Raw genomic sequence first — 60,496 nt, forward strand, 5'->3', positions numbered from 1 at the left:
TATATATATACTGTGTGTGTGGAAATTTGATGAGGAGTTAGGAGCAGATCTTGCTTTATTTTAAAAGGCCACAGGGTTTAAAAGGACCTGGTGCCTCACAGAGGTCGAATGCAAATATAATCTAATTTCCTCAGGTTTCAGTGCATCAAAGTCTGCATTTCTGAAGTCTAATGTTTACTGTGTTCATCAGCAGTGTGCTTGTTTAGGCATGTAAATACTGTTGTAGTGAATCTTTGTGCTACGACCCCGGTTGGATGGCTTGATGAATGGATTTTTGGATGAATCGTCACTCTTTGATCACTTTTGGGGAACTTTGATGCGTCTGATACAAACTACAAAAATCAAGAGTGACTGGAAGAATAAAGCATGATCAAACACACTCCAGTTCAACGCTGTAGCTTGGTGTCAAGCTTGAGTTGATTTAACTGAAATATTTTAGGGTCTTTTTTGGGGAGGGGATTACTTTCAGGTGTTTACTGTCGTCACTGTTAATGAGAAGCAACCCTACCGCAGTACTTCTATGTTTTAAAAAGATGTTTTTTGGAAAATCCAGAACCTGCATGTTCTGATAGCATACGGATACAGAGACCTGGTATTTGTCCTTGACCCTTCTAAGGCAGGAGTGTCAAACACAAGGCCTGGAGGCCTGTATGCCCTACAAAGACACTAGTCTGGTCTCTTGGACAGCTTTGGAAAATGTGAAGGATGGCATAAATATTGGACTTAACTATATTTTCATGAGTTCTACAGCTTCCTCTACCATTAAAGTCCTCCCCCATGGTCATTTGACACCAAAGCAACATTTTCTGTCTGTAATTATAAAACTCTCTGTTTTATAATTACAGAACAATCTGAGCAATGAGCTTCCAGAACTTCTTCTGTAATTTTACACGTTTATTTATGTTTATAACTATTAAACCCAAAGTCATGCAAACAGATTTCTTTCATTTTCTATTCTGAAGAAAAACTGAGACGTACTGTTGAAATTGCACTTGTTCGTTTATAATTATATATCTCTGATATCTAATTGATCAAAATGATCAAAGTGGACCTTATGTGGAAGAAGGGTATGCCTCTCTCTTTACTAACCTGTGTAATCAATACTCTTCAGCTGTGAACAGCTGTGCAATCGATAATGCTACAACACACACAAACGCACGCACTCAAATTTATTTATATTTTTATACTGTTTTTTGTTAGAAATTCTCTTGTTTTATTTTTGTACTAAGAAAAAAGTTTTAATAAGATAATGAGACTGCTTACTCACACTGATTGGGACTCCACACTGGTTTGTACTTTTTGTATAATGACAATAAAGATTGTGATTCAGATTTTTCTGACGTGGCCCATGATGTATAATCAGTTTGAGAGACTGAAACTAGCCAATTAGAAAGCGATAACAGTAAAGGTGACTCAGCATTCGATCACTTTCTTCATTTTGATTTTCAAAGCCTTTGATGCATCTACGATGCCTCTCTAGTGAATTGCACCACTGATGGTTTACAACCACTAAAAAGAAGAAAATCAAGGGACTGAAATAGAAATAGTTTGGGAATAACTCAGATCTGTTTTAGCACCTTTCTATGGGGGTCTTAAAACCACTTTCGAGAGCCTGGTAAGCTTCCTTGGTAAAATCATCATAATGATGAGAAGCAACGCTCACCCAAACACTAAACCATAAATTCTGATAGCTCAGGGTTAGAGGCACTAAATGTATTTGCAACCCTCAAATTTCAGGACTGGGTATTTGTCCATGATCTCTTAAAGAGGCTGGGAGGACACTGGCTGCACACACTTCAGATTTTAAAATGCTGGAAACTAGAATATGAGAGCAGAAAAAGGGGAGAAAAAGAAACCTAAATTAAAGCAATGACAGCCAGCGTGACTCATCCTCTCATTACTTTCTTCACTGCGATTTTCAAAACAGTATTCAGTCTCTGATGACATCATATGATGCATGTCTCACAAATCAAACTGCTGATGGTTTCCAACCACAAAAATCAAGAAAGTCAAGGGACTGGAACAACAAAGATTATGGGTTAATGTGTTCATGCTTAATCCCATGAGGTCTAAGTCACCATCTTTTCTAACCCTGACATGATTTTATTTATTTATGGTTCTTTTAAAATTGCTTGGCAATCAGGGGACACATAACCTTTTCTCTCTTTTTTTTTGCTTCTCACCAACACTCAGGGTTAGGGATAGACTGCACTTTGATCTCGTTTTTAAACTCGGGTTTATTTAAGCCAGAACTTTTCAGAAGATTTTGAGGCTCAAAACTCGATTCATGTGTCCGGGAAACCTCCTTTAACCCTCTGGAGTCGTCATAATAATGAGACGCAACAGTAATCCTAACCCCTAACTCTGTGTTTTACAGAAAAATAAAAGAAAATAAAAAGAAGGACAATATTTTTACTACTATTGTACTGATAGCACAGGGTTAGGGTTACTGAAGGCTTGTAGCTGTATTTGCAACCCTCGACCGCGCACTTGTCCCTGATCCCTCAAGGAGTCTCGGTGGACATCGGGCGCCGTCGTCACCTTGACTCAACAGTTCCTCCTCAGGGTGTCTGTCTCGCCTCTCTGTCACGGCACAGTGAGGCGAGGGAACTAAAAATAGCTTCAGGTTGTATCTGGGCAGCAGCTGGCCAGGACTGAATGCTCTTTAATATCAATGGTAATTGGTACAATTAAGAAAATAGGCTCTGGATGAGGCTCTGTAGCATGTACATTAACATTAGCTTTTGTTCTTCAGCTTAAAGGGAACAAAGCAAGAGCAAAGGAGCAGGTTAGGGGAAAAAGAAAGATGCTAAGATGGTGAGGCGGTGAAAAATGACCTTCGGGGTGTGAGGACCTTATTTGACTCCTGAAAATTAGGAGAATGCTGTTAGTTTACAGCAAAATGTGTTTTAATGTGGCTCTTGGGTACCAAAACTAAAAACTGGCAGCATTTATTTGCATTTTTACCCCCTCCTCCCATTAGTCAAATAATCAAGTTGCAAGATGCAGTAATGACCAACATGCACGACTCTCTTTGTTCAACTAATTGGAAACGTCTGCAGGTCAGCGCTGCAGTAATTCCCTGCAATTTCCAGAGACATGTCAGGGAACAGAAAAGCCGGCCTCTTCTCGACCTTCCGCGCCATTTGAATTAAAATGTGTGGCATTGTTCTGCAGCTCGCGGTCATGACACCTCAGAAGAAAAACAACACCATTATACTGTTCATTATTAAGGACCACGCAAGACAAAACAACAACAACAGCATCAACAGCACCGGGGCTGATGAAATTTCTCCACGGATATCAGACAGGCTGAGCGTGCCAAGACGGGTTTTGATTTTATTATTTCTTTTTTTCTTCCTTTCCTTTCCTTTTTTTTTTTAACAACAGCACATAGTCTAGTTTTTGAGGAAGCCTATTACTGTCCTCCCACACACACCCATCAGTAGCAGGCGCACCACGACCTCAATAACCCTCCACACACATATAGAGGCTGGCAGAGTCCATTTAAGACTCTGTAAATGCACCAGAGCACTACTGCCATCAAGTGGCTGCTTTAGCACACAAACGCTGAGCACCAGTGCAGAAATACCTCAGTGTGAATGCTGCACACTTGCACAGATGAACTATGAAACATTAAAGTATTTAAATCAATCACAACACCCCTCATTTCAATAGAAAAATAGTCATATAGATTACACTGGAATCATGTGGCCTTTTACCTTTGGGGTACTTTTTACTGGAGTAGATTTCTGAATAAACGTTTCTACTTTTACTTACGTGAAACCTACTGCAATAAAAATTGCACTAATTTTAGCCACATTAAGGCATGCTCCTTAGAGGAATGTTTGGTTTTTCAGGTGATGTGGTCTTTCTGGCTTCATCAAAATGTAGATCATCTCTAACTCACTCAGGGCGTCAGGTCAGCAGCAGATGTTGAGGTGATGGTTTTCAGCCGGATTGAGTGTGGCGTATCCACTCTAGGTTGGGATTAGTTGCTTTCGCAAGACGAGGAGTTTTTGTATCGTTGGGTCTTGTTCATGAGCAAAGGGGAGGTGTAATTTTTGATTTACTGGTGGAGTTATAGTGCTGTGCAAAAGTCTTGAGCCACCCCTCATTTCTTTATACTCTGACTTTCCTGTCATTGTTTTTTTTAAAGCGGCCTTGAGCAATGGCTCTCGAGACTTTCCGGTGGTCTTTTAAAGTTATTCTTTGGACATTGGCTGCTTTTCACTTATTTTCAGTCCAGTCCTTTTACCCGACCAGTTTCAGAGAAATGACTTGTTGATTGTTAAGCCGTTTAACACTGACCTATGAGTCATTTAAGTATTTTTTAAAAGGCTCCTAACTTAACAGACATTCACAATTTGACTCACTCTCCAGTTTGTGTCTTTAGAGAAATTTGGGGCTTATTCTCATATCTGGTTTTTGATTCAGTGCAGTTCATATACATTAAAAATACCCCAGAATATTTCAAATTACTCAACACCAAACACACCTGTGAAAGAAAAGCAATATAAGGCTACTCATTTACACACTCATTTACATCAAGTTAATTAAAACTGGATGATTACTGTAATAAAGGAGTGATATTGGCCTTTTCCAAAAGTCCTTTAATTGACCGCACATCATTACAGTACATCGAATAGCTTCGTCTTTAAGGCTTTCCTACACATACGGCACAAAAACACTCAATACTGAAAACTATTTGGCATGAAAATAAAAGACAGGAAGCAGAGAGCGTGTCAGCTGTTGGCAGTGTAGTGTAGCACAGTAAAGGGGTCTTTGCTCAACATCGCATCATAAGAAGTTAGAATAATAATGATGATTAAGAAGAGGCACTTCTTCATCACAGCTCCTTCAGTGAGCTCTGACGAGAATTAACAGACTCAGCAGTTCCTCCCACGAGACTTCAACAATCTGATTTGTCAAGGAGCAACAAAGGTAGAGGATGTAACGTCTTTATGTGGACCAAATCTGCTTTTCCTACATTTTTGCATCCATCTTCTGTTCCAGTGGCCAAAACCCACGTTAAACATGGACAAAACGTATGTACAAGCAACCCTTTTGAGCCGCAAACTCCAAACGCCATCTTATCAGTTCTTTTGCTCTTTATGATATCAGTAAGAGCAGACGTCCTTACATATTGTCATCCCTACTGGGGATACACTAGGTTTGAGTGTGGGATGCTGCAATGCCTTCAAATCACATCAGGAGTGTTTTAGAAATGTAATCTTCTGGGTCTTTTATTTTGAAACTTTATCTGATTTCTACGCCCGAGCATAGAGACACTTCTGAAACACGTCTGCTGGAATCAAAGCGCTTAAGTGAGTGCAGTGTATTCCCAGGCTGGTCAAAGGGATGAAGTGAGACCCATTTTAAGATAAATACGGATTATTTTGAACTGTGAATCATACAAAGCTACTCTAGTAGAGTCCAAGAATGAAAATATTATTCCCATTTCCAGCTCTGTCCATTTTTAAGGTACCCACAACCTGAAACGGCACTGAAAAAAATAAATTAAATGTATTTAAGGAATTTGAAAAATACAGTTTTAAGTATTACAGCGATTCCCAACAGACAGACCACAGATGTAACCAAATTATTGTAAGCTTATGTAAAAAATACATTAACAACCAACAGTACTTGTTTTTGTAATAAACAGTTTTTCAGATAGTTCTTCTAACCACATTATAGCTATATCAGTGTCAACTGTCATATGAGGGGCAAACTAATTTACCATCCCCCTGAACGTGACGGAGCTCGTTCTGGTTTTCTTTTATGTCTCGGTTATTCGCTTTATTCCCGCGACATTTGAGACATGAAATATGGAGATTGTGTTAACACCACACATGATAATCTTGCGAATAATACGGTGCCATTAACTACCTGAACTGTAATTATATTTCATGTGGTTGCCTTTGCATTAACCTGAATCATTCTCATTGTACAGTTATGGTTACAGACTGTCTACACTCATTTTATGCTTGAATGAATTAAACCCAATTTTAATAAGCACCAGTTTATTATTTGCATGTCAGAATCAGAGAAGTTCTCACAGGAGAAATCATCTATATCTTCAAGAAATTTCACAAATTAATTTTTACTCACGCACTGTGAAGGTGTGCCGTCACAGGGTGTGCGTATTATTATTATTTCAAATTTTTATCACCAAAGTATTAGAAAATCAGTAAAAATCTAATTTATTTATTCTCTTTAATAAACTTTTTATTTTTACTGCAACTAGATTTGCCTGATTTTTATGCACTTTTTCACCAATATATTTGCAGTATTTGCAATTTGATTCATTATTTTATGCAACTGTTTTATTTCGGTTTCCTTTTTTTGTGCAACAGTGGAAACGTAGGGGAAGAACACAAAAAAAAAAAAGACAAAACTTTGGTGAAAGTGTGCACATGTAATGTATAATTTACTGTTTGTTATTTACCTCTAAATTTACATTGTTGTGCCTCATCATGACTCTACAAAGAAAAGGAGAAAGGAGAGGTCATTTCTATGAGGAGGGAAGAGAAAGGTGACATTTTTTTAAATTACAGAAATCTTTGGGGATCGTAGAAAGAGCTCCAGAACAACAGACATTAGTTAACTTTTAGAGAAACATTAAAATGATACATTAACTTAAATGGGTTAAACTTCCCCAAGAAAAAAATAAACACTGATTTTTAGAAAAGCAGGCCCTCAGTAGAAAAGATAGCCTCCGTTTTATGTGCATTTAAAAAAATGTTTCTGATTTCATTTGTATACTAAGTAATCACAGGTTGAATTTAAACTTGTTGTAAAGCTTTTCTGTTTGCTGTATTTCTCATTCAGTATGTGGTAGTTTTCACGGTTAGTTACTTATGCTGCTGCTTCAAATTAAAAGCACTCAGCCAGACACAACTGAGAGGCTTTTATTGTGAATTTAGCTCCACACATTCGAAGCGTGGCCATGAAAATGATCTACGGCACATTCAGATTGAGAACTCTTGTATTACAGTAGAATTAACAAAACAAAACAAAAAAAAAAATCCCTGCCACAAGTTAAAATCCCATGAAGTCATTTGTGCTGTCGTCCAGTCAAAGCTGCACGTTGTATCATTACTTCTTTTAAAAACACTTCAACAGTTTTCTTCCCATTTTAAACGTAAATTAAGTTAAATAACATATCAAGAGGCACATTTACAAATGAAGGAATTTCCTTCACAGTCCACTGGAAGGTGTTGCAGTGTGCAGAGATCAGTTTCAAACCTGCTGCAAAAACCATCCATTAATGAAGTTTAGAAACCACTCCACCTCTAGAATTAAACCATTCCCAGCTTGCTTCCAGTATTCAAGGATAATCCCCCATTTCACAATCATATGTACACACTACACTAGCTTTTAGAATAATCTGGACACAGTGTTTATAAACTGCAGAGGAATCACTTCACCACACAATAGGATTTTAACACTGAACTAGAGGACAGATGAACTTGTTTAGACAGGTCACTTTGCAGTAATGAAACACACTGGGGTTAAAGCCCTCTGTGTGTGCATTCAATAGTTTTTAAATGAACACTCAATGTGGGTTTTCTTCTGTGAAGACCGTATTGTCTTTGGGCGCTCCTCCGTCTGACGCAGGGTGCGTTTGGTCTTTGTCAGAGTCTGTGTGTGAGGTGTGGGCGGTGTCTGCTTGCGTGGGAGTTTCCGTGGTGGATTTCGGCGGGTGTGCGCCGTCATCGCTCGAGTTTCTGTGCGAAGTTGCCACCGCCTCGTACTCAGCCACCGCCCGCTCATTATGCACCTAGCAACATGAGAAACAAAAACATTGAGGGCGGCTGGCAAGAAGCCAGTTGAACATGTGGCACAATTGCCGAACAACAGTTTAGGTTACATCTGCTAGATCATGTCTAACTGCTTCCAACAAAATGCTAGCAGGAAAAACCTGCCTGAGCTGTTACTAGCCAACAAAGACATGGATACAAGGGTGCTAATGCTAACACTAGCTGTTTACATAACATGTTAACTATGACAAGTATTTAAGAATTGGGTAACCTTCCCTGAACTTCCTCTGCTACTCTGACTGCCTCCAGGTCATCTTCAGACCTCAGCTCTCTCGTCCTGGCTCTGTTCCAGGCGCTCTAAGGAGCCTGCACGGTTCAGGCTGGACGGCAACATCGGTGCAGTCTGAATGTGTTTGTCGGTGGTTAATGAATAAAAAGATTTCCCACACTGTTAGTGAGGCTGCACGACTGCAACGACACCTCTGTGCTTGAATTTTAAAGATTTGAACCAAATTTCAACCTCGATGAGTTTCTCGAGTGATGTTAAAACTATTATATAGAACATGTCATTATTGATGTTGTTTCTACATTTTAGAGCCATAAGCAATGCTCAGTGTGTTCAAATATGACTACATTAGACATTTATTCTGACCCAGGAGGAAAAAAACTAGAAGATGGGTCTGGTACCAAAATGTAGGTAAAAATGAGACCCTTCAGATGCTAAAGACCCTTTAAAGTTCACCCGAAACTTTAAAGGGTCTTTTTGATATTTTCTCTGTTAAATCATTGGAAAACAGATCGAACCTCCAGGATACCAGTTCTGGTTCCTGTTCCTCTGCTGGACACACATTAGAATGTTGTCATTTAACTACAGATGATGCTTTTCCATGAGATCAGATTTTTGGCTGTGGATGTAAAATTGATTTGGCTTCAGTTTTTAAAAAGGGCATAAATGTTTTTTTAAATAAGTAAATCTCATTTACTTGAATGTATTACAAATTGTGCATCTGTATGTATATTGAAGGCCTGTAATCACCAAATAGTCATAGTATACGTAACTTCATTAAATAGCCTGAAGTTATTGTACAAAAACGACAAAAGTGGCTCCTAGATGTGAGCTTGTGTTTACTCCCAGAGCTTACTGCAGTGTTTTACAGTTTCATAACTCCAGTATTGCAAACAGACTCTCACTCCCACACTATTTAACTTGTAAAAAAGACATTGACTTGTAACTAAAAATGCTAGCCCTTCGTCATAAGAAGCAGCTGCGATCACACAGCCACTGAATACTGCACACAGGTTTAATGTAACTTAAATTTATCAAGGACAGATTAAGAAAATTTAATGAAATGCTGTCATATGATAGTAAATATTGTGGAAAAATGATTAGAAGTAGGAGCTTTAAATCTCCCTAAAAGCCGGTGAGGATACGAAAATGAAGAAATTTAACTGCATTAAAAAAAAGGATCAAAATATTAAACAAAGCTAGCTTTTCATTATAAAGTAAATATATGTCCACCATATGTTTCCATTATTTTTAACATCATTGGTGTTTGTTTTCGCAGATGTGGGTGTTTTTTTTTTTTGCAGTTTTACAGATTTTTTTTTTGTTTATATCTGTTTGTAAAAATATTTTAACTGTTAAAATTGAATTTAGTGATACAAAAGCTGTTATAATTTTCATCCTACATTTGAAAATTGTAGGATGAAAGCAGCTTTAATGAAAATCTTGTGTTTTATCCCCTTATAGGGGATTTACTGCTCAGCATGGCTTTTATTTTTTTTATTATTTTACTGTGTTTAAACTAAACTCAGAGCAAAGTGCAGCTACGAGTCATATTTAATCTTCAGATCAAATTGATTAAATAAGACTCTGACAAAATCTGATTTATTTGCTTGCACGGCTGCTACATTATGGAAAAAAAAAAAGAAGATATGCTCATTTTTCCCATAGCAAACATTACATCATTTTATCTGCAATTGTAATTATTAACTTAAACATTACACAGTTATTGTGGTGTAATCGCAACAAGGAAATGGGATACATTTAATTCTGTTTCCCCCCCTCTTTTGGATAGTATAATTCTTCATAAAAACTGTATGCATGGTGATTTGTTTTTATAACTCATCTATCTGGATACTAAAGTTAGAGACAGCACATCCAAGTAGTTTATGCTGTGGTTTTGGTGAGTTATATTCCAATTAGTCTGTCACTTAGCACAATTAACAGGTTGTGTGATGCACCCATATAGTCTATGGTAATAAAAGCTTGTTAGCATTAGTTGAGAACGCAGTGTTTCACTGTTTGGCCAAGATGCCAACATTGAGTCCCAAAACAAACAGGTGATATTTAGGTTATTTTTTTCATTATTTTTATTTGAAAGGGACTGTGTACAATACTAACATAAATGTTATTTGAGCTACTGTACTAGAGTTAGCTTAAAGCTCATTTGCATCTGCGATACTTTGGCAGGTCACATTTTTACCTACTTTTATGGTCACACAATAAAAAGTCTAAATTGCTAAAACAGTATGTGAGTGAAAATGCACCAACGTTAAGAAAATAAGCATGCGATTTTTATAACACATTATTTTATGCATATCATCTTCTTTTCTCAGCAAAGAAAATGATATAAGTATTTTTTAACTATGAAAATTATTAAATGCGTTTTGGCCAGAAAGTCTATAACAGTTGTGTTTTAAAGATATATTATATTTAAAAACAGAATATATTGTTTTGGGAAATTCTGCAGACACCAGTAGTGCCATCAAAGCAACAAAAGACTGAAGTAGCTGCTTTACCGAGCACAGATTATCTAAATACCTCATCAGTCAGGGGTAAAGCTCAGATCAGCTCCCGGCCACAAAAGCAGACCTCAGGCCCCACCCCCAGAGGGTGGGGTTGGAGGTGACATCACCGGGGAGAAACCCATACATGTAAGCGCATCACATGATGTCAAGAGTCAGGTGTGGGCGGTTCACAGACACACAAAGACGTACATGCATGTACACGCCCACACATACACAGGTATGCCTGAGTCACTGTTATCACCCCATGCATGAGAAAACACACACAGAAAATCCTGAACTACACCCCCACCTCACAGACGCACACACACACAGTAGTTTTCCATCAACCTTTGCACGCAACACCATCTCACCTTTCTTCAGTGTGTGTGGGCAGCCAGTCAGGAGGAAGTGTCAGATTAATGAGTTAAAGCATGAAGAAGAGACATTTCAGACACAACAGATGGAAACAGTGAGTTACTATTACACAACGCCTCGTAATACAGCAGCTACAGCGGCATGTGGCTATTAAAAAAAAATTACACACCGTGTAAAATGTCCACAAATCAAAAGCCTGCCCTGATTTAAATCGTGCTGATGTCTATAACTGACAGAGCTCACTTCTAACCGTTTTCTTATTTTTATACTTGTCGATCAGTCTGATTTGTTTTTACTCCTGTTTGGATCGCCAGTAAATTCCTCATCAGGAATATCCTCTTTTAACCAGACAGGCTGGCTGCTATTTTTAGATCTCTTCCTGAAAGTCACAGTCTGACCACTTACACACTACAAAAAGCAACTCGTGCCTCGGGCTGACCCGGATTGCATCTAATAATGAATGCCAGGTCTCGGGCAGTTTTCAGCTTAAAAGTCATCAGTTTAGAAGCATTAACGCTGGCGTTTGGCTATGTTGAGTTAAGGACTTTGTTCAGTTCTCACAAAAACAACAGGGTATAGCAGATGGTGATGATAAATCATGCAGATAAGATGCTGTAGGTTTGAAAATGTGCTAGAACAGGAGCAAAGATCACCCGTGAGGGGAAGAAACATGAAAAAAAAAAAAACATGAATAAATAAAACAATCAGCACAAGAAGCTCTGACAGGCTTCAGACTTTTGGGTTCTTGTGAGTTTTTAAACATGTAAACCGATATACAGAAAATATAGTTTTGAAATTTGCACTGTTAAAATTTTTTATACAAGTTAATTCTATAAGAATTCATAAACTCTGAGGAGACGAGCTGCAGAAGTCTGAAGAAAATCAGGGAACAGGACATAAAAGAAGTTGAAGCTAAGATAGTCTTTTCTTAACTACATTAAACTAAGCTCAATTAAAAAAATAATAATTAAAAGGTGTAGTTTTAGTTTTGTATTTTCTTGACCCTCCAGGTCAATGTGAAAATTAATAATAAGCACTGCTGAAAAACTGCTGGATTATACTTTCTTTGTTTTATTTGACAGCCAGTTGCTGGTTTCATACAGACACCCATGTCCAACTGTTAGGTTACTTCAGTTAAACTACTTTGAATATGCCTGCTGTAGGCTCAGATGCACTTTAACAGGCTGATTTGGATGATAATGACAATCCTTTTGGTTTCATTCTTGAGGATCAAACCATTTGAGATCGATCCTAAAATTGAAACCCAATTTTTCTGCTCAGATTTCTTTTGGACTTTTTAACCTGTGTTTAGCTGTTAAAAACACTTTCAGTCGAAAATAAGTTTGCTTAAACATTTCATCACAACATTTAAAGTCAATGTCATGAAGCTTGGATAACTTTCATTAGTGGACTATAGGGCACATTTGAAAAGCACAGATGCAGAATTTAAACTATATTAAAGCTATTAACACCCCTAATAGCAGCATTCATATTAGCAGACCTGCATGAGTGTACGATATTAAACATGCAGAGTGTTGCCTCTATAATGCATTTGTGTACCTCGCAGCATTAATGTTCACACATTAAAGCCTCCTCTTAGACAAAGACTGGCTTCTCTGTGCTGCCTCCAAACTCCAATCAAGAGTCGACTTATTTTTGATCTTGAACTGCTTGTATATCCCACCATTAGTTGGAAGGAACGTAATATGGAACAAACCATCAGCCCAAAATAAACTTGGGAATGGCTCTAAGCTAAAGAACAGCAGTAACAGCAGCTTAAGTAGCCCAGATTACTGGTTGTTCAACATATTTTGAGAAAGCTGCTGGTGATAATGCATAGCTACAACACAGATGATTGTCTGTAAAGCTCTGCGTAGGACAACCACGCAGGTCGCTCCCAATGCCGACTGCCACTGCACTGAACACAGGTCTCGCTCACCTCCTGCCCCGTGTACCAGGTTTGCCTCCCTGTGACTTTAGTTCCAGTTTTGGGAAATGCACAAAGTTGAAGGATCAGTGTTCTGATGCAGTGGAGGACATCCAGCTCACATTACAGAACCACAAGTACACACGGACGTAACAGGCCCTTCTGTAAAAAGCAGCTACACTGAAAACAGTCTGAGAACTCAAGTCTGATCTGATTAGAGATCAGCTGAAGATAAAATCAGGTGAGGCTTTTGATATTCAGGTATCTGCTCTCAGAACTTTCTGATCACCCCTCGTGTACACACTAATACATTTATCATGTTTGATTCAGCGCACAATGACTTCACTCTTACTTTGAAAGTCCGGGTCAACCAGGTCAGGTTGCTGCTGTGGCATAGAGTTGTCTCAGGTTTTATTCCCTGCTTATTCTAACTGAAACTCCACCTTCTGGGATGTGTGGGGCTGACCTCCAGCTTGACAGAACAAGGACTAGCATCACCAGCTGCACTGGAGATGGAGTACGTCCATGAAATGAAGACTACAGCAGCAGCTGATTGGTGCTCCACTATTTATTATCACTAATTAAAAACGGTATCATTTACTAACTAATTTAACAAAGTGTTTAACATCTACACGCAGATCCTGCCTCACCATCGCAACAAAAATGATCCAATTCTCTGGGAAACACATATTTGTTATATGGATGTCAAATTCTCAACTATGCAATCACTGATTTTAGTTTTTCTTTGATGTGGAAATCTAAACGCTTCAGCTCACCTCACTGCTGACAGAGCTGTCGCTACATTTAGCCACTTTTCCGACCCTTTTTGCTTCGTCTTTCCTAAAAAGACTGAGCTAAAAGTCTATACACTCTCTGAAGCCTCTATACTGAGGCTTCAGAGAGTGACAGACGTGCTGCGGCTTTTAGATTCTGTCAGTATAAAGTACCTTGAGGCCCCCGATACTGCGATATGGCGCTCTACAAATAAAACTGTATTAAATTGACTGCAGAAGACAGAAAACTATTCAGGAGAGTCCCAGTTTAATATTCCCACAACTTGAACCAAACATAACATTACTGTAAGTCTTCCGAAATGACCAGTTCTCACATTTTTATCTCCTAAATCAGATTTTTGCTTTTCTTTTCATGTGCTCATGACTAAAACTCTGCTTGGCTACTGTCTGTTCACCTGCAGTGGGTGAGGGTCTCGAGTGCTGTTCTTTGCCAGGCTGATCATCTCTTTGATCTGGACAAAGGCGAAGGCAATGGTGACCCAGGGGGCACCGGAAAGCATCCAAGCCGGCCTGTTCGGGTCCTCCTGATCCTCCTGATGTTTAGTCTTCCTTACTGGCAACAAGGGAGCCTGTCGCACTGGGGCCGGGCTGCCGTCGGGTGCGTGACTCTGCACCAGGTCGATGGTGGCGATCGGGACTGGACTGGAGGGCACAGGGATGTTCTCTGCTAGCATTTTGTCCTCTGGAAGAAGGTGCAGAGGGAAGGAACACAAAACGACGGGCACAAAAATATAGATTTTAAGGATCTGAATGTGTATCATGTCACAGCAAAAGCATCAGTTAAAACAGTTTGTTCTGCTAATCTAGAGCAGGGTATTCCAGACATACTTTTCCAGTTTTTCCTCCACTCTCCAGAGCTCATGACCACCGGTGAGGGTTAGAATGTAGACCTACTGGTAAATCAGGAACTTTCCTCTCGATCAAAGCCCTCTCATTACCACATTATCTGTAAAACTGCACCAATCCACGTCACTCATGAACATCCTGACACACTTAGACCCAACCCCAAGGGACAAACCCAGCAAAAGCAGTGGAAACATGACCAGCCGTGATTCAACATCCGGCTCAAAATATCAACAGGAAGCACAGCTTTTGTTTACTGCGGATCACATAGTTTCAGCTTTAATTTTTAAGCTGCTCCTTTATCCACAAGGGGCTAAGGTCAAGGCATTAGTGTTTCCTCCTGGGATCAAACCAGGAATCTTTCACTTGTTAGGCAAATCTGTACACCTCAACACTATGGAGCTACTTTTCATCAATTTCCTTTTAGAAGGTGATTATTATGCTGTGTTCTTACACTTCTTATTAGACAAGATTAGTTAATGCTTTAGTTTTCTAAATATTGCAGACACTATAAACCTGCAATCTACTTAGTGACATACAAAACAAGCCTAATGTGCATATCTGCGATCTTGTTTATTTGTATGCATTTTTCCCACCTTTGCCTTCAGTGTCTCCGGTCAGACACTGGATGAAGGAGAAGATGAGGAGGATGACGAGGGAGGCCATGCCGATTCCTCTGAACGTATCTGCAGCACCTGCAGAGCAAACAGAGAAACCATTAGCAAGGCGAACTCATATATTTCCTGTGTTTCCTACCCTAAAGCAGCTCAAATAAACAACTTACACTACACCGGTACTGCATTTAAACATTAGCCAGTGTGCTGCAAGGCAATTTCCGCCTCACGTGCTCGTTTCATACCAAAATAATTGACGAATACTCCTCCGACCATGGCTCCGCAGCCGCGACCCAGCCCGAGGTGCAGGCCCTGCAGAATTCCCTGTGCCGACGTCCTGAGAGCCGGCGGGACCGCGGCGCTCAGGAAGGAGATACAAGCTGCCCAAACTGAGGCATGGGTCACACCTGGAGGACAAACAGGGACATACAAAGGGTCACAGCTGAATCTGGATCTAAATAAACTCAAGCATCCTGATGTAATCAATTAACTCCAACATCTCAGCTTTAGAGTCATTACATCAGCAGCATGTGTTGAACAAATACAGGCAGAGCCTCTGAAATTATTATGTTTTTTAACAATTGGCCAGATTTTCAACTTAAAAACACTTTCAGTCGAAAATAAGTTTGCTTAAACATTTCATCACATTTAAAGTCAATGTCATGAAGCTTGGATAACTTTCATTAGTGGACTATAGGGCACATTTGAAAAGCACAGATGCAGAATTTAAACTATATTAAAGCTATTAACACCCCTAATAGCAGCATTCATATTAGCAGACCTGCATGAGTGTATGATATTAAACATGCAGAGTGTTGCCTCTATAATGCATTTGTGTACCTCGCAGCATTAATGTCCACACATTAAAGCCTCCTCTTAGACAAAGACTGGCTCTCTGTGCTGCCTCCAAACTCCAATCAAGAGTCAATAACCTGCAGATATTGACTGCTGCATTCTTTCTTATTTATTTTTCTATTGTTATCTATTATCTAAATCTATTTCTAATTCACCTTTTTCTTCCTGGCACTTGAGTAAGTGAATTGCTCTACTGTGGAATTAAAAAAAGTCTATGAAAATTTGGCTTTTCATGCATTGCAAGATCAAATATCACAAGTTAAATTATTTGTCCTTACTTCTCCACTGCCAAGTGTCAACCATTTGTGGACTCTGGAGAATAAATAAATGCTGACATATATGTTTAATTAACCTGCAGTGACAGTTTTATTTCTTCACCTCAGCTTCCTCTCTGCAGACCAGCTAATCGCATCGAGGTAAAAAGCAGGCTGCCTCAGCCCTCCCTGTTTTTACACCACATGTGTTGCAAATGCTAAATATACTTTTAGACTTTTTGAAATTGTGTCATACTCAGCGTAACGCTGGACCAACAGGTGGAGCACTCAGAACTGAAGCCCCGATGCAGCTTTCACGTGTTTATTCTGCGAGGCAGAGGTGTTTTCTCAGGGCGGATGTCTCATGCAAACCAGTGAGCCACAGAGAGCAGCTGTTCACTGCTCAAGTCTTCACTGTAGTTTTATTGTATACACTGCATTTCTCACCTTACTTTGCATTGCTTAAATAAAGTCAAAGATAAATTAGAAATACAGTGTTAATAATTAGAGATGGCACGATACCACTTTATGTCCGATACCGATATCATAAATTTGGATATCTGCCGATACCGATATGAATCCGATATAGTGTTTTTTAATCAACAAAACTGTTTTTTAAATATCTTGCTGCATTTTGTATAAGTTCATACTCAAGTTTAAAACAACAACTACACTAAAGCTATTCTGTTATACCTGTATGCAAAAAAAAATATTTCATAGTTCAGCAATACTGATCAATCTAATAAACTTAAACCTACACCATCCTCCCTATTCTGGTATTTTAAAGAGTACTTAGCATATATATTAAGCAACCTAACTAATAGGGTTCCAACTCCCAGCAACAACAAAAATAAATAAATAAAAAATAGGGAACCACCCCTCACGCTCCACCTCATGATGCTTAATCGACGTAATCAACCTTAATTTGATGCAGTGTGAAAAAAAATGCACAGAAATATTAAATAGATTCAACATCTTTCTTCAACAAAATTGCAGACTGCACAGATGGTACCTTCCCAAAGGAAAAAGTACTATAGCTTACTAGGGTATATATATTAGACTTAATAGTCACTATATACAGTAATTGACTTCTATTCATTTTACATCAAATTAAAACTTTGGGTGTCAGATAATTATTTATTAAAAGCTAGACATTTTAAATGAGAATAAGAAAGAAAAGTATGTCTTTGTGCCCCCTTTTCCCTGTTAATGCCCTATCGGCCCCCCTGGCTAAACTTTGCTAGATCCGCCCCTGCACAGTTACCAGCCGTCAGCTACGTAGAAAAAGATCCTCGAGTAGAAAGTAATATTAAATACATTCTAACAACAGCTGATCAAGCTTAAACGTGCTTCTGTTGTTCAGCCGCTGGTTTCCTCTTTCTGGTGCAAAGTGGGCCAAAAGCAAACTAGAGACACGGACTCGCGACAGAAAAGCCGATCAGCTGATCGTTAAGCAGTTTCATGATTGAAGTAGCAGCAAGAAGAGGCAGTCGCTCCATATATCGTTTGTTAAGCTTAACGCAGGAATGCTTTACAAACATTCAGAGATGGACTTACACACTTGCTTTACTTCTCTCGGGATAACTTTGTCGGAGATGAAATGCCGGGTTGCTAGCGAAGCTCCAAATGCTATCCAGACCACCGACAGGTCCCGCATGCCACAGCCGCTCTATCACGTGATGCATACTGCTCCGACGTGCTAACGTTCTGAGGTGAGTTACGGCGTATTGCAAGTTTTGTGAGGTGCTTTCGTGATATTTAATGGATCGGATTACATTTTTTATTTTTCTCCGATATCCGATCCAGTAATTTAGGTCAGTATCGGACCGATACCGATAGTAATATCGGATCGGTCCATCTCTATTAATAATCTGGGATGCCAATTCATATGGTGTGATGGGAATATAAATATAAAAAAAATATCAAATTAATATATAATAAAAATATTATATATATTCTATTCAATATTAAAACTATTAAAAACAGAAAATTAAAAAACATAAAAACACAAAATAAAAAATACCATTTAAATAATTATATTTACAAAAATACAAATAAAAAATGGAAAAAAACTTAAATAAAAATACAAAATGTATATCTAGTAAAAAAAATGTTTTAAATGTATGCATAAAGCCGTGTTGCTGCTAACTGTGGCTTTAGTTTCCACTAACTGTGAATCTGAAACTGAACTGACTGAGTGAAGACTGAAGACAGATTACTGCTAAGTGTTCTGTAAACCGCAGCAGCTCCCGAACAGGAAACAAACCGCTCATAAACAGGACCTATGACATAATATAATCAGTCTTTTCCTTTTTAAAACTGATCAGCCCTGTTTTGAGAAAGCTGCTGCTTGCACAGAAAAGCCAGCGTTCATTATCCGGGCTGAAAAAAGTGACACATGGTTTGCAAGTTTGCATTCGACTGATTTGTGACTCCGAGAAAGACGACTTTTTCTCTGTTATTTTCAAGTCCGGCAGCGCCCTGCACATGCTTTCTGACAACACCTCTGTTAATATCCTCTCTGTATGTTGCAATGCTGCTACAATAAAGGAAATAACACAGAGTAATACAGATCGTGCAGTTGAGAATCCGGGCCGTTTCCCTTCCCTTCAGTTTTTTCTCGTACTTTACAGCTTTCTGTCATCTGCTGCAGCCCTGACAGCCTTCTGCTAACCAGCGATACTGTAGGAAGAGAAACGCTGTCTGATAAGGCGCCATGCTGGACAAACAAAGCCATTTCCTGGCCTGCCCTGTCCTCTGGGTCCTGAAGTCCTAATACTCCCTGCAGACACAGACAGAGAAAGGGTTACCTTGAAGGATCTCCATGGGCAGGACGATCCAGGCGTTCTCCAGGTAGGAGATGTACAGGTAGCGAGCTGTGTTGCAGGCCAGCCCGATGTACAGCACTCTAAGGAAGGAAAGAGAAGAAGCATGAGACTTGTTGCAATGAATTACCAACTCAATCCTGAGCTGTTGTTTCTTTGCTTTAGTGATGTTTGGTAAGACTGATATGCATTTTTAAATCCTAATAACATCTTTCCAAGGACTGAAGAAATGTCTTCAACTGTTTCTATCCTGTAAGCATCCCGATTCTTAGTTTTACTGCAAGTATGACCATTAGGATGAACTGGTTGTGATAAGGCCACACCTTCAGTCAGTATAATCGTTCATCATTTGAATCTTTGTTTAAGCTTTGTTCTTTTTTTTCCACGTCAGCAAAGACAACAAATTCATCCTGTAACTAAAAACGAGCAACAGTTCGTCTGGATCTGCTTGCCTTTCTTCTTAAACCCAAACCTGCTGCAGTTTGGGTATCAGACAAAAATAATTTGTCCTATTTAACTGTTTCTTTATTGCAATAAATATTGAAGTTATGACCCAATGGTACAGAGCATAAATGCTGAAAAACTGACAAACACTCAAGCTGGTAAAAAGTCTTTAAAGTCAGCTGACTGAATTATCCTGGTGGTTTTTTGTTGCTACAAAAACAGGAAAGAGTATTTTCGTTATACGAGCCTGTATTTAACTGTTCGCCTCATTAATCTTTCTGTTCTTCTTCTGTGGTGCTGTTCGTACCCATCAAGGAGGCTTTGTGCTGCTATTTCGAGAACAATACAGCACAACACGCACCGAGTTCATCGCGCTCATCACCGGGATTATTTTAATGTTTGCTCATCAGCTGAAGCGTTACTGAACACACAGACACACTCTGTTCTCTGGGTGTGTGAACACTGAGCTCGACAAGCTCTCTCGCTGAAAACAACGTTACAGGGAAAGGTCGTGTTGTCAGCATTTCCCAAAGATAATAACAACGAATGAGAGCTGTTAGGCCTCAGCCACACAGGCCTAGAGATTGGACCGTCATTCCTGGCAACCTCTGGCTGATGGGGAAAAATGTGTATCCCCAAACTGGTTGGCCGCCTTTATTATGAAACTAGTTATAAAGTTTGCATGTTCTCCCCCGTGTCTGCGTGGGTTCTCTCTGGGTACTCCGGCTTCCTCCCACCGTCCAAAGACATGCAGCTTGTGGGGATAGGTTAATTGGTTAATCCAAATTGCCCATAGGTGTGAATGTGCGAGTGAATGTGAGTGCAAATGGTTGTCTGTCCCTGTGTGTTGGCCCTGCGACAGACTGGCGACCTGTCCAGGGTGTATCCCGCCTCTTGCCCTATGACAGCTGGGATAGGCTCCAGCGCCCCCCGCAACCCTGAAAAGGATAAGCGGACGCGAATGGATGGATAGTTATAAAGAGCGCGCTGCACCAAAAATCTTGTTTCGATTGCTTTGGTTACGTGGATGACACCAAATAGTCTGCATTTCAAAAACATTTCAAAGGGGCACAACTCCTTGTATGGGTCGCTTCATACTTTTCACAGCTTCACGACCGCTTAGAGAGTAGTTGGCAAGTTTTTGCAGACAAGTCGGCATCTTCCATGCAAACCACAGGCAACCACAGTAAAGCAATTACAAAGAGGTTTTTGTTGCAGCACCCTCTTTGCGCCCAATATCGGCATTTCCTTCTCTCTCTCTCTCCCTCTCATATTCTAAAGAGTATTCAAATGAAGAAGTATGAATTAAGTTGTGATGATGTTTCAGGCTGCCTTGTTGTCTGATAATGATCTAAACCTCCAAAATATTTCAAGTGTTACAACAAAGCACAGAACAGAAACTTTAAAAATAACAACATTAAATACATAAAGCTAATATATCTGATTTGGTGTGGTGGGAAACTGCGATAATCCTCACAAGAAAGTACATCTTTAGATTCTGGACATTGCGAGTTCAGTCCGTCCTCTAAGATGGACTCCATTAAGTGCTAAACTGAGCCCATCTGAGCAGTAGCAGATGGTCTCTCTGTGCTAACAGGTCGGTTTAAAAGGGTCAACACATTAAACCTTCAGCCCGAGGTCACTTATTGACGTGCTCTCATCGGTTAAAATGAAAGCAAGTGACCACCAGAGAGGAAGCTGCTGCTCAGACGTTGCAGTGAAGCAGGAAGTGTGCTTACTAGACAGAGTCACATCCTGAAAACACAGGAAGATGAAGGGCGTGTTTGCATGAGACTGAATATACACACACAGAGTCACTAATGCAGATTAAGAGGAGCCAGACAGCCTGTGGGCCTGTAAAGGCTGTAACTGTCTTCTGTGAAAAGGTGCTTTCAAAAACAGGTGAAATGTTCTCATTGCTTTAAAATTTCTAAAGGTTTCAATGCATATGAACAGAAAGGAGCTACTGTTAATATATTTAACCAGTGTGTCTGGATTTTACACATAATGAAATAATGACACAGCAAGCTGCTTTTGATTGGCTAAAATGAAACATGGAAAATGGTATTAGGCTTCACAGCTTCAAGAAGCAAAGATGACTTCCAAAAACATTTCTGCTAATGCTTCTAGTCACTTAAAAATCTACCATCAGCTCTGAAAGTGAACTAAAAGTCCCCAGTGTGATCACAGAGAAAGTTAAGGTCTGTCACGTCAACGCAGCCGTATGGTGGCCAGGAGAAGTTCCCAAGGCGCCAATTCTGGAAAGTGCTTACAAGCGTGGACATCTGTCATAGGACTGTATGAAGGAGGAAGATGCTGATCTGAGGAATGAGTTGGATCAGAAAAATGACAAACCGACCCTCAAACAGCTGAAGCTCTCCCTCTCTATCAGCTTCCTACTCCTCGTCTCATGTTGATGTAAAAATTTGAAAACTATTGCTCTACAACATGTTACAACATTTAAAATCTGAGATAGCGAGCAGCTGGATGGTTTTTCATCCTATTGTTGCTTTTTTCCCTGTTTGTTGACATTTATGGCGATGATGTGCCCGATTTGTCTGTCCGAGGCACTGAAATCAAATAGCTTCTGATCTGTGTCCGTGTGAAAATCCCCACTGATGTCTTGCATAAGCACCTCTTCATAGTGAGCATTCCTGTTCAGTTTATTTATATTTTTGCTTCTACTTTAAAGTTAAATCAGTCTAAATATTCCCCAGTTTTAATCTTCTAACTCCCAGTGGAGTAACAAAGACATTACTACTTTCATGCCCTGTGTTTTGCTCATGTACTAACTTATATTATATGCTGTATTTTTGTTATTCTAAATAAAGGAAAAGTGAAATGTGTATAGTTTAAGATAATCAGCAGCCTTGAGGGGAATAGAAATACTCTGAAACATTATGAATAAAAATTTCGTTGCTAACTGGAGGTCTGGTAACCACAGTCACAGTCATGTCAGTTAGAGTCCCACTATTTTCACTTTTTGCCAGTGAACAGCTGAGTAAATTCTTCTCTTTTGAGGCCTCTAAAAGTAAAACAGAAAGTACTCCACGTCTGACACCAGAGAAACGGTGCTCATCATTCATTATTCAGTTACATTATAGACCTTGTCTAGCTTCTACGACTGCCTCATTTTGTCTGAGTAATTGCTGCATGCTCCCAACTATCAGTGGCTTCGTACAAGGCTTTTGATTAACGCGAGGAACAGAAATATCAGCATGCCCAGCAGGTGTATTTATTAAGTACTTCAGCTAAATTTGCTCCATCTTCACCTCGCGTAGACTTGAGAGCTCTTTGAAAGTCAACAGCATAGATGGATCTGTGAAATCTAACCCCTTGTTCTCAGATGTCGAAGCTACCCGAAGGGTCCGACCCTGAATCCAATGGCCGCATTGTCCCAAAGAGGAGCGCTCACTTGTCACAGCTCTGACACCAAACACAGCGAGGCGATGACTGAACTGTTTGGACCCACCATTAATGCTATGAATGCACAGTTTAAACGGTTGATCAAGAGTTTTTGCTTTTAAAAAGTCTTTAAAGAAAGCATGGAAGTTGTTTTTGGTCATTTATTTGAGAAGATGGATTTTTTTTTAAACAGCTTACAGATTTCTTTGATTTAATGGTGGAAGAGTTAGATCAGAGGCAGCTGAACACGAGGAAAAAGGAACTCATGCTCCAGCAATGGTAATACAGATGAACTGGCTCTTTAAATAGCCCAGAAGGAGAGATAGTACTGTGTATCTAAGGGGGAACATCACCTATGTGAAACCTAACAGCATGATAATAAATAATTAGTAAATAATTCATTACTTCATTAGTTAATTACCAGATGTTTCTGTCTTGGTTCCCATGATTATCAAAAACAAAAATATTTGGGACAAAAAAAGTCAGAAAAAAGTTCAAAGTAAACGTGATCTCCAAGCAGCCTTAACCTCCTCAGACCTGGCGGCCACATATGTGGACATCACATTTTGGGTTGTGTAGACCAAAATACGAAATTTTGCTCTACAATAATAATAATAATAATAATAATAATAATAATGGATTGGATTTATATAGCGCTTTTCAAGGCACCCAAAGCGCTTTACAATACCACTATTCATTCACTCTCACATTCATACACTGGTGGAGGCAGCTACACTTGTAGCCACAGCTGCCCTGGGGCAGACTGACAGAAGCGAGGCTGCCATATCGCGCCATCGGCCCCTCTGGCCAACACCAGTAGGCGGTAGGGTAAAGTGTCTTGCCCAAGGACACAACGACTAGGACAGAGAGCCCAGGGATCGAACCCTCGACCTTCCGGTTACAGATGCGATTCCCAACCCCCTGAGCCACGGTCGCCCTACAAGGGCCTGATATCTACTTACGAGGACATTATACTGCCACTGTTCTATCAAAATTATAACGAATGTCTTCATATGTGGATCTCATTTATTTTAGGTTAAAAAAAAAAAAAAAAAAAGATCTGCTAATTCTTTGTTTTTACATTCATCAGGTCCCAATCAGTCCAAATAGCAAAGAAAAATTAAAGCATGCAATGAATGAGTTTGGGTCTTAGGAGGTTAAGGAATATCAACACAGGAAGCAGCTAGCAGCAACATACAACAGAAAATGTCAATGACAACAAGCCACACAACCACTGACGACGCAAAGTGTGCGAAACCTTTTAAAATTTTTAAGCAAGCGACTAAAGAACAACCAATGAAAGTGAAGGATACACTGGCAGTGAGAGAGTGGTATTACGGTTAGCCAGGCAAGTGGAACCTGGGATGCTCTTTAGCGACCAACTACCAGCTACTAACTGATGTGTGATGAGAAAATCTCTGTATATGTAGGAGCAGCTTTGGTGCTTTGTAGTGTTTGTTCTTACCTGATGTGTCCCACGAGCTCGATGAACTTGTGGCTGGTGAAATACGCAGCGAGCTCTGAGATGTGGCTGAGGACGGAGCAGACCCCAAAGAGCGTGGTGGTCCCGCCCAGGTCCTCCAAGTGCCAGTACAGGAAGCTGAAGACGAAGCCGTAGCCAAAGCCCATGAACCAGGCGACAAAGAGGACGGAGCTGTAGCGCACGCTGCACAACAGCTTGAGGAGGTCACTGTAGTGGAACTCCTGGGTGGTGTTGGGGTTGCTGGGGGTCTGCTCTGAAGTGACTGACTCCCTGTCAGTGTTCGCCGAGTCCTCCACCACCTCTGGAACTTCCTGCTGGTATTCACCGCCTTTCTCAAAGTAAAACTGAGTGGCCACAATCAACGCCACACCCATCAGAACACCAAAGACAATGAAGGCGAGCTGGTAGTTGTGAAGGCGAAAATCGGGCACAGCGCAACCAGTGCCTTCGATCGCCACGGTGATATGAGTGTGGTCAATCCAGATGCCCACCAGCAGCATTGCCAGACCCCAACCCAGAGAGCCCCACATCCTCTGCAGGCCGTAGCGGTCGCGGGCTTTACCGAGATACTGCAGGGTCACCGTGTCCACGATGGTGACGGCGGGAGCGCTGAAGAACTCGCCCACGATGATGACAAGCAGGATGAGCAGGAAGATGGACTCCACCTGGTCCCTGTTGTAGATGATCTGGTACTTTTTCTCAGGTGCTGGAGCAGAACTGGTGGTGGTCTGCAGAGTGGTGTTTGGTACGAGCTGGGTGGTGTTTAGTAAATTAAATGGAGAGTATGTTGTGGTTATGTTGGCATCCACACTACGTTCTAGCCTGTGGAGCACGTGGGAATGCTCCACATGCAGCTCCAGTACGTTTCGCCGACTTCTGGTGTGGTTGGTGGAGTTGCTTGGTTGTGTTACATTATCCTGAGGCTGGACCGTTACCACGGGTGGAAGCGGCGTGGAGAGAGAAGCTCCCTTTTCCTCACATATCATTTCCGCAGGTTTGACAAACCCGATGCCGCAGTTGAACATTAACCAGCACAGAACGGAAAACAGCAGCACAACTTTTCCTTTCTTGAAACGGTCCGCCACTACACCCCAGAAGGGGGCGCTGCAAAATTCAATGAAGTAGCGGATGCCGACGAGTAGCCCGCTGCGGCTGGCTGACATGCCGAGCTGCTTGTAATACACGGCCAGCAGGGGGTGCAGCGAGCCGTAGGCGGCATAGAAAAAGAAATAGAAGACTTTGGAGATGAGGAGGTGGCTGTTGATGCGGAGGCACGTCCTCTCGCAGCAGTCCATGGAATTTGGCTGTGAGGCCGCCACTGCTGCCACCTGATCACGTGCCATGTCAGAGCCGGGTCCTGGTGGCGCTGTGACATCCTCTTGCTGGGCCATGGAGAGGGTGTTGAATGGCTCAGCGAGGACATACTTCCTCTTCTGCTCCTCCTCATCATCTGTCAGGATGGCAACCTTGTCGTCGGCTGGCATATCTGGAAGATAAGGAAATGAGGGTTAGAGCAACGCCAGAGTAACCAAATGAGGCTAAATTCATCTTGTAACTACTTCACTGTGAGACATCATTAGTAGTTTTCTGCTAAAATATAAGTTATACCAGAAATCTGCTAATAACACCCAGAAATAACCTGAAAGATTAAGAGAAATGTTTTAATATTAAGCTTCTTCCCCGAAGACATTCGGACTGTCAGCTAACACCGCACCCCATCCCTGCACACTCACCTCACCAGCCATGGTCTGAGTAGCCCTCATCATTCAGACCACTAACAAATGGACTCTATACTCAGACCAAGTCCTTCGCACTACTTCTATGCTCTTTGTTCTCTAACATGTAGTTATTTTTGATCTACACCTGGTGTCAAATACAACCAAATGGTTAAAAGCTATCAAGTAATCTGGTTCCAGATGGGACAAAAGTCTCACAGAATCTGAATTTGAAACTCTCCTGGATGTTTTCTTGATTACATAATCTATAGATTAAAAGAGTCTAAATGCAGCAGGTGATGGTCTAGATCGAGTCTAATGTGGTCCACTAGCCAAAAGAAAAAAACTCTCTTTAATCATATGTTTTGTGTTACAGACATGTCAAACTGTTTTTCAAAACATTTATTGAAACGGTTTGGTAATGAATGATAATCCAGATTAGAACAGTACCAAGGTAGTGGTACATGGTCTAGACATGGTGTCATGAGGTCTACATGCTAGAAAAACTGTGAATCCAAGCATTCAGAGGTAGAATAAAAGGTTCAAATAGTCTCATTCTGTGTTTTAAATGGCCCTGACGGGTGCTAGGTAATATAATCCATACTAGAAGGGGCTAAATGTGTAGAGTATCGTTCAAATTGGTAAAAAGCAAAGAAATCATCATATTTCTGTGTCACAGTATTCACATATATTAAAACAATCTGTACACTCTCCCATGTCCAAATTAAATCAGTCTAAATGGACGAGTTCCTGGTACTATAATCCGACCTGTGTAACGTCAGTGTTTGTGGATGTACTTTGAAGGTGCTGATATTTTGTTTTTATACAAAGACGGCCAGGTTAGACTCCCTGACGGTCCCTAAGCCTTACTTTGAGATCCACTTGTGTATCGTGACAACAATAAAACTGAAAGCTGAGCAGCAGTCACCAATACAGATATTTCAGCAAACATACGACCTCTGGAGGTCCTCAGACCTCAGTTTGTAAGCCGTCCATCTATCAGTGATGGTCTCCGCGGAAGTGTCAGACATGTTAAACAAAACTACGGGTTATCTAAATTGTATAAAACAAACCAAAGTCGGAACGTTTAAGGGGTAATTTAAGGAAGTGCTAAGGAAGTGCTGGCGCTCATTTAAACCCGGTTAAACACAAAGGAAGTGTCTCCGAATGTCAGGACTTCTACCATGTAACCTAAATTAAACGTTTTAAACATGTATTTCACGAGACTCAATTTAAAATAAAGGACAAATTTAACGACAACGCAAACTAATGTTCTTACCTGCTCAGGTCACCGCTCCCATTAAACTATGACTGCGCAGTTTCTCTTCAATTTTCTCTCTTCTCCTGCGGACATTTTTCACAAAAAACGTTCAAACTACCGCTTTTATTTTCTGTAAAATATTTATAGTCTCCGACATAAGTTCATGTTTTAATTCGGGGGGAATTTCAGGTCTTTCTCGTCTCCGCCTGTCTTTGTATTGAGAACAACGGCAGCTCGTCAAACCGGAGCTTCCACCTGTCCAGAAAACAGAGACGCCGCGGTCAAGCCCGCCATTGGGACCTCTACGACAACAGGCCGAGACTTCCAAAATAAAGCTCATGCGTATGCGCTACCTTATTCTGTTTTATTAAATTGTGTTTATTTTTAAATTATTGAATGGTTTGGAGTAATTCCTCTCAGAAATATAAAATAATAACCTTTAAATTAAATTTCACAATTAAATGAAAGACTGAATAAAGTTCATTTTTGTTTTTCTATAATTTACTGTTTGTTTTGTTTTTGAATTATTAAGTCTAAAAAATGTTGTAATCTGTTCAAGGAACACATAATAAAATGTTACCATAAGCACATTGGTACAGTATTTAGAAATAAGGGGAAAACAGTTTAAAATTAGAAATTAAACATTTCTTAGTGGATCTTGGGGAATAAATTGTTTTAGAAAAGTTAACATGTTCGGTTTTAGAAAGTTTAAAAAAAAACATTTGTTCATTTTATTTAACAAAAATGTTGCTACTTTTGTGTGTTTTGTGAGCCTACTTTTTTCAAAGCTGATGGCACCGTTGTGCTTTTAAGTTTTCGTCACATCCGGTAGTTGCCAGGTGTAAATTCTGGCAACTTGATACCACAAAGCGACTCCGCCTAAACGTCTCCAGTGCCTCAATTAAAGGGGAAAGTGCCATTAATCGCAGTCAAAACATACAAAAACACAGCAATAATTCATTTTTAAAGAGACACAGGCAGTTCAAAATGACTGTAGGACTCCCTGAAGGCTTATTAGTCTACAACAATAAAAAAATTTTCACCATAAGGAGCATTTTGCATCTTTCTTATGATCAATATCAAATTATTATCCAATAATCATACAGAAACTCTCTTGTTTAATGCACTCATGCCCAGTTTTAGAGGAGCTGTAATCAAACCTTCCTCTTTAAAAGGCTTCATATTATAATTTAGCTGTAAAGATCATGAACTGTGTAAACTGGCTCTATTGTTAAGTCAGAAATGTTCCTTCATGATCACCATCAAGTCTGAAAGGTGTCATGTCGTTTTCCATTTTTCTTTGTGACAGAAATTAATTGGTTCAAACACCGTGACAATCAATGAGATGGAAAGGACTTTATTTGTACACCTTCTTTGCTTTACAGAACAAACAGAGCAAATGCAGAAGAGCATAATTCATGCCGTATTTAACAAAGGTGTAAAGACAGGTGGGTGAGGACTGCTGGCTTTAAATACAAGAGCAATGAGAGTTCCTGGAAGGCATCATAAAGTTACATCACCAGGAAACCACACACTCCACCCAGCCGCTTGAAGTAAATAACGTCTCATGTCACACAGTCATTTTCAGAGCAGTAAAAATCTGTACCTAAGGAGCTGTAGTCATACACACTCATGATTATTGATTTAAAGATGGCCATACCAAACTTAAGGCCATACCACCGTGAGCACACCTGATTTCATCTGATCTCAGAAGCTAAACAGGGTCAGGCCTGGTTAGTACTTGAAAGGGAGCCATCTCTGATTGCTAACTCGGAGGATGTTGGTCTGCTCCAACTTTCCGAGTGGGAAATCCAAGTTGAGGGGATGTTCCACAAAAAATTTCCAATTAGGAACTTGGAATTTCTGACTTCCAACTAATTCAGGAGCCCGGTATAAGCCCCAGCACACATAAAGACCCCCGCATGGGCACCTTACAGCCAGCAGCTGCAACCATTGGAGTGAGAGTGTGTGTGCAAATGTTAGACAAGGTGCTTAGGCATAGAAAAAAGCACCTGTATGACTGTGTGGGTAGTGTGGTGAATGAGGCTTGTGGTAAGAAAACACTTTGAGTGCTTAACTAGAAAGCAGTCTTTGACTACCGGTCCAAACAAATGGCAAAGGACATGCCTCTTTGAAGAAAGGTTGATTGACTGGTACTTAAATAGTGCTTTCTACTCTATTTCAAATAGGTGCACTTCAGAGTTCAGCATCTTACCCGATCTACTTCAACATGCAGACTACAGGAACTGTGTTTGGAACGGGCAACCTTCACGATTAGCTGTTAGCCCACTCTACCTTGTGACCCACAACCACTACCACAACAACAACAGTAGTAGAAAAAATGGGCTTTGTTTGGTGAAGTCCTGTGAAAGCTCCAGCAACAGGAGATTGAGGACAATTTTGTCTAGCCTTTCATGCTCTTGAAACTGCTGCAGAAAAGATAGACTGTAATGGATTATCTCTAATATAGCTGTCAGTCAACTGGACCTTTTGATTGTGCTTATGCTGTTGGTGCCTTTTGGAGCATTTTAATGCAATGATCTATTATATATATATTGCTAAATGGTTGTGGAAATCACTTCTGTTCTCTGTGTGTCTGCAGGCTTACCCGCTGGCTGGTTTTTGTATAAATCTATCCTTGAGCTGGTTCCCTCTTATCTGTGTGTATACATGTGTAATCAGCAACCTTCCCTTCAGTCATAACAGACATGCTTTAAAGGGCGTTTTGGGAGTTTTTCTGGGAGGGAACCCTCCAAAGCTGGGAGGAGACCGTGGGGAAGAACATTACTTGTTTCAGATCATCAAATACATTTAAATAATAGACAAAGATAACCCAAGTATGAGCATCTACCCCCCCCCCCCCCCCCCCCCCCCCCACACACACACACACACCCAAGTTGACTCTGAATATAGCCTTCCAAAAAAATGTGGTTACTCAATGTCACTAGTTACACCCAGACCTGATTACGACCACACCAGTTGAATCAAGAAAATAAAATTGAACCTGATTTCAATATTCTCAAAAAGAAACACATTATGTCATGATCTAAAGAAACAGCTGACAATCAAAGTCACTGACATCTAACAGTCTGGAAAGGGTTAGAAAAAGAACAAAAGAAACCTACACAGCATTTCATAAAATCAACATCATAGCAACAGTCAAACATGGTGGTGGTAGTGTGATGGTCTGGAGTTGCTTTGTTGCCTCAGGACGACTTGCTGTAACTGATGGAACCACAAATTCTGCTCTCTACCAGAAAATCCTGAAGGAGGATGTCCGACCATCAGTTCATGCCCTGAAATCCTCAGTTAAAAACAGATTTGTTGTGACCACAACCCAGCTTCACATATGTAGAATGCAATGAATGGATGGATGGATACAATCTCTGCTGCCTTCTTGGCCAAGTCACTTTTGAAAAACAGGTTTTTAATCTCACTGAGGCTTCTATCTGGACTTTTTAAACTCCACTTCTAGTCTAGCTATGAGCACTCTTGGTTGAAAATACTATCAGACTACAGTGCGAGAAAAGAAAGAGTGATATATTTAAGTCAGAAACAGAAGTTGCTTCAGTAGTCTGACTCGTCTGAAAAGTCTCCCTGCTGCGTCCAGTGGAATCCCTTCTTCTTCCTCCTCCTCCTCTTTCTCTCACCCATCAGCATGGCAGCCAGCAGGGTGATGATGACGGTGATGGTTATGATGAGCACAGTGACCGTCTCAGCAATGCACAGCTCATCATCCACGTTTATCAGAAGGTAGCCCTGGAGGTCAGGTGGCGAACTGCATGTCAGGTTGTAGTAGTCATCCAGGAAGAGCCGCTGGATGCTGTGCAGCTTCCGGAAAACTCTCTGCAGGTCACAGTCGCAGTTCCAGGGGTTCCCCTCCAGCAGGAGGTGGGTGCTGTAGGTGTGGATGCTCAGGAAAGTCTTGAAGCAGATGGTGGTCAGCTGGTTCTTGGCAATGTTGAGTAACGTCAAGCTGGCAAGTGGCTTGAAGACACCAGTCTCCACCTCACTGATCTGGTTTCCGGCCAGGTTGAGGACTTCGAGAGAGCGCAGCATGGAGAAAGTGCCACTCCTCAGAGACGTCAGCTGGTTGTCCTGCAGGTGGAGCTGTCGGAGGAGGCTCATTGAGGAGAACGACCTCATCTGAATGGTCTGGATGCTGTTGTTGGTCAGGTTTAATCGCTGGATGCTGTCCAGGTGCCGGAAGGTCCGGCTGCCCAGGGTGGTCAGTCGGTTGTGGGACAGCTGCAGCTCCTGCAGTGAGGCTAGGCCAATGGAGAATCCCTCAGAGAGAGTGGTGATCTGGTTCCAGCTCAGATCCAGCTTCTGGAGGAACTCCAGTTGTGAGAAGGCCCCATCCTCCACCACGCTGATGTTGTTGTTCTGCAGCAGGAGTACCCGTAGTTTGCGAGTGGTGTTGAAGGTGCGTTCGGGGATGATGGAGATCCAGTTGTCAGACAGGTCGAGGCGTTCAGTGTTGGGAGGCACTCGGCTGGGGAGCCGTGTGAAGGAAGCCCTTGAGCATATGGTGAACTTGAGGTCTCCAAGACAGTCACAGCCCTTCTCACACCCAGAGCTGTGAGACCTGCAGGATGCCTCCGTCACCAGCAGGAGGAGCAAAACCAGCTTCATGATGGCTCTCTGAAACAACAAGGAAGGATTTTACCACTCAGTGACCTCTTTCAGGACTGTGACATGGATACACAAATCTCATACTGTGCAGGAAATATATATAGATTTAGTGTGAAGATTTGTGATTGTAGTGATTAGAAGAGGAAAAAAATGAAGCATTATGTTTCAACTATGTTTTCAACTTTTTACATTTTGAACAAAGAGTAACCCTTTAAACTCTTTTGACTATTTTTCTTTGCAGAATTGGTAGGGTTCATTTAAATTGGTTGGTTTCCAGTCACGGTCCTGGCTTTTATGCATCATCCGCTTTGGCTTTGGCAAGGCCAGTCCAGAAGTTTAATGTGAGGCTGCTTTATCCATACCAAAACCAGTTTTGATGTTTGTTTGGTATCATAGTCATGTTGGAACACCCAACTGTGTCCAAGTTTTAACTGTCAGACTGTTGATTTGAGGTGAAGTTGAAGAATTTGGAGCTAGTCCTCCTCTATTATATTATTATATTATTCCATGAAATTTGTTCAGCTTACATTGTACCAGTACCACTGATAGCAAAACAACCCCAGAGCATGATGATATCACCACCATGCTTGACAGCTGGTATAGTGTTCCTAGGTTTGAAAGTCTCACCTTTACTCCTCCAAACATACTTGTGGTCAATGTGGCCTACATCAGCGGTCCTCAGCCCCCGGGCCACGGACCGGTACCGGTCGTTTGGTACTGGACCGTGAGAGTTGAGATGTGAAATTTATGGTTTTTAGGGTTTTTATCGTTAACTCGGTTTCCCTGGGTCTTTTCCAGTGTTGTAGTTGTGTGGCTTATTTTGAAAGAAATTAGGCATTACCATAGCGACCAGAGAGCATTAAGGGGCAGAGAGGAGGAGGTTACTCTCAGTGTTGTCAGCACTGCTAATAAAGTTACACAATTACACAGTGAATTCGTGTTTATTATTAAATGTACAAAATACCACAGTTTTTGTCTTGGTCGTATCATTTTATTTTGTTGTATTTATCCGCAACACCTTAAAGGCCGGTCCGTGAAAATACTGTCTGACATTATACTGGTCCGTGGTGCAAAAAAGGTTGGGGACCGCTGGCCTAAATAGCTCAATCTTTGTCTCGTCTGACCATAAAGCTTTAGGTGAGTGTATGTACATATTTGAGCCTGTGTGGATTAGAGGAAATCCAATATAAATTCAAACTTGTGCAGCCAATTCTTGTTTTTTAAAGTTATTAAAAATGTATCCTGTACAATCATTCCCCGCCTGAAAAAGACAGTTCAAAGAAATCATTATAATACCAAAATTACAGTTACATTCTTGCCCATAAGGAGCAGATGTAAATTTCTGACTACAGCTGTATATTTCTGTGTTTCTGACGAATCGACATTTTTATAACTGAGAAAAACAACCAAACAAACAGATAGCTGGAGATCTCTACCTATAAATGCTGTTGCCTTCATTTGTTCTTGAATGTACAGTGAGTTAGACCTGAATCTTCTTTGTTTTTATAAAAGTTGTAAATGCTGACTAAAACAACTGTGGGAAAAAAATAATCCTTTTTTTTTCATCACAGGAGCTCTAAACTAATCTTGTGACCCTGTGTGGGAGCTCGACTTCAAAGCATAAATCCACTAATCTACAAATGACAGCTTTCAGCAGGACTTCTTTACAGCACTGAGAATTTAAAATTTTCATAAAGACATATGCAGTACTATCTGTGATGAGATAAATGAGAAATCCAGCCTAAACGGCTAAGAGAGAGAGCCACTGTACCTTGATGACACTGCAAACTTTTTAAAGGTGAATTTTTAGATTTTCTCATTTAAATTCATTCAAACTCATTTAAATATCCTCCAATCTGATCTATGATCAGAAATGGGTCAGGGAAAATATTCCTTTATTGTAAAAAACAGCAGTCAGATTTAACTAATCATCATTACAAAACAGATGTTAAAAAATCTGAGATTTTCCCCCCACATTCAATCACAGCTCTGCCATTCAACCAGGGCTGTTTAAATGAACATTCATTTAAACACCACTGGGTGTTAAAACCAAATCAGACAACTCTAACAGAAACAACAAAAACCCTTTACTAACTGTCCAAATAGACAGACCACCTTTGCCATAAAGAGGTTGCGCAGGAGTAACAACGATGGGGGAAAGGAGATCACGAGGCAACACATGGGGAAAAAACATGAACATTTACAGGCGACAAAGAGGAGGACAGGACTATTTATACACCGAGGGCTGATTGAGGAATCACTCAGACAAAAGAAGTAAATATAGCACAGGTTCCAAAAAACTCTAACCCTCAAAGTAAAACAGGAACTAGTCAGAGACAAAAAGAGTTGCATCAACTATGAAGACATACACAAGAGGACTGGAGGACAAAGGCATCAAGCGTATGAGACACTAGAAGAAAAAGGTCAACTTTACACGCAGTTAGAACTTCACTAATACAGAAAGTAATGCTCAGTAAAACCTAAACTGAAACGCAGACTCACTTAAAAAAAAAACCCTGAGTTATGCCCCACTCTCATTAGTCTGCAAAGCCAGATTGGGTCGCGCCTGGGCTAATCTGTCACATTGCGTCAGAGATCATTTAAATAAGAGCTGCTGCAGCTCTACAGAGTTAAAGAGATGCTGTAATTACACATTTTAGAAGGTTTAGTTATACTGAAGCTATTTTTTTATTATTTAATAATGCATACTGGACATCTGAAGCCTAAGAGGTTTTTATCTTTTAAAATGTTCAGTAGTTTTGATTTAATTTAATTATTAATATATTTTTTCACTTTTGCTTTTTGGTTGCAGTGCTATATATTATTTTGCAATGTTATTTTTCCTAATATTACAACACTTTTTGTAATTAAAAATATAATGAAAGAAAAAATAAATAACTAAAAAGTTGCTGATTAGTTCTGGTGAAATTTTGCAGTAAAAACACAATTTTTAAGTGAGCTTCTGCCCCTAGTGGGTAAAAAGGCACTGCACGTGGACCTTTGGAAGTAATTAAAAGTTAGTATATTAAAAAAAAATCTAGTTTAACAAATCCACTGGATATAACAGGAATCTCTTGGTTTTCTGACATATTTTCACTATTTTCCTGAACTTGTGTTGCAGTATTTGAATGAGAAATAGGTGCAGTGATTCATTTAGTCTTCAGACATGGTTCTCCATTTTGACAAGATGTTCAAGATATCAGCTTTTTCTCCCTGTTTCCTTCCTTAGGCATGGCTTCCTTCCACTAACACCATTTCTGAGGCTTCAGTGAACAGTAGATGAAGGTCCAGGTGCATCTCTCAGGTTGTTTTGTATGTCTCAAGGACAAGACTTTCAGATACTGTAGATAGTTTTCTTTAGACTGAGACTTGTTCTTTTGTTATCCACTTTTGCAGTTTCCTCAAATCTTTTAAGGTCAGACTGCACACCATGCAAGTTTTCAGCTAAAAGCTCTCTGAGAATCACCTTCTGTCAAAATTCAATTAAAGAAATAGGAAAAAATTATGTTTTTAACAAACAAATAAAAAAAACATTCCTCCAATAACGGTCAGTTACAAGGACTGAAGTAAAAGTGAATGAAAAAACATCCAATGTACAACATAAAACTGTAAAAACTATCAGAGAACTATTGATCAAGACCACTTTAAAAAATGACAACAAAGTCTGGCTGCTTGGAAGCAAAATGCAAAGACATGACAAGCTGTGGCCGTCGGGAGGCTAAAGTGAAGCTGTTGATGGAGAATCACCATAATTAAACTAACTGACAAAAATATTTATCATAAAAAAACAAAACATGGAAAAATATTTTTCATCTTTGCCTGATGTGATGATCAGAGTTGTGATTAAAGGATTTTGGGAGTTTTCCAAGAAAGATTTCCAGGAAATAGGCTGCTGACTGTGGAACTGAAAACTATTCAAACATCTGCCTGCAGGTGCAAAACACAGAGTAAAAAAAAACAAAACTCCTTTTGTGCAAACTGTCAGACTTTGTAAAGCCATCAGGGGGCCGGACTGATTCGTCATAATTTAGTAAAAGCTGCAGCATCTCTGCACTACTCCTCTGAAATGGACAAACGTGAATTCAGACGTCATGTCAAAAGTAGTCTGATAGATTTTAATAACAACAGAATTTGAACATAAATCCTATAGAATAGAGCACCGAGAGGTTTAACAGCATGTTATAATACCAGAGAAGCATCACTGCTCTCCTGTGTCACCAAAACTGATTTTGTTGATAAAAACAAAAAACTAATAATCATCTATTCATTAAAAAAAGGAGTTTATTGATTACAGATCTGGGAATGAATAAAGTTCATCTGAGTATAGAAAACTGGGTGCAGCGAGAAAGCAAAATCACATACATGACTCGAGCACTCTCACAGTTTTAAAAAAGGGTCCCCATCAGGGCGACGGCAGTAAAAACATCCTTTAAATGAAACGAATGCTCAGCAGACTCATTCACTATGTCGTCCTCTAATAAAATTATACCTGAACATGAGAAATAAGAAGAATGAGGAGCAGATGCAGCCTGTGAGATAAAAACCTCCAAAAAGTTTGTGTTGTCTGACCGTAACAGAACGGTTTCATCTTACCAGCAGCTGCTGCTCCTGCCTGCCCCTCCGTCCGTCTGTCTACCTGCTGACAGTCGTCAACATCCAGCCAGCAGCAGGTGGCGAGTGGACGTGATGGAGCAGAGGGAGGGGCGGGTCTTCACGGTCTGGAGAACCCGGCGAGCGACAACACAAAGACAGAGTGATGGAAAGAAACACAGAGAGGGAGGGAGAGGAGGCAGGACTCGTCAATTATTCACCACGCAGCGCTGTTGGTGTGCTGTTGGTGTGTGGTGTGGTGTGGGTGAGGAGATGGGAGCTTTAAGAGATTGAAGCCAAACTGGGCCACAGAGCAGAGAATTAGGAGGTCTGGACAGATTTGATTGACCGCAGGCGCCGCTGTGTTTATCTCCCCGATGTTCCTGCATGTTTACAGCAGGGTTCGTACACACAGCTGCATTTAAGTGTGGAAAAAAATTGGATCATCAAAGAAAAAATGGAAAAAATATGTCTTCAGTTGTAGTATTTATCATTATAACCACCCTGAGGAGGCGTCGGTGCATCCACATACTGACCATATACCAAATGAAAAGAAAACAACTGAAAATAAACCGAAAAGCAAAAAACTCAAAACTAAATCAATATATAACAAATCTGTTTTCGAGATTTCGAGATCAGATGTTCCATCACAAGAAAGGGTGATTTGTGTGCTTTCATGATCAGTGTCTGCGTCTTTTTTAAAAACTGGATGCAGAGGAAATTGCAAAGACACTCTTTGCGGATTTGCTTTAATTCAGACACACTGGATGATTTTCCAGCATGAACAGCCTGTTTAAGGTCACGTCAAAGCTTCTCAATCTGGTTTAACTCCAGACTTTGACTCAGCCACTCCAAAACCTTCATTTTGTTTTTTTGGAGCGAGTCAGAGGTCGACTCGCTGGTGTGTTTCTGATCGTTGTTCTGCTGCAGAACCCAAGTGCTCCTGAGCTTCAGAGCATGAACTGATGGTCGCACATCCTCCTTCAGGATTTTCTGGTAGAGAACAGAATTCATGGTTCCATCAGTTACAGCAAGTCGTCCTGAAGCAGTCAGTCCACAGAACATTTTCTCTGGGTTGATTAGGTGTTCTTGGTAAATATGACACCAGCCTTTGTGATCTTTTTGGTCAGCAGTGGTTTTCTCCTTGAACTCTCCCATGGAGACTATTTTCCCCAGTCTCTGTCTTATTGTTGAATCATGAACTTTGACCTTAACTGAGGCAAGGGAGGCCTGCAGTCCTTTACATTTTGTTTTGTGACCTCCTTGATGAGCCATCGAAGCTCTTGGAGTAATTTTAGTCCATAGCTTCACCACTGTTCCAGGTTTCTTCTTTGTGTGGATAATGTCTCTCACTGTGGTTCACTGAAGTTCCTGAGCCTTAGAAATGGCTTTGTAACCTTTTCCAGACTGATACATGTCACTGACTTTGTTTCTTAGCTGTTTCTTTAGTTCGTGGCCTGATGTGTTGGTGTTTGAGATCTTTTATCCTGCTTTACTTTGTGAGACAAGCTATTTTTTGGCTTGGGGGTTTCTTTGTCTAATATTAACATATGTTGATGGGTTGAAATATGCACGCTTGATAAATATGCAAAAAAAAAACCCAACTAAACTAAGAAATGAGAAAAGGGGGAAATACTTTTCCATTCCACTTTATTAACAGTTCACTATAATTTATATACAACGACTCAGCAAGTTCACTTCAATAATAACCAGAACTCTACAAAGAGCAGTGCAAACTATCAGCCCCAAACCCAGCAGACCCAATGACGCAGAGAGTGATTTAACCCAGTGAACAAAAACAATACAATTTGAGCTCAGGTTTCTCTCTGAAAACAGTAATTCAGGTCAATGAGACAAGGACGAAGGAGCATCAGTGTGTTTTGGTATGAGCGATAACTCCCTCAGGACTCCCATGATGTCCTGAGGACTGAGACTCAGGTGGAGCAGGAAAAGAGCTGGTTTTATTTTCATTTAAAAGCCAAACAGAGTTTGATGTGGTGTGCATTAACCTCTATCTTGTTAGCTTTTAATCTGCACAGAGCAACAGTTTGTGGATTTTAAGAAGTTTTATGTAACTTGATAGATTCACCAGAGGTTGAAACTTCGGAGATGATCGTCTGTTCTCGATGTTATCAAGGTGGATCACGTTTTAAGCAGCGGAGCAGATTATGTTCCAAATGAGACATAATCATGTACCAATCCACCACCTAGTGACCAATCAGATCTGTGTAAAACAGCGGCACCGTTCCTCAAAGTGCCCTCAAACTTCAGAGTCCAGAAACGATCACATCAAAAATCTCTGTAAAACTTTACTCCCGTTTGTTTCCTTCTGAATAAAAACCCAGAATCTTTACCAAGAATCTTACTTGATGATCTTATTTAAATATTCCAGGTATTATTGTTCATAATGAATACAATAAAATCAACAAATACACTTTTTTTCATTCATATATTTACGAAAATACAACAATGACTACGTCTGTGATCACTGTTAAATCTCCTCTATATCTAATTCTGCTATCAGTACTTCCTCTGTTCCCAGTACACAGTACTACCAGTACCAACACTCCTTTCACCTATATTGAATTTACTTTTACTTCCTCCTTGTCTCACAAATGTGTCCAGCTGATTGGGTGTCTGTGTTAACAGCTGTCAGACTATCATGGAGCCGGAGGATTACAGTAAGACAGAAACCCTGACAGTGGAAGATGAAGATAATCCCTGAGGAGGAGGATTAGCTTTATATTCTTCCCCTGCTGCTGCAGAGAGGAACATTAAAGTCGCTCTTTATTTCACTAACCAATTTAGTTTGATTATCAGTATTTTTCCCGAGCTGCTGTGCTCATTTTTCATTATTCTCTCTTCTTTTGGTAAATTGCTTTCAAACGGTTTTACAGCCATAATTTCTTTACACTGTATTCATTATTTGCATCAGAAGCTGTAAGTGAAACACGCTGTGATATTTACTGAAGGCTGTGAGCAGATCTGGTGTAGTTTCTGCTGCTGGCCACCAGAGGGCGAAGCAGGTCTGTTAGAAAAGGATGAGACCGCAGGCGGAGCAGCAGCACGAGTAGTAATGGTTCTCAAAATGTGGCTTTTACGTCAATAAAACTAAAATTGGATCCTTTTTTAATTTTTAATGATAATTTTATTGATCATGATGAAAACTGTGGGCTGGTGGGAGTGAACGTTTTTGGCTTTGAGTTTGAGGACCACAGGTTTAGATCAAGCATCAGCCTCTGGGGATGAAAAATTAAAAGAAGCTGACAGAAGTTGCAGTTCCACTAATCACCACCTGGGGTTCGTTAGTAAACAATTTTTACAGCCCAATGTGAACATTTGTTTTGGCCTCTATTGATAGCTTTACTGAAACTCTTTCTTACTTAGGACCGATTAGCATATATGTGTACTTGCATGATCTTCTCATTTACGTGAAGGATGTGGCTTCCTTGGATAACTCTGTGTTCAATCGTCTTGTCCAAGTGTGATAATGTCCAGCTCCAAGAAAACCAACCTGATGGTGTTCAAATCTGATCTTTTCTACAAAGAGCGGTCAGCTGACATCATGTGCACTAAGAAAACCTACTGGAGCTCATGTTAGAAATTATTGTGAGTTATGATTCTTTTCCCTGAGCTGAGCCTGTATTTCATCCACCTGATGAATCCCACTGTAACCCCTGACTGAACGCTATTTACCTTTTATGTGTGGAGGTAAGGTCACCCTCTACAATATAGGCAGCAGAAAATAGTTTTTTTTTTAATTCACTTTCGCTGCTTATGTCCAACATAACAGGTCAAACCGAGTACACTCATTAGAGTTGGAATTTAAATTTGAAACATTTTTATCCTCATTTATTAATATTACTTTATTATTATATTAATACAGCACAAGGTTCAGTTAACTTAACAAAAAGTTATTCGACTACTTTTTACTTTCTTACTTTGAGGAGATTTCAGAGCCTGTACTTTTTCACCTTTACTCGAATAAAAATATTTGCTTGAGTATTTTTTAACACAGGTATCTGTACTTCTATTTAAATAAAGAAAGTCTCTAATTTTAGCCACCTCTGGCTGGGAATGGGAATAGTAGTTGTAGCACAAATATGGCAGCTTCAGCAATGAATCAAGTCTGTTTTAGTTGATGCCTAAGAAGACTAAAACCAAGCAGCTTCAAACACCAAACCAGCGTTCTTAATGTCCTCAGCCTGCAGCACATGATGAACCTGAATGATGAGTTCACCAAAGCAGAACAAAGACTGCTGCTGGAACCTGTCCTCTGAGGCGGTGCCATCGTCCACCTGTGAGACGAGGTGAGACGAGGTGAGTACTTATTAATCCTTCTAAAAACGCCTGCTTCCAGCTGTGGAAAGAGGCGCTAGATGAAATTAGAGGGCTTCACACACTCAGTATAGACGCACAACTCTACAGGACAGGACCATCACTCGTCGCTCTTATTGTCAAAACACTAACATGCAGGTGTGTGTGTGTGTGTGTGTGTGTGTGTGTGTGTTGCACTGAGGTGCCAACAGCTCCGACAATGGCAGAGTGACGTGGCGGCCTGTTCACGCCCCTCCTCAGATCCGCCGTGGCAGCTCTGACTGGGTGACAGGAAGAGACTCGGAGAGGTTGTGGAGGTCAGGAAAACACGGGGTGTGCCGGCAGGAACAGATTGTCCCTGCCGCTGTCAAGTCTTCAATCAGGTCCTCTGATTGAAACACAGCGAGTGGACGCCCAGGGAAGTGATGACGAATGTCTTTATTTATTAAATACAAGTGACTGTTAATTACTGCTGTCCCCCTAACTAGTAGGCTGAGTAAGGGCGTGAAGAAGACAGGGTGTTACGTGGAGTTAAAGTAAATAAATAAATATAAAAAAAAAAATTAAATGAAAAACACTAATTAATCATAATAAATGCTAATGAAATAAAAGGTGTAAGAATAAAAATAAATAAATAAACTAAAAATTGAAATTGTGGGACGAGAGGAAGAAATAAAGTAATTCTAACTAATGATCAGAAAGAGCAATATTAACAGTAATGAAAGAATTGATGTTTAAAAAGATACATTTAAATGGGTGATGGAAATAAAAGATAAAAAATAATCAATAATGATGACAATATAATGTAAATAAATACAAATATAAAAACAATAAATAAATAAATAGCAGAATAAATAGTGAAATTTGTTATTGTTGACAACTGTTGGAGTCAAATTGTTGAATGTTGTCATTGTGTTACTTAAATTTGTAAGTCTTAGTTCAAACTGTAGGATCAAAGACATTCCTTTGTCTCTGACCACCTCTCCAGCCAGTTTGTTGGTGGGGGAGGCTGAAGTGTTTTATTATAGGATAGATAAACAGATAAATACTTATAAACAAATTAAATTTGTGAGGCAGTGGAGAGACATAAACAACAATAAATAAAGCATAAAAATAACAAATATTGATAATAAAATAAATACAAAAATGTAAAAAAATATATAACAAACAAAACAATAACAATCCCATTTTAATTTTGAGGATTGATCAACACAGTGCTCGTTTAATTAAAAAAAATGGAGAAAATATTTAAATACAAAATTTTAACCACTTAGTTCTTTTATCTCGGGTGCTGAAAAAAAAGAAAGTTTAAAATCCTTTGAAATCAGAACACTTGTGCTGTACGTGCTGTGATGATGTTAAAGAGTCTGATGGAGGCTCCTCGCTGAGTGTGAACCCATTCCTCTGAATAAACATCATCACTTCTGTCATCGTCACCATCGCCACCTTCATCATTTGTCTGATACTTAATTACTGCTGAGATCAGAACTTCATAAACAATCTGGCAGATTTTTACACACATCTAAGGCTGAGTACTCGTGCTGGTGTGACTGGTTTCTGCTGCTATTATTATTTTTTAATAATGATGTGCTATGTGCACATCATAGTCACAAGTACTTGAGCTACACTAAACCTGCAACCACAGTAAAACTACTGCTGCTACCTTTGAAAAACTACAACAATGGGTCAAAGTGATCAGTCTAATAGTAATGCTGTTCAGTGAAGTGTTCCTCTGTTCCTCCCGTCTGGCAGCTCCATCTCCAACATCCTTTTTCAGATATATCCACTATCCCTCCTCTGCACATGCCCAAATCATCTCAGCCTTTGCCTCTCTAACTCAATCTTTACGTACTCATTTCTAATCACGGACATTCTGGTAACTACCAATGAAAATCTGAGCTCGGACTTCCATGTTTTCTTTTTCTTTGCAAATCTCTTTTTATTAGCATTGCTTTTTTTTTCTTTTTAACAAACAGAAAATACTTAAAGAACATTACATAGTAATCAAAAAAAAAAGAGTAAGAACAAGATAAAAACAACAACATAAAAAATTATAAAGACGAAAAGAGGCAGTGGAGGAGTTACAGTGAGTAGGAGATTAGCTCGGCCGCAGAAACCCCATTTCAAGTTAGAATTTGATCATAATTTTGTGAAACCAAAACCTTCATGTTGAAAATTTGTAGAGATTAGAACGTTTGTCCACATAAAGGACAATAATATCGGTTTCCGCCACTGAACACCTCGTACAGATTATATGCAGGTCTAAAGATAAAGTACACATATAATAATAATATTAATAATAACAATAAAAGTTACATCCATAAAAATCCACAGGGGAATACATGTCGTTGTTGTTGAGAGTAAAGTCAATTCTTGCATCAGAAATGATCAACATTGACCACTTCTTCCAGTTCTGAGTGAAGAGCTGTAGTTTAGTCGTAATGCGAAAGTTATTTTCCCATACATACTTTTTGAATTATGTTTGTCCAGTGAAGGAAAGTTGGGGCCTCGGGCTTAAGCCACAGCCTAGTAATGGCTTTTCTTGCTGCAGTAAGAAGAAGCTTAGTTAAATATAAGTCCTCTCTTTTAACTCTATCATCAATATTTCCTAAAAATAAAGCAGTACAGTCCTCAGGGACCTTGTAACCAAAGACTTTTTGTAATGTATCATTCACTGTTGTCCAGAATAATTTTAGAACAAGACCAAAAGATATGGGAGTGGTTAGCTGCCACTTCAACACAGCTTCTCCAACAAGGCTGCTGTGTGCCCACCTGCTTGCTCCTAATGTGAGGAGTGATAAAAAAACCTAATAAGACATTTCCAATTAAATTCCCGCCACTGTAGGGAATTTGTAGACGTTTGAAGTGAACCACATAACTGGTACCATGTTTCATCTGTAATTGACAGTTTTAGTTCCTGTTCCCATTTTGTCTTTACATATAAAGAGGTAAATCTTTGATTCTTCATCAAATTAGAGTATAATTTGGATGATAGTTTAGTAGTTTTCTGCTGGTAGGCGTCGCACATCGTTTCAATTAGAGGGTTAATCATCTCAGCCTCAGCTATCTCTTTATTGTAATAATCTCGAAGTTGTAGATATCGAAAGAAATCCCGGTTTTCCAATTCAAACATGTCCTTAAGCTCTTGAAAGCTCCTGACTTTGTCCTTTTTGGTAATTAAACAGAGAGCAGTTAGGCCCCTGTTGGTCCACTCTTTGAAAGCCTTGTCATATTGTCCTGGTTTAAAACCAGGGGCGGAGCGTGGGGGTGGCTTACGGGGCTTAAGCCCGGGTTGTTTTGTCAGAAGCCCGGGGTATTTTGGAGTGTAATTTTTTCATAGTTAGATGCCTGGCTGACAACTGTATAAAACAAAAAGTACACACAATATTCGAAGCACATAGTGCACACTGTGGGAATTTACGACTGTGCGTGAATCCCCCCCTGATATTGGTATGATCCAAGCTCAGGCACTAAGCGACTGAGCGAGGGGGCGGGGCAGCTGCTGCCCGTGAGTGCGCTGTTGGAGAGACGGAGCCAGCCATACTAAGGAGAGCTTAAGTTTGACCAGGTACCAAAGCAAATCATTCGTACCGTACAAATAATGTAAATATGACGGTGCATCACGAAAGATTGATATGAAACTGATCACTTGACCAATATTACGTTACTTGCTCTTCAAGTGAATCAACAAATGGCAAAATGAAAAGCCGAACAAATGCTATTTTTTTTAGAGTCTTAGCTTACGTGTGTTTATTTCATATTTTCAGTTCTTACCCTCCCCGACTAATTCGGTTTCAGTTATGTACTGAAACATAAGAATGGACATTAGAGGCTTCTTTCAAAGAAAAAACTCAGGTAAATGTTATTTTATATATTATGCTTTGTATGTTGTTCAGTATATTTCTATGCAAAACAAGAGGGATTTCAGTACACAGCAGGATATTCACATTTGTAACCAGATATTTACATACACTTTAGGGAGAAAACATAAAACATTTTTACTGTACAACATCAATTTAGAGTAAATTTTTGTTTTAGATAAATATTGAAATATATTTTGAATTAGTTAAATTTCAGAATAAAGAGAGACAGAGCTATTTTTATCACTTTCATCAAATTTAGGAGTACATGTACACTAAATTTATTGTTAATTAATAAGAAAACTCCAGACGACTCCATTCTGAGCTGAAGAAGCTTGTGATAGGTTAGTAGAGTCCATGTGAGTAAACTGGTGGCACAGCTGTGGATGCATATAAGGCAAAACACAGAGCCTGTTTCTTTGACATGGGAAAATCAAGAGAGATCAACCAAAACACCAGGAACAGAACTGTGGAGCTCCATAAGTGTGGCTCAAGTTTGAATACAATTTGGTGCCATTTGCAATTAAGAAATACAGATAGTTTCTCTCTTTACTCTTAAAGTTAACAAATATGTTTTTATATTTATCAATCTAAAAAAAATAAACATTTAGTCTGATTTGATGTTACAATTAAAAAAGTGTTTTTATCTGAAGAGTAAATATCTGGTTTCAACTGTATATTTGATGATTGTCAGCACAAAGAGGGAGAGAGGAGAACGAGGACAGAACAGATGAACAAGAGCAGGTGAGACACACATGTTAGTCAAATGGTTGTTTACCAAAAGTATCACCGTATCATAGGTCCTCATGTATCTCGTACCGAGTGTTTCTTTTTAGGTTTGTTATTTTTCAAATTCTGTATTTATTAAGTTCTGCAGGCTTGTTTGCACAACAAGGCTCAATAATTATATAAACTTTTCTCAATCTAAATATTGTACTTTGGTAGAATTAAAAAAATAAGTGTAGTGCAGGTCTATGAAGATTTTTAGTGCTGCTATCATCTAGTTCTGATTCTGGTTCTGTCTTGGTTAAGTCCTCAGTAGTCCTGATTTTGAACTGTTGTAGTCCTGTTTTTAATTCTGGATCAGTTCTGGGTCTGGTTGAATTGGGGTTTAGTCCTCGTGTCTTGATGCAGCCCTGACCTTGTTCTGCCTTGCTGCTTAATTAAAAAACTAGTTTAAGGTGTCCTGCACATGTGATATATATTTTATATATATATATTTTTCCCTATATGAAGTCATTCTTTTTTCTTTTTTCCAAAAAAAAAAAAAAAAAAAAAAATCCCACATGCATACTACTCTTTGGGCTAAGCCCCGGGTGTTTCAAATGTCTGGCTCCGCCTCTGTTTAAAACCCCAGGCTCTCCATCTCAACTTCCTCTGGCCATTTTGCGGTTTTAAATGTTTGACAATAGAGCACCATATCTGTAATGAAAACTGGGATATGGGATTGAGTTTTGACTTAATAATGTCAGTTAAGGTATTTTCTCCTAACAGTGTCTGGACATTATAGTCCGTGCTATCTTGTGTCTCAATCTGTTTCCACTTTGCAGTGTATGAATTATCACACCATAGGCATAAAGGGCGTAATTGTGCTGCCTGGAAATATAATTTAAGGTTTGTCCTTTGGCAGCTGCAGAGTGGAGAAGCGTACTCTTGCCTTTTTGCCTCCCCATATGAATCTCGACAACATTTTATCCCAGGCCTCGAACTGTTGAGATGGGATTTCAACCGGCAGTGCCTGGAAAATGTACAGCAGCCTTGGCATTATATTCATTTTTATCACATTTATTCTGCTTCTAAAGTCCAACGGGTATGTTGACCACCTCTCCAAGTCTTTTCTAATATCATCCGTGATCGGAAAATAATTTGAAGTGTACAATGCAGCTGGGCTTCTTGTTATGAAGACACCCAAATGTTTTTAGTTTTCCAATTGATATTAAAGCCTTCTTTAATTTCTTTGCTCGGTACATAATTGAAGTGAATCATTTGTGTTTTTGCGATGTTTAGTTTATATCCCGAGCATTCATGAAATTCTGCTATTACTTCCAGAAGCTCAGGAAGGGAGGTGTTCAAGTCCCTCAGATACAATATTACATCGTCCGCAAATAATCCTATTTTATGCTCCCTTTTTCCTATAAAGACCCCTTTTATTTCTACCTCTTGTCATATTGCTTGAGCCAGAGGTTCAATATATAATGCGAAAAGTATGGGACTTAACCCACATCCCTGCCTTGTTCTGCGATGCAGGCTGAATCTTGCTGATAGGGATCCATTTATTTTAAGTCTAGCTACAGGTTGGTGATACACTGCCCTTATCAATTTTATTGAGTCTTGAGTGAAACCAAATCTTTCTAAGGTCTGATACAAGAATCCCCACCCAACCCTGTCAAAAGCCTTTTCGGCATCCAGACTAATAAGAGCTGCATCCCATTTATTACTATCAATGTCCTCCTGATATTGTCCTGTGTTTGCCTCCCTGGAATGAATCCACATTGGTCGTCCTCAATTATATCGTTAATGAACAGTTCGATTCGTTTAGCTATAATTGAAGTGTACAATTTGTAATCTACATTTAGGATAGATATCGGTCTATAATTTGCACAGTTATCTCTATCCTTCCCTTCCTCAGAGTTCAGAGTTCTTAGCAGGATAGGGTTAAGCTTCTCCCGAAATACCTTCTACCATTCTGCGGGGAACCCGTCACTGCCTGGGGATTTGTTGGCTTTCAGTCTATTGATTGCCTTATTCAGTTCTTCTACTGCGATTTCCTTAGTAAGTACTTCGTTTTGGTTTTTCCCGATGGTAGGTAGATCTAGTGAGTACAAACATTTTTTTATTGATTGTACATCTATTATTTCCTTCTTGCAGATAGAGATTTTGGTAGTAATTGTTGAAAATGTTTACTATTTCTTCCAGTTTAGTTCCAACTTTTGAGTTATAGGGTTTCTAATTTTGTGTATTGCTGTATCTATCTGCTGTTTTCGCAGTCTGCGAGCTAATAATTTGGCAGATTTAGGGCCTAGGTCATAATAATTTAGTTTCAAATATCTTGCCTTTCTTTCCGCTTCCTGATTCAATAAATTTTCTATTTGCATTTTAACCTCTAAAATTTGTTTCTGTGTTATGGGGTCCTTTTTAGTCCTGATGATTTGTTTCAGCTCTTTTAAATTTTTTGTCAGCTGATTATATTTTTCAATTCTTTTTTTTTTTAACAAAAGAAGCTTTTGCTGTCAAGCTTCCCCACAGAACAGCTTTCATTGAATCCCAAAGAATTAGAGGGTTCACTTCTCCGTTGTCATTCTCTTTAATGAATGTATCTATTTCTTGTTTAATATCATATGTAATAGATTCATTATTCAGAAGCCCTACATTAAGGCGCCAAACCGTGTTCCTTGGAAGTGAGTCCAACTGAATTGTAAAAAAAAATCGCATTATGATCTGAGACATCCGCTACCCCGATTCTACAGTCTAACACTGTGTGACATTCTTCCTTTTGCATTAGAAAATAATCAGTCTGGGTGTGCACTGAGTGTGGAATTGAGTAATGTGTGTAGTGCTTTTGTGAAGGATGCAGTAATCTCCACCCGTTTCCTCAAGTGTCAAGTTCAAGTGTCTGCCTATATGTGTTTTGCATCTAGTTTGACTAGTTGTGTCCAAATTATAATTCAATATTACGTTGAAGTCTCCTGCACAAATACAAATTCCCTCTGCCTCCACTGAGATTAGGTCAAAAAGATCTTTAAAGAATGATTTGTGACTATTTGGTGGTGCATATATACAGACAAGAGTCAAGACACTATTTAAGGTTTTGCCCTTCACAATGATGTACCGTCCTTCTTTATCTTTTATTACTTTAAAGAGTTCGAATGACACTATGTTCGCCATAAGAATGGCCACCCCTCTTTTATGGCTGTTGATATGAGAGCTATAATATGTTTTTCTATATCCAAGTTTCTTTAATTTTTCGTTCTCTTGTGGTGACAAATGGGTTTCCTGCAGAAAGATTATATCCTTATTTTCTTTTTTAATTTTTGTTAATACTCTGGCTCTTTTGATTGGATTTCCCAGACCGTTAACATTAAGCGACATCAATTCCAGACACTGTGACATAGTATAGGCTACTGTTGTGAAAGTAAAATGATCCTCCACCACTGACCTCGAAAACAAACAAAACCTAAACCAAAACACGGTAGGACAAGTAGATGAACAATTACAGAGAACTGTAGAATTCAAAACTCGAACAACATTGCAATATGACTCCCAATATGAGGTAAATGACACACCCCCACACAATGATGAGAGGGAGAGCCACACCGAAAGTGAGGGCCCTCTCTTAGAATCAGTGAGAACCCCGATCTGAGTCACACTCATCCTATCTTAAGTTGTTGGCTACCTCAAGGTAGAGCGATTATACACAACTAGAACCATAAAGAACATATTCATTATTCAGGAAAGGCAGATATATATTTGAAATGTTCATCTGCCCCCACACTGAAATAGTTTCTACAAAGTCAAACCCTTCTCTGAAGTCAAGTTGTTCTGCGCTGGAACTCTTGTGGTTTGTCGCACACTCTCTGAGTGGCTCCGCTGTTGCTTCTCCGGGTCACTGGTTGCCATGGTGACGCTTTCTCCAGTTGCTCTAGTTGAGACGTAGGGTCGAGTCCTCCTCTTTCGCGTGGCTCCTCCACTATAAATCCCCTCCGCTGCATCTCTCGTACCGCATCCGCCGGACTGTGAGTTTTGTGAACGGGGATTGGAATCGTATGCCCTTTTGTTTAAGTGCGCTTTTCACTTCTCTATATGCACGATGCTGTTGTACTACCGTAGCAGTGCAATCATGGTCGAAACCGATGGGTTTGTCTTTGACGAGGATCTTCTTCTGCCATGCGTTTCTGAGGACGGTTTCCTTTGTTTTGAACTGAAGAAAACAGACGACAATGGAACGGGGAGCGGCATCAGCACCTGGCTTAGGACCGAGGGATCGGTGAGCCCGTTGTATTTGTGGGTCAGTGCCATCAGGTATTAGCCTCTCTTCTGATCACATTTTCAACAAAGCTCATTACCGAGCTGTCCTCTTCTCCTTCGGGGACTCCGTAGATTCGCAGGTTATTTCTTCTCGATCTAGACTGAAGGTCTTCTAGCCTTTCGGTTAGTTTCCTCTGCTCCATTAGCGATTGTCTCAGCGCGTCATAGGCCACCGCTGACCAGCTTTCAAGCCCCGCCACTCGTGTTTCAGCTTCCTCGAGTTTCTCGCCGTATTCTTGGACCGCTAGCTTGTTAGCCAAGAGCTGTGGGTTTGTGTCTTCTTTGAATTTCTTTAGGTCGTCTTTCAACTCACGCCTGAAGTCTTCTTTGAATGCGTTGAAATCAGCTTTCATCTCCGTCCGGAGGTCAAAGATTTGTTGGCTGATATTTTTAATGCCCTCTTGCAAAGATTCGAGATTGGCCCCCGCGCCATTTGCTTCATCTGAGTTAGCCATATCAACGTGCGTGTCCTCTCGTTCTTCTGGAAAATACTGTTCAGTTGGTTCATGTATCTTCTTATTCTTTTTCTTTATTCCCCCCAGTATTGTTTTAAACATAGAAGCAGTCGGAAAACTTGAAATTAAGGGGGAATTCGCTCGTCCTTGAGGAGCTCATTCTGCTCGCTGCCAACCAGAAGTCCGGACTTCCATGTTTTCATCAGCACCACTCCAAAATCTCCAAACTGTGCACCGTAGAAGGTCTCTATCATCTTGCAAACCATCACTTTGACCCTGTCATAAATCATCTCCACCCTGCATGTGCTCTCTTCTTCTCCCCTCTTGTGCACTGTCTGTTGCTTTGAGTGGCTGACCCCAGGTATTTAAACTCATCTCTTGTCCATCACCACTGCAAACAAGAAGGGATTCAGAGCTGATTCATAACCCATCTGTCACTCCTTCTGCACACCTCACCAATGTCTTGCTGTTCTCATACATGTCCCGCATCACCGCCACATACTTCCCTGCCACCCCCATGGTTTTATTATTCATACATTACTTCCAAAAATTATTCTTCTCACCTTCCAAGCGCACAATCTTCAGTCATAAGTATATTTCCGTCTCTATCCTTAATCATCCTAATCTGTTGCAGATCTTTTTCAGCTTGATCTCTCAGTCTAATCAATGACTACAGGTTCTTTTCTCCTTCCTTTGATTTCAGCTTCCCATACAACTCACTATAGGCCATTTCCTTTCCTTTTGCCAGCTTTCTCTTTGCTGTACGCCTAGCCTCCCAGTACTCGTGTCTACTTTCTTTAACCACTATGTCCTGGATCTGCCCCAAGGTCTTCTGCCAGTTGGGTACACCCAAAACACCTCATCTAGAAGACATCCTAAGCAGCTGCCTCCTTTCAATGTGGAACTCCTTCCAAATGACTGAGTTCCTCATTCTACCACTTATGCTGCTTGTATGTTCTTATTATCTCAGTTTCTACCCACTGTTCAACCAGTAAATGGACAGCTATGGTTTCAAGCTCCACTGTCTAAATCTGTAGGGGTGGAGTACATTTACAATCCTTAGGGTGAAGATTTGGATCGTTTTCATCAATGGAAAACTTCATGAAGTGTGATAAAGGAGAATTCCTCATAAGCACTTAGGAAAAGAGAATCCGGCTTCATTCACTCTAGCCACTCTACTAACATTAATCAGGGTTTTGTTTTATTCTATTTGCAGCCTGGTCACGGATCTCAAGTCTACCATCTGTAACAACCAAACAATTCTTGTGTGAACTCTGACCTCTGTGTGCGTGCACGTTTCCAGACAGAGGTGCAGGCGGTAAAGAAGAAAACACCTACACACACACACACACACACACGCACACACACACACACACACACACACACACACACACAGTCTGCGTCTCCAGTGGTCTGAGGTTGTCAGGGTGGATCCATCAGACCAACAGGAGGGAGGCGGTGACCTCCAATAATGCTCCTCACTTCATCCCTTTCCCAGCTCCTTGTTTTATTCCTCCTCTGCTTTTTAGCTTTCCCCCCAAATCCTTTCCACTTTCCTCCTGTCCATATTCTTTTCCTGCTTTCCTCCCTCATTCTATTTCCCAACCTCATCTGTTCCTCTTCAGTCATATCTGCTGCATCTGCTTTTTTCTTCCTTTCCTGCTTTTTTCTTCCTTTCCTGCTTTTTCTTCTCCGATTCACCCATTTTTTTACTCTTTCCCTCATGCTTTTCATTTTTTCTTCATATTCCTGTTTTCTTCCTTTTATGATGCTTATTTTATTTTTCCCTCCTATGTTTTCCTCTTCCACCTCTTACCATAATTTTCTTCTCCCTTCTTTCCTCCTATTTTCCTTCTCTACCCCTCTTGTGCTTTACTCATTTTCTTCATCGTCTTCCTTCCTCTTCTTCTCAATTTCTTACTACGTTTCTCATCTTTTTTCTTCATCCTTCCCAACTTTCCTCCTCTTCTTTCCCTTTTCTTAATTCTCCTTTCCTCCTTTTCCCCTTTTTTCTTGTGTTTTTCTAATTTTCTTCATCTTCTTACTCCCTCCTTTCCTTTCCTTTTCCTCCTTGTCTTTCTACTTCTCTCCTTCCAGTGTTTCCCATTTTTATTCATCCTTCTTTCTTACTTTTTCCTATTTTCCTCATTTTCTTTGTCCTCCACCCTTCTCCCCCCTCTTTTCTGTTTCTTTCTCATTACTCCCTTATCCTCTTCTTCACTCACCTTCTTCCTTTCTTTTTTCATGTCTTGGATTTGCTGTTTCTGCTTCTCAGTTAACTTTTCTTTGACTTCTTTCTTCCTTCTGGTTTTAAAACTTTCCTTCTCTATGAAAACAATTCCATGGTCTGTTAAAATCTCTTTTTTTCACAGTTTTTAATTTCTTCCCTTCATCTTTGTTTCATATCTTGTCCCCCTTTTGCTTCCTTCTCTTGGTTTCCTCTCTTACTACACTGTAAGACCGAATAGTAATAGTTTGATAAATGAAATGAGTTCCAACTACTTAAAAACCTGTTATAAGTTCATACACCTTTATTTTTTTGAGTAGTTTGAACAATTTTGTTTTTTCAAGTTATCAGTACTTGAATATATTGATTAGTTTCTAGCATTGCGCTCAAATAATTTGAGTTTTAACACTGACGTCACTTACGTGCCTACGTACGTACCTACGTGCGCCACCTGTTTCTTTATGAAGTGCTGGCAACCATCTTGGATTCCTCGCTTCGAGTGCGAATGCCCGCTCATTACCCCGAAAGAAACTTGTGGAACGTTAATATCCGAACAGAAATAAAAACATTTGTCAACGGGTTTTTTGCGGCATTGCCTTTGACGCTGGATAAAGGAGGGCATGCTATGGTATGTTACGGACTTTTGAACTGGAACAGCTAACCCTCTGCACTTGGCTAGCTGCATTTACCGCCTTCGCGGCATCTTCAGGAGCGCTTTGTGGTAAGTTTTATTTTTTCTGAAACTATAGTTCTCCGTTGTAATATGGGTTTTTATCGTCATAAATGTACAACTCTAGCAGGCATTTAAGAATTACATGCATGCGTCGTTTTATCCATGTCGGCTTGGCCCCAAAGTGTTTGCATGAATTATGCTAATACGCTCATATTTAGTATAACACATTATTAGTCCCTGGGACTAATAATGTGTTAATAACTTTTCTAATCTCTTACTATTTTAAAAGAAGTCTTTAGAAGGCATTTCTGGATTTGCAGATTATAAACTGCCTTGTGGTTAAATTGTTGAATCAATATGCACTGCTGCGCTGCTTCACACTTAGCGCATACGTGGATATTGACATTGGCTAGCCCATTTGCTAACTAGTGGAACTTAAAACTTACGTTTAGTTCTCTGGAGTTGTACATATTAAAACTGGGGCAGCAAAATTGTAGGCACAGGACATACTTACAAAAGCAGTGAATAATCATTACATAATTACGCGGTAGAACTTGGTTTACATTGCAAATAGTTATGTATACCAAGTTGAAATGTAGAATCTTCTGAACTGTAAAATTGTTGTGCCTGGTCTATTTTAGGTTAGCTTAAGGGTGAATCCATCAATAATATATTTACCAAACAGTTATTTTTTCGTTTTATTTTATTCTGATGCCCAGTGTTCATTAGTGAAAGACTTAGTTTTTTATCTGTCAGGGGCTGGGTCTGTGAACCAGCATTTTGAGTTTATTTTGTAGTTTTGCTTTCTTATGTTATATTGAAATGAGGTGAAGTTCTTGTATTGTTGTTATTATTAGTTAAGGTTTAGTTGAGTTCTGGGCTGGTTATGTTTCATCTGTGTCTCCTTGGTTGTGTGTCTTTTCTGTTCTCTGTTCTCTGTCTTGTCTTCTGTGTTTTACTGTTATGTCCATGCCAGGGCAGAAGTAAATTTTCAGGGGTGAAGATGCTGTTTACCTTGACCAGCTAAGACTACAGATTGTAGATGAAGTCGAGAAAAGTGAAAAGAATCCTGATTACAAAGCTGATGCTCACAACTTTGGCCTTGCAATGCAAAGAGATCATCAATGATGACCTACCAGTAGGTCAGATCCTGGATTGCTGGCCTACTCTGAAATCCCAGTCCCAGGTAAGAATGTATATAGATGTATCTAACAAGATGTATTTTATATCAACCCCTGTTATCTGGCCTGTCTGAACAAATTATGCCTTTGGAGTGTAAGGATTTTGATGTATTTTGCAAAGATTTATAGACTAATTGAAACTTGTAAACACAAATGTATCCTGTGTGTTCAGATCTGTGCAGAATTCCACAGGATTACAAACCTCCACCTGAAGAACCACTTTTATGCTGTGCTGGACCAACATGCTCCCCGGCTCCAGAGCTTATTCAGAAAGAAAGCTGTTTGCACAGGGAACGTGTCTGATGTCCTGTCTCAGCTCTTCAGAAGCTATAATCTCCAGGTTAGTGAGTTTTTGTCTTGTTTTTTGAGCTTCATTTGATTTGATCAATTTTTCAATTTTAATTACCATTCTTGACTAGGTTAGCCAATAATTTAAAATAAAAATTTTCTTGTGATGTAGGAACAAGCTGATATCCATGCCCAAAGTGCTGGTGTGCTTCATGCCCTCTCTGCCTATTTGTACGAAGACACCTCTACCTTCATCAAAACATGGGATGTAAGTTTTGGACAAAGTTGTGAACAATATCTTAGTAGCATCCTTGTTTAGATTTCTCAAAACATTATGACACTTTGAGAGTTTGAGAAGCATCTCCATGCTTGGATCTGTCTACAACAGTGTCCATGTCACATAATGGAAACACTACATGTTTTTAATGTGCGTAGACCTTCTATAATGTTCCTAGCCCAACCATACATCACTGTACAAATGAAAAAAATATATAACTCCTATTGACTTTCTGTTGTTATTGCTACGAAGAGGTATGACTTTGCTTTACTAAAAGTACTATTTTTGTCAGTTTGTTTTCTCAAATCTTGGTGTGTTGTGGCTTTTTTGTTGTTCAAACAATTGATTTCTGAGCTAGTAATAATCCAGAAATGTGACTTGTATAGATGAAACTAAGAGAAATAGGAATGCACTAACATGTAGTAATTTTGTTTTCTGTAGATGATGCATTCTGATAGACCAGATATTAGTGAAGTGCCACTTGGACTCCTCCTGATCAGAGCCAATTCCAGCGATGCAACATTCTTCTGCCCTGAGAAGACTGCAGTTTTGGTCGAGGGTAACATGATCATTGTTTTCACCACCCTGGCTGATGCATTTCTAGTAATATTTGGACTGACTGACGTCCTGCACCTAAGCTACCCAAAATGTTTGGCCAACATTTTTGACTTTATTCAGAAAGTTTTGATGGGTCTGAAGGGTGGGAAGTTGAAGCCCAAAGTGCTGAGTCTTAAAAATGATCTTTTGGCAGCAGAATAATGTCCAGGATTCCTACACAGCCCTCAAGTGCCTGTTAAAGCAAGTAATTCAGTTTATCATGTTTCCAAGTCTGGATAAGTTTTTTATAAAAAGAGAGAATAGAATAAAGAAATCTTTGCAGACTCTGTTTCATACTTCATTATCTAAAAGCCACATCCAAAGTAAAAGGGGTGATTTTATTATTTTTATTTATTTTTTTCCCCCCATCATCACTTGTGTTTTAGTTGATTTTGATTGTGTTTTTAGTCAGATAACTGTAAATCTATAGAGAAAATGAAGGACAATCTCATTTCTGGCTTCTAGGTGGGATCTTGAATGTCACTTAAGGAACGTTCCTCCTGAACTACTCATAACTGACATAAGGCGCTAAGGAGGTTTATAACACTTTGTTTATGTCTCTAAAGAAGTATTTTTCTATTTAAAATTTTATTGCTTTGTTGTTGAGACTGTGATTGCACTCTACAAATGTGCATTTTGCATAACCACAGTACTGGCATATTAAAAAGGTTACCAATTATATTTCAGTGTATTAGCTGCACTATACTATTACTTTCATTCGGTTTTCCCACCTAATAATGCAGGATTTTCTTTTCCTTTTGTTTGTTTTTTTTAATAAAAAGGCCATACTCATGTGTTAATCAAATTTGAATACTCTTAAAACATGTTGTGAAATTCTTTATTTCTAATATTGTAACCTTGTGCCAAAATTTCTGACATTATTCCCTATAAAATGTGGTGGATTTATGTCTTTGGGCTTTTTGTGTCAAAGTAACTCAATAAATCTGTAACTTGAATTTATATTTTCTGTCTTATGTTTTTACAAGTGTAATTATTTTGGGCACTTTTTTTTTTTAAATCAAATTCAAAACACAGTAGATTTGGATATTACAAGCATTTGTATTTAAAATTTTTGAGTTGTATTAGCTTAAAATGGTTAACATTTTGAAACTAAAAATTAATTCCTTAAAGTTACTTGAGCTAGATTTGTACTTGAAACTCAAAATATCAAGTAGAGAGTACTAAACCAAAAATGTGGATATAACATAAAAACATTTATCAATGGTACTTAAAAATATTTATCTAAAGCTAATAAATAAAGTGTGTTTATTTAACTTTTATTTTTAAGTTTTAGTTACTTAAAATATTTTATGTAATCAGTTTCACCAAAAGTTTTGAGTAAAATTAACTTATTGGGTTTTACAGTGTACTTTATCTTGTATTATCCCAAAACTCATTCATCGCTCCACCTTTTCTTTCTTCATCATCTCTCTTCTCCCCTTGTCCTTTTTTTTCTCTTCATCTCCACCTTTCTCTCTTTCAGCCTCTTTTCCTCTGCCCTTGTTTCACCTCTTTATTCTCCATCCTTTCATTTCTTGTATTGATGCTCTTGTCCTTTTCCTTGAATCCTTTTCTTCTTCTTTATCAACTATCTGGGTCAAGGTTGTGTAGCTGCTCTCTAGTCTGGACATGTGACACGCACACGCACACACACACGCACACGCACACACACACACACACACACACACACACACACACACAGGCACTGCTGTGATCGCCCCTTGAGATGTCAGAGCTTTTAGGTCAGCCTGATCTGTGAGCTTCAGCAGCTTCCTTGAAAACCAAAAAGCAGCAGGATGCTAAAAACTCTTCTGAATTATTCAGCATCATCGTATCAAAGTCAAGACAACAAACAGCAACAACAAGAGAAGCTGTCAAAAACGGAACAGCACGTTCACCTGTTGGTGCCATGAAGGATTTATGGTTCCACATTTTTCATATTTGAGTTTAAACTCTCTTATTTTGTGCAGGGAAATCATTCACAGGTGGATATAAGCATAAATGTTAGCACATTTTAGAAATGGCCACCAACTCCGGCCATAAAATGTAATTTCTGCTAAAATAGTTAGAAGTGGACTTCAGTTTTAAGCTTTAAGGCGATTCCCCACCAGCTTGCTCAACTCTGGGCAATCTTCTCCAAATCCCTCCAGGAGTGTCTCCAGTGTCAGAATTCATAGTTTCTCTTCATATTTTTGTTTCTCCTCCATGGATAAATGATCTGAGTAGTCTTGGCTCAAAACACTTTTGTCCTGCAGTACTACCGACTGTCCAGTACTGACCATCATGATGAAGTAATGTTTTGCCAAGTCAGCAAGTTAGTCATGGGACTGTAAACTATGAACTATGAAAGTTTGTCTGCAGTCTTCACTTGTAATCTTTTGCACAGACAGCTTTCAGAGTGTAGTATAGCTTTCACACCGGTGTTAAACATCCTCAGCTTCAGAATCAGAAAAGCACTTTGAGTTTGTTGTTTCTTTCCATCACATCTGCATCCATTCCACTCATGCGTGTCCCCCATGCTCCCAGTAGATGGGTAAATGGGTGGACCTCTTCTAGGGAACCTCTGCCTGTCTGCTTCATCCTCATGATCTTGGTCTTACTCTCGCTGATTTTGAGGCTTAATAGTCTGAAATTACTGAGAAGCTTCTTTGAAACTCATGTGTACACATTTTTTCAGAGCACCACGGAGTGGGTGTGTGGTTGAGGGAGTAAAACTGGTAAAACAATAAACAAAATTGGTAGGAGAGCCAACCCAAAGTTGGATTTATGTAAGACAGCTAACCTAGGAACTGTAACTGGTGGAGATAGCGAGACCGCCAGGGTCACCGTGGATGGTCTGCCCGCCCAGCAAGCGTAGAAGGCGACGGAGGGAAAGAAAGCAGAAGAGGGGATGCCGGTCGGGCTCAGACGCTAGGCTACGCAAACATCCACACCGGCCAGCACTTCCGAGCCTTTTCCTATCGAACGCCAGATTCATCACCCACAAACTTGACGAATTGGAGCTACAGATAGCCAACACAAGCTTTGCACGTAACTGCAGCATTATTCTTATTACGGAGACGTGGCTTCACCCGCTGATTCCCGACGCTGCAGTCGAGTTAGCAGGCCGCACGCTACACCGGCATGACAGAAACAGCAACTCAGGTAAAAGCAGAGGAGGGGGGCTATGTGTTTACGTGCATAACGAGTGGTGTTGTAACAGCAGGATCATTCACACACACTGTTCTCCTGATTTGGAGGTTCTGGCAGTCTCGTGCAGACCTTTTTACATCCCGAGGGAGTTTACAGTAGTTATTGTGATAGCTGTTTATATACCGCCGGATGCTAACGTTAGCACGGCTCTCAGCCTCTTGCTCAACACCATAAACAAACAACAGCTTGCCCACCCCGATGGGGTTTTTATTGTCGCCGGCGACTTTAACAAAGCGTGCCTAAAGACTGTGCTTCCTAAATTTATCCAGTTTGTGGACTTTGCTACGAGAGGAGAACACACTTTGGACCATGTCTATTCAAACATCAGGCATGCTTTCAGAGCGACACCCCTCCCCCACCTGGCTGGATCTGACCACCTCTGCATGTCCCTCACCCCCACCTACACCCCCCTGCTGAGAAAAACAAAGCCCCAGACAAAGACAATAAAAACCTGGCCTGAAGGAGCCCTTTCTCAACTGCAGGACTGCTTCTCAACAACTGTATGGGATTTATTCTCCAGCCACAACCTCCAGGAGTACACGGACACTGTACTCTCGTACATCAGGAACTGTGTTGACAATGTCACCGTCAACAAAAGGGTCAGGGTGTTTCCAAATCAAAAACCCTGGATGAATAGCGAAGTGCAATCCCTCCTAAAAAGCCGCAACACTGCCTTCAAGTCAGGGGACAGGGCTGCGTATAGGGCGGCCAGGGCAGACCTGAGTAGAGGCATCAGGAAAGCTAAGGCTGCCTATAGGAGGAGGATTGAAGATCACTTTGCTGACAACGACCCCAGAAAAATGTGGCAGGGGATCAATCACATTACCAACTACAGAAGCAATAACCAGGCAACATCTAGGACTGATGCCTCACTGGCTGAGGATCTAAACCGTTTCTTCGCCCGCTTTGAGACGACCAAGCCCTCAGCTGCCACACCACTTCCACCCGCCCCCAGCACTGGCACACTAACACTTAGGGAGCACCAAGTGAGGTGTGTTCTAAGGTCAGTGAATCCCAGGAAGGCGGCAGGTCCTGATGGAATACATGGAAAGGTTCTCAGAGCATGTGCTGACGAACTGACCGGAGTCTTCACTAAAATCTTCAACCTTTCCTTGTCATCAAACACCGTCCCGCCCTGCCTCAAAACCTCCACCATCATCCCCATCGCCAAGAAGACAGCTGTGGCCAGCCCAAATGACTACAGGCCTGTTGCACTTACGCCTGTAGTGATGAAGTGCTTTGAGAGACTGGTCTGTCAGCACATCAGGGCCGGTCTGCCTCCCACTCTGGACCCCCACCAATTTGCCTACAGGACAAATCGTTCCACCGAGGACGCCATCACCATAGCGCTCCACACTGCGCTGGGTCACCTGGAGCACCGAGGAAGCTATGTGAGAATGCTCTTTCTGGACTTCAGCTCAGCATTCAATCATATCATCCCGGAGATCCTGGTCCAGAAACTGTCTCACCTGGGACTCTCCACCCCCATCTGCCTCTGGATCAAGGACTTCCTGACAAATAGACCACAGTCTGTCAGACTCGGCCCCCACCGGTCCAGCACCATCACACTCAGCACCGGGTCTCCACAAGGATGTGTTTTGAGTCCCCTCCTGTTTACGCTCTACACATCCGACTGCTCCCCTACCCATCTCTCAAACACCATCATAAAGTTCGCGGATGACACCACAGTGGTTGGACTCATCTCAAGGGGGGATGAGTCGGACTACAGAGATGAGGTCAACAGACTGACTGAGTGGTGTTCAGTTAACAACCTCCAACTGAACACCACGAAAACTAAAGAACTTATCTTGGACTTCAGGAAGGGCAGAGC

General features: G+C 40.1%; 2 protein-coding genes and 1 pseudogene across 3 annotated transcripts; 1 reads left to right on the forward strand and 2 right to left on the reverse strand.

The window, feature by feature from the left end:
* Positions 1-4,592: 4,592 nt before the first annotated feature.
* On the reverse strand, positions 4,593-27,645 carry LOC101478152 (major facilitator superfamily domain-containing protein 6). The gene is made up of 7 exons (XM_004563316.3): positions 27,367-27,645; positions 24,355-25,858; positions 19,026-19,123; positions 15,352-15,513; positions 15,089-15,187; positions 14,045-14,331; positions 4,593-7,783 (listed from the first exon to the last, which is right to left on the reverse strand). Exons 2-7 carry the CDS (start codon positions 25,854-25,856, stop codon positions 7,559-7,561), a joined length of 2,373 nt encoding a protein of 790 aa, XP_004563373.1. The 5' UTR covers positions 25,857-25,858; positions 27,367-27,645; the 3' UTR covers positions 4,593-7,558.
* A 2,588-nt stretch (positions 27,646-30,233) lies between these two features.
* On the reverse strand, positions 30,234-36,781 carry LOC112430416 (uncharacterized; annotated as a pseudogene). The gene is made up of 2 exons (XR_013095774.1): positions 36,577-36,781; positions 30,234-31,992 (listed from the first exon to the last, which is right to left on the reverse strand). The product of XR_013095774.1 is annotated as an uncharacterized LOC112430416 (transcript).
* Positions 36,782-54,072: 17,291 nt separating this feature from the next.
* On the forward strand, positions 54,073-56,423 carry LOC143412397 (uncharacterized). The gene is made up of 4 exons (XM_076880562.1): positions 54,073-54,316; positions 54,484-54,651; positions 54,772-54,867; positions 55,318-56,423. Exons 1-4 carry the CDS (start codon positions 54,173-54,175, stop codon positions 55,633-55,635), a joined length of 726 nt encoding a protein of 241 aa, XP_076736677.1. The 5' UTR covers positions 54,073-54,172; the 3' UTR covers positions 55,636-56,423.
* Positions 56,424-60,496: the final 4,073 nt, after the last annotated feature.

The sequence above is a fragment of the Maylandia zebra genome, linkage group LG23, assembly GCF_041146795.1.
Source record: "Maylandia zebra isolate NMK-2024a linkage group LG23, Mzebra_GT3a, whole genome shotgun sequence".
Lineage (NCBI taxonomy): Eukaryota > Metazoa > Chordata > Actinopteri > Cichliformes > Cichlidae > Maylandia > Maylandia zebra.

Excerpts from the sequence above, each read along its gene's own strand:
- LOC143412397 (XM_076880562.1), top strand. The coding sequence starts at position 54,173 with ATGAAGTCGAGAAAAGTGAAAAGAATCCTGATTACAAAGCTGATGCTC. Across the intron at positions 54,317-54,483 it reads CTCTGAAATCCCAGTCCCAG|ATCTGTGCAGAATTCCACAG; the intron begins GTAAGAATGTAT and ends CTGTGTGTTCAG. Across the intron at positions 54,868-55,317 it reads CCTTCATCAAAACATGGGAT|ATGATGCATTCTGATAGACC; the intron begins GTAAGTTTTGGA and ends TGTTTTCTGTAG.
- LOC101478152 (XM_004563316.3), bottom strand. The coding sequence starts at position 25,856 with ATGCCAGCCGACGACAAGGTTGCCATCCTGACAGATGATGAGGAGGAG. Across the intron at positions 15,514-19,025 it reads GCCCATGGAGATCCTTCAAG|GTGTGACCCATGCCTCAGTT; the intron begins GTAACCCTTTCT and ends TTTGTCCTCCAG. Across the intron at positions 14,332-15,088 it reads CGGAGACACTGAAGGCAAAG|AGGACAAAATGCTAGCAGAG; the intron begins GTGGGAAAAATG and ends ACCTTCTTCCAG.